Source organism: Octopus sinensis, unplaced genomic scaffold, assembly GCF_006345805.1.
Source record: "Octopus sinensis unplaced genomic scaffold, ASM634580v1 Contig14634, whole genome shotgun sequence".
In the NCBI taxonomy this organism is placed as follows: Eukaryota; Metazoa; Mollusca; class Cephalopoda; order Octopoda; family Octopodidae; genus Octopus; species Octopus sinensis.
In genome coordinates this window covers 1605-73693 of record NW_021833288.1, presented here as the reverse complement: position 1 = coordinate 73693, position 72089 = coordinate 1605, and the positions used below count along the sequence as shown (strand labels likewise).

General features: G+C 32.4%; 1 protein-coding gene and 2 pseudogenes across 1 annotated transcript; 1 reads left to right on the top strand and 2 right to left on the bottom strand.

Moving 5' to 3' along the window:
- The first annotated feature begins 44011 nt into the window (after positions 1-44011).
- LOC115230156 (general transcription factor II-I repeat domain-containing protein 2B-like) lies at positions 44012-44818 on the top strand. Its single transcript, XM_029800367.1, has one exon. It carries the CDS (start codon positions 44012-44014, stop codon positions 44816-44818), a length of 807 nt encoding a protein of 268 aa, XP_029656227.1.
- Positions 44819-47619: 2801 nt separating this feature from the next.
- Positions 47620-48957, bottom strand: LOC115230154 (annotated as a pseudogene).
- A 6865-nt stretch (positions 48958-55822) lies between these two features.
- LOC115230155 lies at positions 55823-56778 on the bottom strand (annotated as a pseudogene).
- Between the last annotated feature and the right edge of the window lie 15311 nt (positions 56779-72089).

Genomic DNA, 72089 nt, shown 5'->3' with positions numbered 1-72089 from the left:
GAATCAACAAAGTGTGTATGAAAGCCATGTTCTCGCCGGAGAAAAAATGAAAAGGAGGCGGAAATGGAAATTTGATGAAGATTTAGCAGTAGGAGATAATGTCCTACTGAGACATGATATTGATGCGAATCCAAATAACCGAAAATACCCCCTATACGATTAGATTGATTCCACTATATATGAAATATCGGAGGTTGATAAAGACCAGTGCGTACTTAAAGATCTTAATGACGAATCATCAAAATATGTACACAAAAGTCGTATAAAAAAAATATGACTCTTATAAAAAATTTTTATATAATAAAAATTCATGAATTTTTAATATTTATTTTTAAATGGTAGACCTAAAAAATTGTATAATTATAATAAAATACGTTATTGATTTGGAAAAATTGGTGATGCCGGTTTTTGCCGACTCTTTGAAAAATTCTTTCAATCAAAAAATTGAGAAAAAATTGAATAAATCGACTTAATTCCATTATCAAGTTATTTTTAATTAATTATCAGGTTATTTTCGTTTGATTTTAAAAAAAATTTTAAGGGGGTATTATCCAACCCAGGGCATTATCCAGCCTGTGACATTAAATATTAAATTTCCCATTAAGATATAAAAATATTTGATCATACTGCTAGTTCGAGAAACGTATGGCTTTTAGATCTCTGGAAAAAAAGGTTTGCATTATTTTCCAACAATTGTGGTGAGTTGGTACCAGATAACGTGTCAGAAAATGAATTTACAAAGAAACAGCAAATCAAGGAAGAGGAAGGTTTTGTCTCAAAGGAAATTACAATGCATTTAGTTAACTTATTAATTTATCTTACTTTTTTGTATAACTATTATTTTTAATATAGATTTGCCTAGTTTTGATATTTCACTGAAAATCATTAGTCGGATTTTGTTCTTTTATTTTTTGATAGATCATTATTTTGTAGACTTTTGAGACCTAGATTGCTGTGTTCAGCAAAATTTGTGATTAAATGTTCTGACTATATAAGGAATTAAATATGTAGTTCTTATCCAAAGATTTTCAATTTGAGAAATGATGATTAATAATAGGTGGATTTTCAACATTAGATACATGGTACTGTGCTCTATTTTTAATAACGTCAAACACTTTAAAAATTTTTAAATATTTAAAAATAAAATTTCTTCTAAATTGTGTATTTAAATGACTGCAAAATTTTTTCCATCAAAGAATTACATTTCCGGTAACTACTCAAAATAATAAAAATAACGCGAAAATTATAAATATTTAAAGTTGGATTTTTTGTTTATAGTATTAATAAAATTATTTACTAGGTACCAATGAAAGTTTTCCTGATTGTTTAAGTTCAATTGTAGCAGGTTTTCCTAAGGATAAATATTGTCCAAATTTTTCAATTTTTTGTTCTTTTATATTTCTGCTTTTATTAGCAAATGATTGATCTATTGAACTTGTTCCCATCAAAATTAAACGATCGTGAATAAATTCAACTTGTTTTGACATGAGCTCCTCTACTTTACTTACATTGGTCTGGAAATATTTCGGTTCCAATGTTTCTTTAATGAAACTTGGTTCTTTGCTAATTGGAAAATGATTTTGGTCTGGCATTGGAATAATATTAGGTAATTTGTCAAATCTTTTAATTGTTTTGTTTAGATCTAAAATATATTTCATTTATTAAACCAATAAAAAATTTTTTGTCGCTTTTATAATATTTTTCGATTGGAGATTTGAGATTCGGTTGTAATTCATTTCCAGTCTATTTATAATTATTTAGAATAACATAAAATGGTGTAGTATTTTCCATTTCAAGTTCAAATTTTTTTTCAGTCTTAATTTTTTCTAAAATTTTATCTATTTTAATGAATAAAAACTTTGCTGTTTTTTGTTTTTCTTATATTTTTTCTATAAATTCAAAATTAATAATTAAAAATAACATATTTTTTCCTTTTATTAAATGTTCGTATTGAATCGGTGCTCCGTCAGAAACGGAGCTATCTGAATCTGTGTCTTCTCCACTAGACACTATAAATTCATTTTGACTAACTTTTCGATAACTTCAAGTTTTCTAAAACAAATTGATTAAAAAATTAACTTTTTTAATATTTCATGAACAATTTTTGTTTTCTATCAAAGTAACTGTAAATAAAATTTTTACATCTTTTTCGTTAAAAAAGTTTAACCACGTATCAATGAAATCGCGTCCAACATTTTTAAGAGTTTTTATACAAAAATGAATTAATTTATTTTCAACAAAATTTCCACCAAAACTTATCTGAATTTATCAGATTTACTTATAAACCTCCATTGTATAACTGTGTTCAATTCCTCTTTTCCAGATATGTTGTCTACCGGTACCTTCTTTTCCTTTTATCAATGAAAATCGACAGTTTTTAAAAGAAAAAATATCTGAATTATATTTATGAAGTAAATATGAAAAAGCATGATTTTCAGTAAAATTTGTAGATCTAGAAGTACTTCCCAATTCACATCCGTAAATAAATGCACCATATTTTTTACTATGTCCGTGGATATCACAAAACATTATATCTCCCATCTCATTTTTAAATCTGAAAATTACATTATCGGATAAAGTACTTAATAATGAGTTCTTTGATAGAATTGATAGTTGGATAGCAAAGAAAACTCAACCGAGAATTATAAGTCCTGTTAAGATCTCTGCCTGAAAGTGAACAGCGATAGTTTCCAAGAATGACCCCATCTGGATTAAGCATGGGTATTAATTTGAAAATAAAAGAATTTCTCAGTTGTTCAGATCTAGGAGAATCTTCCAAAAGATGATCAATTATTCCCTGCATTGCCCAACTTGAATTCGATTCTCCAGGATGAACGCGGGCACTTAAGACTACTCCTTTTTTTTCCTAGAAAAATAAACAAATCTAATTTTTCACAGATTTTGGTGTATTGGGATTAGTTATTGTCAAAGTATAGACTAAATTTCCTGCCATTGAACGGCAAAGAGGTTGCACTTTGCAAATATTTTTTGTACGAGCACAATTAATAATTTTGTTTATGCTTCTCTAATAAAAAGTAATTAATATTAATACTCTTAAATCTGAATATGTGTATGGATAACATGGGGCTATGTAGAACAACGAATTAGGACTAGAGCATTCTTTTATATTAAAACAGAACGTCAATGCAAAATAATTCCGGTTTTTGCGGAATCTAGAAAACTATAAACAAAATATATACTTCAAATTTGTTTCATAATATGCTATTTCTTCTCCAAATCTTTTCCATCCGGGTTGTTTAGAAGTGCTAGAATAAATTAAAGGTTTCGTGCCATGCATAAATACACTGCTTTTCTTTAAAATCATTAAACTGTAAATTACTTTGACGAAATTACAAATTGTAAACCGATAATTGACATTTGGATTGACATTTTTTATACTGAAATAAAACCACTGAGTGTATTTCGTTGTAAAAACATCAGTTCTCATCCACAATTCATATGAATTATTTCCACTAACAAATTTTTACTATAAAACTACATTGATACAACTCTTCTGAGATTTCCACCTTCAAATCTGGAATCAAAATGAAGTAAATTAGGTTTCTCAGCACGTTTTACCCATCCACTATTCATTGAGTTTTTGTCCCGAAAAAGTTTGTTTGGTTTCTATTAATTTAAACGATTTTTGATAAAAAGTGAAATACGATTTCTGGAATATTGTCATAAATGATTTCCATGGATACATCTGAATTTGACAAATTTGATAATATTATTGGATGGGCTTCATTTCCACCTGAGTAAAAATCTTTTACATAAAAATCAACTTGGCTCATAAAATTCTTCTTTAACTATCTTTGAAGTATTTGAAAATTTCAAAAATATGTCCCCATTAGATAAATCAATTCCATCAGGATACGAGATTCCACTCAGTTTATAGTCAATAATTTCATTATATATGTTCTGACTATATAAAGAATTGAATATGTATTCATTTATATCTAAACGCTTTTTGTCAAAAAATTATACTATTAGATTCTAAGGAATCTTCATTTTCAATGTCTTTGAGACAAGGTCCGATAGATTTAGATTTCTTAAAATTTTTAATAATCAAAAAATTACTTTGCCACAAAAGTAACCATATTTTTTCAGATGTTTTAGTATAAAGGTGTCATACAAATCCTTTTTATATAATCTAAAAATACTACATTCATTTTTTAAAGCTAGGTTAAGCTAAATGAAAACGTCTTCAATAAAATTATTTTATTTTAAAAAATAATTTATTTTAAAATAATTTAAAATATAATAATTTTTTCGATAAACTAGTTTCAAAAATTTTAATTATCTTTAAATTATCTTTTTTGTAATGAATAAACTGTTATAATTACGTTTTACCCACGATTACCTATAAAATCACGTGGCAATGTAAAAACATTAACCGCGAATGGCAAACACAAAAATTAATTTGCAGTTGCATCAAAAGCATTAAATACAATTAATCTATTAATATTGTAGTGCATTAAATGAATAATAATAAAAAATATCGTCGTTATAGTAACCGTGAAAAACAATTTAACTCTATCAATATTGTAACTATTATTTACTTAAGAACTAGAATAAATTATAATTAAAGAAATTGAAGTTAACTACTTGATTATGCAACTAAGTTTTGAGCTTTCAGAATGAACAATAATGAGAAAAAAATCTTTTTAGATGGAAATTATTTGGAAATAAAATTTTAGTTCACATTTATAATGCATTATTTTTAAACACGAAGATGACCACGGAGGTTTTGATTTTTGAATTCTACTCAATTTTTAAAAATATCATCTGTTTCGCAGGTAAGTTGCATAAGTTAGATGGAAAAGGTCACCTAGAAGAGTAACTTTTTTATTTGTATTGCGATTAATATTGCCACTCAAACTAATTCAGATGCTCGACAAGTTTTCTAAAAAATAAATCAAGTTATGTTTAAAATAATTCAACTTATAATTAAAGTCTCAAGTTATATTTAAACTAAGTCAAGTTATATTTAAAATAATTCAAGTTATATTTAAAGGTATACTCAAGTTTAAAGTCGATATTTTATATTATATAAAAATGATAACTTGAAAATTTGCTTCATTTTAAATGCCATTTGCTAAAAACATTATGTATAAAACCCTGAAAAAACTGAGGATTAATTTTTTATTTAATAATTTATATCAAAATGTTTCTCCAATTGATTTCGAAAAGTAAGTTTGACAGCATGACGCAATAGTTTTTCACAGGATCTCAGTCGATATCATTTTTTGATTAATTAGTATTTTCTTTTATAAAAATTAAAAATTACAATAAATGATATTTTTAACTTGGAAAATTATTTTAAGGTAAAATTAACATTATTGTAGTGCGTGTTTGAATTCCTCATAAAATATGCGGTTAGGCAACAATTGAACCACATAAAAATATTTTCATAATTTTTTAATCTTGTATATTATTTTTCAGCTCAGTCCAAAAATCCATTCGTGACAGTTTTCTGGCCTCCTTTTAAACCTACAGGTTTTTTTAGGAAAATAAGATCGATCTGGGGAAATTCTCCAGTTTCTTGGCTATTTTTTTGAATGCTTAGAATTTTGTAACTTAATCACTCCATTTGGTTTGAAAAATGGCGATTATTTCTAAAATAAAGTAATTTTTACTTTAAATTAAATATCATTCTATTTGGTAACGACACTTTCAATGAATAAATTTTAACTCCCTGTTTCTAAACATTACTTAAATAAATGCTAAGTTCCTTGGTCTATTATTCGAACATCTTCACTTTTCTTAAGAAAGTCAAAAATAATCAATCTTTAATAAAGCTGCAATTTAAAATTTTTACATATTGTAGTGCTATAATTCGAAGCATATACAGTAGAACTTGTCTAAACCGGTCCCTGAATATACCGGATCTCTCCGTATACCTGCCGTTTTTTCCGGTCCCAATTTTTTACAGTATTTTTCAATATAAATTTCATCTCTTTATTCCGGATCCTCTATATTCTGAAAACCGGCCGTAATGTCAAATCCCAACGGCTTTTTTCACACTGTGCAAACCGGACAAAGAGGTATTAAAAATAACTGTTATTCTTAAAAATTAAAAAAATAATAATTTTAAAGGTTAATAAGTTTCATATCTGACTTAATATCAATGAAACGTACTCTTTGTGAACTCGACCTGAATCACAAAGTTCAACTCATAAAAGATTATCAATCCACACCCAAGTTAACACAGAAAGATCTAAGCCAAAAATATGGTATTGGAACCAGGACTGTATCGGATATTCTGAAAAACTCTACTAAATATCTGGACATATACGATGACAATGGAAAAAGCAAGAAAAAGCGTTTTGAAAATAAATGCAAGTTTGATGATCTAAATAAGATCACTTGGGAATGGTTTCAGAGGGCTAGATCCCTTCACTATATGATATCCGGGCCTATTATTCAGGCGAAAGCAACATCATTCGCAAAATCCCCTGGCTTTGATGATTTCAAAGCATCCAATGGGTGGCTAGATTCCTGGAAGTCACGTTATTTTATTGAAGCCTACTCCATTTGTGGTGAAAAAGCTGATGTTGATTCTGCTGTTGTTGAAGATTGGATTACACGAGTTCCTTCTATTGTGAAAGGGTATCTCAATGAGGACATCTTCAATTGTGACGAGACTGGACTGTTTTTCCGTGCCTTACCTGACAAAACTCTTGCTGTCAAAACTGCCAATAATTCTGGTGGTAAACTCTCCAAGGAACGTTTGACAATCATGTTTGCCTGCAGTGCCACAGGCGAAAAACTTAAACCTTTTGTTATTGGAAAATCTCGTCAATCTCGGTGTTTCAAAAGAGTTAAAATCAACTAGAAAATCCGACGAATGGGAAAATGCCCTCTTGGAGCAGCATCTTCCTCGAAAACCAACTGATGCGGAGAGTCCGAGTGATTCTAACGACGATGGCGAGTCGCAAAAAGCAGACGAAGCCAAATTAACTCGCATTGACATTCGCTCAATGCTCGAAGATATACAGCACTTTGCTTGCACGAAGGATTCTTCTCTCCTTCCGTCAATAAAAGAATTAATGATTCTGAACAACACGGCCATTGTGAAAAAAATCAAACCTTAAACAATCTTTTTTGACAGATTTTCTTAATAAATAGAATCTTACTTTAAGTCCTTTTGGTAAGATTATGTTTATAAATTTCAAAACTTTGATAAACCGGATCTCTCTATAAACCGACCGATTTTCATGGTCTCGTCGGAGTCCGGTTTAGACAAGTTCCACTGTACTTTAGATTAAATATACTTAGTAGCTTTAAAAAAGAATTTCATTTTTAAGAATACTTATGTTTGTTCTGAATGTGAATAAAAGAATTTTGTTTGTAAAATCTTATGTCCGATACTATTTTTATGTCTGAGACAATTCAATTGTCATGTAAAAAAACTACGTCGACTAAGACAGCTACAATGGCCATAGTTATAAATAATCTGCAAATGATTACGATCACTTAGTTTCTTTGCTTAAAATTTTTTTAATATTAATTAATTGCAGATAAAGGATTAGTGTGACATATTAATGGTCTATCATCAAAAGTGTACTAACAGTTTTATTACTCAGAAAGGCGACATAATTAATATTTATGCTGTGAATTGTAGCTACCGAATTTTACATCCACTTTGTTTTCACAATTAATTTAGAGTATTGCAATGAATGTAAATTTTAACTTTTTTGATATCGTTTATAATGAAAAATAAATTAAGCTTTAATTGTTTTAATTCCATTAGTTCGTGGATAAAAATAACCTTCGTCGTTTTATAATATTTTTAGCGGTTGAAAATTAAGAACTCAATGTTACGTAATCATATTTTTGGCTTTGTAGAGAAATTAAAAACTTATGTATATAAGGATCTTCTATTTTTAGAAAATCAGCATTCCGACTAAGGTAATTTCCAAAATAATCCCGGGTTTAATAGATGGATTTTTAACATTATATGTCACCGGATGAGAGTGATTACAGGCTGAGAACGATCGCGCAAAATCGATTTTGCCGTGAACGCCGTGCCGTTGCTACGCTAAAACGAAACCTCAAAAATATAGATTATCAAAAAATTAAATTAATATCATCACTTTAGATTTTGTAGTTTAAAAAAGAAAGAAAATTTTAATTTTTTTAGAATGGCTGACCTCATATGAAAATCGAAATTTTCCGAACACGTTACATAATTTTTTGTTATGAAGTTCGTTTTATTGACCCTACAGAAAAAGTCGGAAATTATAGCATTTCTTAAGGATGGTGAAATGCCAGATGAAGTGAGTCAGAATCAGAATGAGTCAAATTTTAGGAGAACGGCATCATTATTTAGATTGTCGGACTCCAAAAATGACATTCTTTACTTCAATACTTCGGGAATCTTACTACGTACCTTCGCTCTCGAGGAAATAGAACAAAAGAAACTTTTTATTGAAAATCTCCATTTAAAAAATGGACATCCAGGTCGACACAAGCTACTTTTTCTGCTTAAAGATACTGTCTATGGTCTTGTCGGAATGAGGTTATTTCATTCTCAAATCATGCTGCCAATGTCAGGCGAGAAAGCTTATGAACACCAGACCTGCAATTAAGTCAAAGAAGCCTATAGCGTGAGAGGAAGGTACACTATTTAGTCTAATGTAAGATATTTTTTGATCTAATCGATTTACGTCATTATGCTCATGAGAACGAAAATTACGCGTGGCTTTTGGTTGGCCTCGATTCATTCTCAAATATTAAAAAGTATAACGATTCTTATTATATAATACTTAATTCAGTAATTATTTGTCATTCTTTAAGGAAGTCTATGAGATATATACATTTTGTTGTTTGAATTATTTAAGAGTAGCTCAAACGAATCGACTCGTTTGTTTTTGTGCCCAAAGGGCAGAAATTAGAGTTTAGTAGGTTTGAAAACTTAATGACTCGTATTTAAATTTGTCGGTCGCTGCCGTTAACTACCGGTGTTACGGCACTTGGGCAAAATCGATTTTGCGCGATCGTTGTCAGCCTGGTATCATTCTCAACCGGTGACATTATATATTCGATGTATGGAATATATATTTTTCTATTTGTTTTGGGTGTGGATATAATTACGAGAGCATATATTCAGTCTATTGTACAAAAGAACCTTCCAAAAGTGATATTAGTGAGGTCATTCATTTATAAAACGAAAGTCTCTACAAAAAGTTAGTTGAGGACGACGAACGTGGTCATAAAACAACAATGCTGGAGTGAGGATCCGATTAATGATGGTCGACAAGAGATTGCAGTTAGAGAGATAAGGAATGGCTCAAAAGTAAGAAAATGAATTAATACAGCCAATCAACTTTAAATAATTTAATTCTAACTGACAACTTAGAATTCATTAGAGTTTAAATTAGTTTCATTTTGTATTATATTTTCACTTTTCCCTATACATGTTTATTATTATTATTATTTGCAACATACGTAGAATCATATTAGTTATAATTTTACTCGTGCAGCATTAAAAACAATCCTTTGAACCAGCCTCCTCCAACCTCCTCTGTCGTGAGCGAGTTTCCTCAGCTCGTCCAGATCCTCACCACTCCTTAGCCTTTTCTTCACACATTTCAGGTCTCCGTCAAGTGTTTCCGGCAGCGTAACACGTGACGTCCACGGAAGCTCGATCCCTCTTTCAGGAAGTAGCCCTCCATGCTATGTTAGCTGGGGCAAGCATGTCCATTCGTAGAATATGGCCAAAGAACCTCCACCGCATATGACGATTTCCACACTCAGAGGCCATTTCTGCATCTATTGTATAGCGATTCCTGGTTGATTCTTATAGGCCAGTTCTCAATCCCAGTAGGGATCTAAGTTGCCTGCGGTGAAAAGAATCGAGTCCACGTTGTTCAGTACTAGACATTCCCCAGGTCGCCGAATTATATGTCAGGATTGTTTGACAAAGGCTTCATACATCCTCAGACGAAGTGACGTACAGAGTCGTCGTTTGCCGATCCACTCTTTCTTTATCTTGTTCATCGTGGCCCAAGCGAGAGCCTTTCTTCTGACAATATCATGGCCGTCCCCAAGTAGAGAACCGAGTTTGTTCGTTTTGCGCCAGGCTTCACTTGAGCTGCTCTCCATCCTCATGATTTCAACGATGTCGGTTTTTCCAACGTTCATTTTAAGGAACCATCTGTTCAGCTCAGCAGGTGCCACTTCAAGGAGTCGAAGTAAGGCCGATTTGTCGTCTGACACGAAGTCGACGTCATCTGCATATACAATTTCGACGATATTGCCAGCATAGAATTTTCGAAGGTCTCGTAGTGCCGTCTCCAGATAGATCACGAATAGCAACGGCGAGAGGGCGTCTCCCTGAGGGGTACCGACGTTGCACGTGAATTCACGGGAAAACGCCGTGCCGACCCGCACCTTGAGCTTTGTGTTCGATAGTAGTACTCTTATCATATTGACAGAGTCAGGGTCCAGGAATTGTTCCAGTATTTTGAGGAGTAGACCACGGCGTACCGTGTCAAAGGCCCTAGACAGGTCTATTCCCAGGACTGTTGTTGCACTTTTGTATCTCTGGGTGATAGCGCAGTACCACTTGTGGGCCCAGACAGCATCGGCGGTGGATCTTCCTGTCCTAAATCAACTGGAAAACACATCTGATCCGAAGAGAGAAACAAATCTTACAGAATAGACGTTCATCTACCCAGAAAAAAATCAAAATTTGAAAGACAAACTTCACTAACAAACTCGACTTAATAGCTGCAGGAATTGAACAGCTCTAAAGGACTCTTCAAAAATGTTTACGGCAATCCGCCTACTCAACAGGAAAAAACAAACTAACAAACTCAAAATCCATGACAGCAATGGAAGATTCATCACAAATCCCAAAGAGCAGGCTGAATATATAGCCTCGTATTTCGAGAGTATATTAACCGCTCACGGAGAAATCCGATTACACCAGCGGATACACCACTCATCTCAGCCTACCTATCACCACCGGTGAAGTATCAACTGCAATAGCCAAACTTAAAAATGGCCGCTCCTCTGGACCGGATGGATAAATTCAGAACTGTTTAAATACGGACCGCCTCCTGCACTACAGACAACTGGCGGAGCTACTCAATGGTATGTTTATGAAAAGGAATTCCTCGGTCTTGATTCCGGATTATTAATACCGATCCAAAGCCTAACAAGCAGGCTGGGCTGTCGAAAATCTACGCCCTATAATCTTGCTAAACACCTTACGGAACTTTTGGGATTAGTTACACTGACCGAATACATGTTTAAAATCTTTTAAATTCTCTTGTAATAAATTATTTAAAGAAAAAAAAAGAATCTTTTATTTAGTATTTAATTAGCAGCAGAGGATAAGATGGAATGGCAATTCCCACGCAAGATCTTTATTTAAAAATCCATTTTGCATCGTCAGATTGATGACGAAAACAGAACTTCTTGAGAAAACTAAAACACCAAGACAAAATTCAAGAGGAAAAAATTAATGTTCCGACACTATATGACACAGAGAGAAATTCGTTTGTGCCGATCAAAATAGACCTCCAAATTGACGACAAAAACTTTATACCGAACTTTTAGAGGAAAACAAAATAGCAAGACCAAGTTGAAGAGGAAGATGAATAAAATTATTTTCCGACTCTATATGAAGCTAGTGAGTATGCAATGGCGCTTGAATTATGGTTTCTTGAGAATGATTATAAAGAAAGAAGAAAAATATACGAAATTACAAAAAATTTTAAGAAATTATCAAACTAATCATTCTCAAAAAATCACCGATTACATGAATGAAATCTCTAAATAATCGTTGTAATTATACTTTAATTTTGTTTATTGTTATTTTGATTCCTTGCTCATTTTTTTCTTCGCTATAGAGAATTGTAAACATGATGTTCTGACATGAACGTTTTGTTCACTATAGAAAAGGGTTTCCCAAACTTTTTCTATCACGAAAAAACTTTTTATCAAAAAATATTATGTAACTGGCGATTTTGCTGACTCACAAATACATAAAGGTTCCTCGAGTAATTCAATCAGACGATTTAAAGTAAATTTACTTGAATAATAAAATAATTTTTCGAATTTTTCGCGTCATTCCTAGCACTTGTCTGTGGCATATTAAGGTTCCACGGCACCCACTTCGGGAAACGCTGTTATAGAGAGGGTTGACTTTCAATAGCACACCAAATTTCGCAATCTTTTATAAGTTGTTCAATAATTGAACGCGTCAAAGTGTAATAGAGTTCATTATACATCTTAACGATTCTGTCCGAGAGGAAACTTTTCATCAAAACTAAGGCTGTCTTTCCGATATTAAAATTTTGTAAAGTTTGTAATAACCCGGCATACCAGATTTTTTACATTCAAATAATTTTGATACATTAAAACGTTAGAGACCATGACTGAAAACTTGAAAACTATAACAATCGAATTGTCAGAGCAACTAATAGTTCATTGATAAAAGAAAAGAACTGAGATGTTCAGAGGAGTCAGCTTCCTTATTGAATACTAGGAAATATTTCAGGACTTACGGGTAACAGTTTATTTGCCAAAAAATGAGAAGAAATCTTATTTATTCAAAAAGCTTGCGTATTATTCTTCATAAAGTGTTATTTTTTTAGATTTTATGATAACTTTTCGATAGTGTAGAAATACGAAACTTAATAAACACCACTTCGTCATTTATAATCCACAAAATTCTTTAACAAGGCCATGCATTTTTATTTATTCAATCATACTTTCTTGATATTTATAAGAAATTTGGCCTTCATAAGAAAATGTTCGGTGTACAGTTCCCATAATAAAATGAGCAGTTTTTAAACTAGTTCGCAAGTAAAATTGAATTTTTTAAAAATATTTTTCTTTTTAAAAGTTTATTTTTTTTAAATAACTGGTTCTTTTATTAAATTCAGTTCCAAAATTACGTACATAATAGAAATGGACAAAAATCATTTAGATCAAAAATATCAAGTTGGCGAAAATCTCTTTAATCAAATAAAAACTTAAAGCTGCGAAAAACCTTCTTAAGAAAAAAATTAGTATCTAAAAACAAAGAATGAGTTTTTTGCAAAAGAAGGTGGTCTAACCAAAAAGGGTTTAAGAAGATTTTCGATAACCCTTTATGATGTACATAAAAAAGGAAATAAGCATCTGATATGATGCTCAGAAAAAATCAGTAAATTATTTTCTTCAATGAATCTGGCTTTAACTTACACTTTTCTAACAATTATGTTTATTCAATGACAAATGAGAACGCATTGCTATCGGTGAATCTTTCAAGAAAAATGTTTCTCTTTGTGCTCCTTATCGACAAGCGAAATGTTTCATTTGATAAAAATGGGATTAGTCAATTTATTCAAAAAAATGTTCATTGAATGTAAATTTATTCAACGTACACTCAAAAATGACACTTTGCTTGTAATTGTTCTGAATCAATTAAAATGGAAAAAGATCTCGGAAGTACGAACCTATTATGTTGCATATGGTTTCTTATAGCGCATGACATCGCGTAATTCCCTATCACGCTCAATATAATATTGATTTTTTATTTTATTGCGTAATTTTGACTCCTTAGCTCTTTGGTTATTATGAAAAATTTTGAAATATGCACTGTTCGGACAATCATCTGTAATCGAGGATGGGAATGCATTTGTTATACTATGGAGTTAGCCGCTATTTATGAATTTTCCTCATAAAAAGTTAAAATATCAATATTAAACTTTAATATCATTTAAAAATTTTAAATAATAAATATGATTATTAAATTTTAATTATTCTCGATATAAAGTAATGGATGTTGTACCTGGTTAGTATCAATTTGTACATTTTAAAAATCTTATACTACTAAATTAAATTTTGATAATTGCAATCCAAATTCTTTTTTCCCGATTAATCCACTTTTTAAATAGAACATTTATTGGGAAAACAACGTCCAGCTTCGGATTCTGCTTTTTCTACTTCACCATCGTCAGAATTAGTAGATAAAGATAGTGTAAGTAGTTTTTCAATATCCAGTCTTGAGGTTGAAATCTAAAATAAACTCCAATTTAGAAAAAAATCGAAAAGCTAGTCCAAAGCTGTGACAAGCAAGTTGAACGTAGACTACAATTTACACACATAAAATCAACAATTGGAGATTTAACTAAACTGAAAAATGTGGAATCTGAACTTCAAGAATATTGTTATGAATGTGACAAAAAATTGATCGAAGATTCTGTAAACCAATCAAAGTTTCAAGCATGTGAGGGGCAATGCAAAAAAATGTTTCATTCTAAATGTCTTGTTTTGTATAAAAGTCATTACTACTGCGAAGGATGCCTATACTACGTTAAATGTGGGGTTCTGTTATTTTATGATTTAGCTATCAATAAAGAAGCATGTTTTAGCTGTAGGAAGAATAATATTTGTCTTAGAATGTGTGGTTATTCAGGTTGCAATCTTCACTATGACTCAAATTGCTTAACTGTGTTCAGAGGAGATGCATGTAATGGTCGACACAAGACATTTTACTGTCCAAGGCATTACTGTGTCACTTGTTTTGCTCTACGCCGTCAGAATCCCAAGGAACATTCAAAAAGTTTTATTATTTTTTAGTAGAATTAGTGAAACTTATATCCTGTTTAATGTGTCCAAATACATACCATGGAAGCTATTATTGTCTTCCTGCTGGGTCTAGTTTATTTTCTAGCGAGTATATTATTTGCCCTGACCATTTGAAATCTGTTAAACAGAACATTAGCTTTTGTTTCATCTGTTCGGAAGGTGATTTGGGAATATAAATTTTTAGGAGGAAAGATCCTGTGCTGTGACACTTGTTCTGCATCCTTCCATATGAAGTGCCTCAACATGAAGCAAGAACCGTATCAGAGTGAACAGTGGCGATGTAATGATTGCATATCTGGAGTGCGGCCGTTATATGGCGATATTGTATGGATGAAGCTCGGGAGTTATCGGTTAGTTAATGTAATTTACTTATTATTAGGTGGTGGCCAGCTGAAATTTGCATCCCCGAGTTGATACCTGTAAATACTGCCCAAAGTAAACATAAACGAGGGGAGTTTATTGTTATGTTTTTTGCTGACAAAACATATGCCTGGGCTAATAAATCAACGTTTAAACATTTTTTGGTAATTTTTAGAGTTTTTAAATTTCATATCGGGGATGACATGAATGTAAAATTGGGTCGAAACACCTTAGATATTAAATATTTGGAAGGTATTTACATTATTTAATTTCTTAGCAATTTCTATCGCCGAAAATGCCGCTGCTGAATGGACAGAGTGGCGAAACAACATTGATGTGAATTACTTTAGAGAATCAACTACTCTAAACTTTGAAAAAATTAAAGTATTTAAATACATTTACTCTGTGATTATAGACAAATAAATATTTTGGGAGTGTCAAGCCTACCAAGATAAATATTTCTAAATTGCCTCAGTGTGATTGTACGGAGGAAGAGTTATGCTCCACAGAGAAATGCTTTAATCGCTATCTCATGTACGAATGCCATCCATTGTTGTGTCCAAATGGCAAAAAATGTAAGAATCAGCAGTTTACTCGTCGTCGCTACCCCAAACAAGAGTGTTTCCGAACGACCAGTACTGGGTTTGGACTGAGAGTAAAAGAAGATTTAAAAAAAGTTTTTCTTTATAATATTATCAAAGGGGGAGTTTATTAACGAATATGTGGGGGAAATTATAAACGAAGAAGAGGTGAATAAGCGTCTTAAGCATCTTCACATAATCGACGATAAGAATTTCTATTTTATGGACATTGGAAAAAACCGGTTGATTAATAAAAATATGAAATAGTGTTATTGATGCTAAATACAAAGGAAATCTATCCAGATTTATAAATCATAGTTGCGATCCTAATTTGACTACTCAAATCTGGAATGTCCACGGAGAATATCGAGTCGGGTTTTTTGCTTTGAAAGACATTCCAGCCAGTTTGTAAATACATGTTTTTTATTTTTAGATACTGAACTAACTTTTAATTATAATTTTAAATATATTGGCACTGATCGGCTGGTGTGTAACTGCGGTTCAGATAAATGCACGGGTTCTCTCGGTCTGCCTGATAAAGGAACAAATAACGATGTTAAGAAAACGAAGAAAAATGAACGAATTTGTTTTAAGTGTAAAATACCTGCCACAAATAATTACACTGCCTGTTATGAGTGTGGAGGGCGATATCATAATCGATGTGTTAAAATGAAATCAGAGAATCGTCAAGGAATTTGGTTATGTCCTTGGCATTTCTGTGACATCTGTGGTGTTCGAGCTTCATTTTGCTGTTCGTTGTGCACGACTTCATATTGCAATTATCATTTTGACGGGCGGCTTGTGAAGGATTCAAATAAAAAATTCTTTTGTAGAAAGCATATTGATTTTTTGGTCGAACTTTGTTGTCAAAGTTCAAAGAGAAGGTCTACTTTTTCGGGTGTTAATGAAAATGTTTTATTATATTTTGATATTTTTAGGATGAACCTGATTGAAATTTGAACTTTTCTATCCATATTTTTATGTAATTGACGCCAATTTTTTTAATTATTTACTTATGTATTTTTATTCTATTGTTTCTATAAATTACCTATTCTGGTTTCTTTAATCCCTAAAAAAGAAGGTTGTGCACACAAATAAGTTCAAATAATTAATTATCTATATAGACACAAAGCCGGAAGATGTGTCTCATGTGTCATATGAAGTGTTAGAGGAGGAGAATACGCAGATCCAGTGCAGCGGTTCAAAAAGGAGGAGAATTATACAGATTAATTAGTTATTAGTAACTAAAAACGTTAATTTATAATAAGAAGTCTTTATATAGACACAAATTGTCAAAATACTTATTTCTTCTGCATTCGTTTTAATCAAAGTTATCAGGAAATTTGGCATATTCTTGAAAACTTACTGATCATGTGAACCCAAACCAAGTAGAAAAAGATTTAATTGGTAAGTGTTAAATATTGAATTTTTGAGCTAAATGAGTCTAATAAATATTGGAAATTTAAAATAATATTTAAAACCAAATCTTATTAAATAAACTATATCTTGGCTAGAGCTGATTTTTTCGCATCAGAAAAACTTGTTAAAAATTGAACAAAATCCATAAAACTTTCAGGGTTGCTGTTTATCCATGCTTCGGATACTTCCATGAACATTATACCTAAAAGTGAATAATGAAACCTCACAGCACGTATCATAAAATAAATTTATATCCAGTTTTTCCATATTCGGTAAATAATACCCCTTGAAAGTACCATCAATAAACATTTGATAATTCAAATTGACTACATTTATCAAGAAAATGGCCAAAGGAAGTCTAAATAGCATTAAAAATTTAATTTGATACCCAATAACATTATCTTGAGAGTTGAAAAGTAGTTTCCTGGCATCGTCCTCGTAAAAAGAAACAAAATGACTATTTTATAAAATAATAAATAAAACTCGAAACATTCTAAACCAAGTGTGCCCATTCCTCTAAAGTCGGTCATTGGATTGCGACCCTGGAAACCTATCATTTCCCAATCAGAGGAGTCCGGACCTTCAGGATCCCTTCCAATTAAAATAACAAATATCTAAAATTTTGATATCAGTTTACACCTTTGATAAAATCTTGTAATCTGATTCATCTAAGGAATTGACACATTTTTTGGTCTTGTTCAAAATCAAATTTGACAATTTATTATATTTGGAAATGAATTTAATGTAATATTCCAGCATACTTAAGGCTCTATTTTTATTAATTTGAAATATCAATAAAACAAACCGTTTATTCTGAACATGATTAATCTGCAGTTGTAAACAGAAATCAGAAATTGCCGATTCAATAATTTGTTCTGAACAATCCTCAGAATTTATTAAATAAATAAATTGTTATTGCTGATCTGTATTTCTAGCGATTATTTATTGATTCATTTTACCGAGTTGAGATAAAACGAGTCCACTCATAGGTTTTGAGCATAATTCTAGTACCGACGGCCATGTTAAATACCTCCAGGTTCGATTAAAAATAGAAAATGCATAGCTTGCGACCTTGTATATGAGTTCCCACAATGATCCAATCAAATACATAACGGTGAATACATTATTTTATTTACAAATTTATTTAATCTATAAATTATAAATAAAAATATGATTTTAATCAAAGAAATATTATGATTTAAATGTTTTTTTACTTTTTCAAACTCTCTGTTTACGCTGAACTTTTTCAACATTTCGGTGAAAAGGAGGTCACTTTTCCAAACCTGAACATTTTTTCCTCCAACAGATCAAAGTCAATAAGGACTTAACTAAAAAAATGCTGCCCACGACCTTATTCTGCTTTTATTGGACTGCCATCTCTACGGGATGAGCATTTCTGTGGATATTAAACTAAGGAAATATATCAAAAGAATATGAAAAGTAAATGACAAAGTTTGTGTAATTCAACTGGAAGTTGGATCTAAATCTACAATTATACATGTATATTCATCTACATCTCCAAAAGCGTCTAAAACAAAGGTGTCAAACACGGGGCTCGCAAGCCTCATGTGCAACAGTAATGTTTAGTAGATTAATTTAGCCTCTACTGATATATGGATTGAGAGACTGGTATCAAACAGACAAAAGGGGTTGTTTAATTGACAAACTCAAAAAAAACCAGACGATTTGGCATCAAATTGGCATTCGGGCTGGAGCTCAGCAATCCGCTGGAGGACCTGCATGGGCAGAGTATTGACACGAATTCGTTAAAGATGCTAAGAAAAATCTCCCAGAGCAAAACTGGAGTTGAAATTTACGTGGTTCCTGTTTTCAAGTCCTCTAAGTGCTAATTCCTCGGATCTTTTTCATGTTAGACTAATAAAACTATTGAAGAATGAAAAGAGTGTTTCATAAAAATGGTAACTTATTTTTGTACTACAATTGATGCAAAAATAGTGTTTGAAATGTAACCAGTTAATCGCTATACCAAAGAATATAATTAAAAAGGAATTAAAATTCCAATCATAGATCATAGGATTATTAGATGAAGTTAGAAAACTTTCTTTCTTTACGCATCTTCATGACGCCAATTTTTTTAATTATATGAAATTAACAAAAATTGTATGAAATTAACAAAATATGAAATTGTTAGTATATGAAACAAAAATTGAACAAAAATTGTTAGTAGAACACGCCACCAGATGAAAATTTATCGGCTCTAGTTGAAGTCGGGACTATACGAATAATTGAGCCCGATATATCAAAAATTGTATCGGAAAAAAATGTCAATCATTTGGAAGTAGCTCTAAGCACGATTAAAAGATTTCGATTACATATTTAAATTTCTTTATTTTTAGTTTTCATTAAAATGAAAAATTGTTATAAATTCGGCCCTTACAGGGAAATTATTTTAAAATGCGGCCTTCGAAGCGAAATGAGTATACATCCCTGATCTAAAAATCCAATGAAACTGAATGGCTTTTACAGTTCACTGTCCACAACTCTTAGGGAAATATCCACGAGCTATCTACTTTACATATATTGGAATGCTAAGATAGGAAAAGTAGCCCGAGAACTGAGCTTCATGGGTACTCATAGGAGCGGTCAAAGGAACATGTCCAAGCAACCATGACCAACTTCACCAAAATAACTTTAGAAACATTATTTCAAATAGAACGTTAAATCTAAATCGAATAATTAGATTTTTACACGTTGATGACTCCAAAGCGATGCGATAATCCATTAACAGCTTCACAAATTAAAAATTATTATTTAATATTAAATTTGTTTATTTCACTAAGTCAGAAATAAACATATACATAAAATAATCTTGAAGAACAGTTACTGACTTTTTGAGATAAAATTTAAATACTTATTCAACATCCAATATCCCTGTTCTACATAGTTCTCCGTCTCTTCTAAATTCTTGTCAATTCTATTTCCGGTCAATCACATGACACAAACGATTGATTTGTTCTTCTTGTTTTGATACAATTCGGGCAATCTGCTGAAACATGCCTGTTAAGTATTGTAACTTGACATTAAACTGATTCACTTCTTCAATATTCACTATTCTTTTTTCTTTAAGAATATTCTAGAAACATTCTTCTTAGTGAAGTGCCTGATTGCTTTAAAGTCTTTCAAGGTTTACAGGCACGGGTTTTTTCGTAAGGGCGAGTTTAGCTCGAAAGTACTCCACTAGAGAAGAGTACTCCACATTGATCTTTTCTAGATTATGCCTTTGAGATAACAAAAACTGAAAAGTAGCGGGAATTAAATATCAGTCGGCATAATTTACGTTTTGTACGCTGAAATTGTTGTTTCTAAACAAAAAAATAAACAATTTATAAAACTAAACAAACTTCATTCCCTTGAAAACCTTAAAATGATCACTAATGGAAAACATTCGCAACTATACCATTTCATAATAGCTTCAAACTTAATCGAAAAGCGTTAATAAATTTCAGAGACTGGAAAAAAATCATTTATTAAAATTTCATGTGTTTTAAAAGCTAATGCCGGCGGTACTTTTCCTTGTACAGTAAAACTTCTCGAATCCGCCGATTTTGGGACCGACCAAAAAATCGGCGGATTCAAGAAATCGGCGGTTCGAGAGGCAAATTAAAATATTTGATAGTTGAAATATGAAACACAATATAGATTAAGTATTCTTTTTTATATTACAAATGAATGATACATAAAATTAGTTTATTCAAAAAAAATCAGAATTTATTTTTTAATTGATTTTCTTAACATTTCCCCAATTCGAAAATATTTTAATGATATCTATATCTAAATTGTAAAACTGAAAAGCATAAGTTTTAATAATTTCTCTAGAGCTTGAAGGCTTCTGAGAGATCAATTTTTCTCATTTGATTCCTCTTCAATAATTGTTCCTAGTATAATTATTAAATATTGATAAATGGACATGATAATATTACAAGTAGATTTTCTTTTTTTTTCTTTGCAAGTTCACATCAAAATCACTGAGCCACTTGTTAAAAATTCACGGTTCATCCATGCCTTATTGGAATGGGTGTAGGTAACCATTTTCCCAATGTTGAATTTTTTTTAACAACCCCTGGACTTTGAATCTCCTATCATAACGGCCTTCTTTTATCGGAAACAAAACCAGAACAAATTGCGCATAATAGTAACAAAAATCGATCCTTCGACAACTTTATTCCAGGCCGTGATTGGTACACACACTTGGAAGGAATCGCCTTGTAAAAAACACCAGTTTCATCTGCATTATAAACATTGTCCAATCCATATTGTTCAATTTTTAAACTCATTGTTTCATTAAAATCAGTAATAGATTTTGCATCATGATTACTGATCCACTGTCTCCGTGAAATTCTTAACTTGATACCATTTCGTAATTTAAACTTTTCTAGCCACCCACGACTTGCTTTAAATTCTGGAAAATTTTTTCCAAACTTAGAGCTTTTGCAATTAACATCGAATCTGATAGAATTGCTCCACTAGAATTCCATTAAGTTAATCCATGTTATCATCGCTACATCAATTTCATTAAATTTGAGTTTTGGAATTCTCGTTATGTTTAATTTTTTGATGTCAGTCCTATTCAAAAGGTCCGATTTTGATTTAAGGTCGTTTATAGTTCTCGGAGAAATTTTCTTTTTTAACCGTGAAGAAACAATCCTGGAAATTTGAGGTGCAGAAACGAATGGGTTGTCAGAAATATAACGTAGTATAGAAATTTTTTCGTTGATAGAAAGTCTATTACAATTAGATAAAAAAATTATTTTTCATAATACTTGAGGAGCGGATTCGAGAAACAAGCGGATTCAAGAATCATTCATAGGAAATTTCAAATTTTTGATTAAAACAAGCGGATTCGAGAAGCGGCGGATTCGAGAAGCAGCGGATTCGAGAGGTTTCACTGTATATGACAATACAATTACAACAAAAATCAGGAACGATTAAATTTTTGCTTTTTTCAATAAATCTTTTTAAAAATTGAAGACAATATTATCTTATTGATAAAGTTCCACTATGTTCATCACTTAATAAATTAGCTCTTTTTTCAGCAAGGTTTTTTGATAACTAAACGTTGCCAATCTCCATCTGTGTTATAAAAATCAAAAATACGTGATTTTTTAATAGACCATTATAATTGTTGTTCTTTGCTTTTACGTACCGTTCTTAAAAAAGAAAATTTTAAATAATGTAATAATTAATCTAATCTAAATTATGTAAAAATTAAAACAAAAAAAATTATTTTCAATTTATTAACATTGTTCCATTTAGCTGGAAATATCATTTGAAATTGTTCCATTTAGTTGAAACTATTATCATTTAGCATGGAAAATAGTATAGAATGTCAAAAGAGTAAATAAACGTTCGAATAATCCAAAATTTAAATAAAATGCTTTTTGACTGATCTCACGCACCACTTAGATATTTTGAATATTTTTTGTTAAATAAGTATTTAAAAATATCTTTTAAGCACATAGTCAAGATAATACAAATATTAGCACCACTACTCGAAAACGATTGAATTCGAATAATTCTTTATCTACTTCTCTCCACTCAACTATTTATTCAGTTGGGAAAGCAGAAATCTAAATTATTTAGAACAAACAAGGGCGTCCCGAATGAGACGCTTTATCGCCGGTTTTATTCATAGTATATCTGCCGACAATCTTTCGAAAAGTTCGTAACGGATCAATTATCCTTATGAATAAAAGAGAAGTTTTATACGCAGATGATATAGATTTTACGACACCAGTAAATTATACAATATATACAATATATTCTGACCAACTTTCTATGCTTTCGGTTCTACTGTACAACTCCTCTACCTGGGTACTCCATTAAATGAAAAGTCCGAAGTCCTATCATAGAATATAGCTCGAATACATTTTAAGAATTTTATGGCCAAAGCACATCTCAAATAAATATCTCTACAATACACACCCCTTAGATGGAGAAATGAGAAGTAGCAGATGGGCTTATTCTGTCATATTTTAAGAATGGAACAACTCTAGGCTCCTCATCCTGGATCGACCTTCAGGAGAAAACCACGGATTACGCTCTTAACTCTTCTATGCTCTTAAACTAACCTTGATTGTAAAAAGGCTGAAATCAGCATACGACCTTGAACTCCTAAAAGAACTATTAAGAAACACAAGGAACTGGAAGCGGTTAACAAAACATATCCAAGAGAGAGTGGTAAAAGCGAGATAACTTCGCTAACGTTGATTTTCGGTGTGCTTATTAATAATAAAGGAGTTTGAGAATTAATGACTTAATCAAAATTTAATCACTAACTCTTTCTATATTATTTTATTAAAATAAATGAAGTTAATTTTTCAATTAAAATATGATTTGGGTCTTGTTAGTTACGTCTGCTTTAAATGTTATTATTTTGCAGCAGTTTTGTTCAAAACAAAAAGATAGTTATATGGATGAAATATTTCACATAAAACAGACGCAATATTATTGCTCTGGAAACTTCACATATGTATATTTTCTGCCTTAAATTTTAAAGTATGATCCAAATATAACGACTCCCCCAGGGCTGTACATAATTCCCGCTTTTATTTCTAAACTGACCGGTTTTCCCTGTTCTGTTTCATTATTACGACTTTTCAACTCTGTAGTATCTATAATTAATCTTATTCTTATTTATTTGCTTGACAAATCGGTTTTGTGTAACTTTACAATTTTAGTCTAATTCTGTGATTTCTGCTCTGACTCAATGGCTTATACCTCCAATTTATTTCTTTAGCTTTCTCTACTATACGGATCAACTTTCTATGCTTTCGGTACTCCTTCTACTTTTTTTACGTATCCATGAAATATACAAAGTAATTTTATTATGATTTATATTTCAGAAAACTGTTTTATATAGTTTAACCATATTTTTTGTGGCCGTTTTTAGTGTTTTTATTCGCCAGTCTAACATTGTGTGGGTTTTTTACTGCTATTTGTTACCTTATTGCAATTCCCGTTTTACGTTAAGAAAGCTGCTGTTGAGAGATTGGCCATTTGTAATTACCGGAGCTCTCACCGTATTATTTTTTCTTATAAATGGAGCTCTTGTAATTGGGGATCGTTCTGCACATCAACCCACTTTTCATTTAGCCCAAATGCTTTACTTTCTGGCATATATGTTTTGTCTTAATCTATATTCCATTCCTTACTCATCATTTTCGATTTTTTCTTTAAAAAGCATTTTAATTAGTATTTCAATCATTTTTGTTATTCGATTTTTCACTTTTGAACATATTTATCTAATATCGGATCATCGTCACTATGTATTTTACATTTGGCGATATTTTTTTAAATTGTTTTTATTTCAGCAGTATCTTTATACCCCAGTTTATTTAATGGCTATTTATTTAGTATCTTCGGCACTTGTTCATAAATCATTTTTTTGGAAGTGTTTATTTTTCTTTTGTACTGCCATGAGTTTTGTTCCTAATAAATTGTTTGAATTACGTTATTTTGTTATTCCTGCTGTACTTTTGACTAGAGAATTTCGTGCTGCAGAGAATAGAAATATATTGCTTTATATAAACGTTTTTGTTCTTATTTTTATTAATTTCGTTACAATTATCATTTTTTTGTATTTTCCATTTTACAGTAAAGATTTCGGCAGTTCTCAGAGATTCATGTGGTAGACACGTTAATCTTATTTACTTTTTTGATAATTTTGCAAATTTTATTTGAAGTTAAATAATAACTTTAATTTTTATTTTTAAAAAATCTTTAGAGTTTGTTGATTTTTTGTATCTCACTTGAAAAAGACGGAGAAGAAATTAAACATATTATACAGTACTTAACCCGTACCTGATTTAACTAGCATCCTTTACAAAGTTTTTTGATTGTAATTAACTGAATGTATTCTGTATGTTAGAACATCCATTTAGAGTCTTTTCATAAAGAATTTGTAGAGTTTTTTCATCATTTATAAAAATTTTCCTTATGTCTGACATACATGCATGCACCCATTCAAACTAATCATTTCAGGAAAGAGACAGGCCACGCGAGTCACAAGACCAAACCTCGGATGGCAGGACGGCAATTCGCGCCATCTGTGAGAGTGTTGAATGCACGAAATAGCAGCCATTTACAAAGCAGGCAATTTCCCATATGTTTGGCAGGTTTTGAAGAATGTCCAGAAATGGTTGGCCATACTTGACTGAGCTCTCAATGCAGTCCGTTCGTTGCTGATAGGTTTGAAAACTTAATGACTCGTATTTAAATTTGTCGATCGCTGCCGTTAACTACCGGTGTTACGGCACTTGGGCAAAATCGATTTTGCGCGATCGTTGTCAGCCTGGTATCATTCTCAACCGGTGACATTATATATTCGATGTATGGAATATATATTTTTCTATTTGTTTTGGGTGTGGATATAATTACGAGAGCATATATTCAGTCTATTGTACAAAAGAACCTTCCAAAAAGTGATATTAGTGAGGTCATTCATTTATAAAACGAAAGTCTCTACAAAAAGTTGAGGACGACGGAAACGTGGTCATAAAACAACAATGCTGGAGTGAGGATCCGATTAATGATGGTCGACAAGAGATTGCAGTTAGAGAGATAAGGAATGGCTCAAAAAGTAAGAAAATGAATTAATACAGCCAATCAACTTTAAATAATTTAATTCTAACTGACAACTTAGAATTCATTAGAGTTTAAATTAGTTTCATTTTGTATTATATTTTCACTTTTCCCTATACATGTTTAAAATCTTTTAAATTCTCTTGTAATAAATTATTTAAAGAAAAAAAAAGAATCTTTTATTTATGAAATATTTTTAAACTAGGAAAGAAAATGGAACGGGGAGTCAGCTACTAGCCGCAGAGAGAATAGAGAAACTGTTCCCCCTGAGTACGGCTATTGAGACGCGCTCAAAAAGCCGATTGACCTCACGGGGGTCGTTTCTAATCCTCCCGAGGTGACGGCCTCTCTCGGTGAGAAAACGTAGCGTGGCTGGGCCGAATGTGCCTGATGTTTCGACTGAAACAGGCACAAAGAGGAATCTGTCGGCGAGCGAGGCGTACTTGTCTTTCTTCCGGGTCTCTGCCCTCCTCGCCGCTGTGCCAGCTTCGATCGCGGACGCGAGAAGGCATGTTGACGCAAAAGTGTCAGAGCATGTCGCGTCCCAGACGATCGCTTTGCCGCACTTGAACGGGAAGAGCGAGACGCCGTCCGGCCTCTTGCCATCGCCCCTGTTAAGGCCAGAGGGCTCCAGCTGGCACGGGATGCCGGTTGCCTCGAGCAGACGCTTTATTATGGAATTAAGCTGTCCGTGCCTGGGGAACCTCCCAGGGCATTTGCGGCAGGAGAGCGGGTGTAGACCTTTGCGGTCTATATGAGCCCCGCAACGGCATTGGTGAGGCTGGCAAATGTCCAAGCCGAGTCGGAGAGATATTCCGATTCTTAAACAGTCTGGGTCCAGGAAGGTTCCAGCTGCGGGGGAAGGATAAGCGTTGATCCAGGCGCCAGTCCGTGGAGATGCTCCTGACAACAGACAAGCACGCCGGTGTTGGTCTCCGTGAGACAGTAAGTACCGGAAAGACTGAGAGCTGCTGATCTCCGTCCACTCGCGCATAAGGCATAGGTCAACAGGAGTATTTAGTCCGCAATCTGTCCACAACGATGTGCCGTATGAAAGCTCTGAGTCCGTGAGCGATCCAGAGGGAGGAGGAAGGATCTGGACTACGAGAGGCATGCATCGGTGAGAGGAAGAAAGAAAGCATGGCAAGGAGAGGACCGAGGGGGCTTGGAATCCGAGACCCCCGTGCCTGATAGGCAGGATAGCCTGTTTCCAGCCCATTTCGTCAAAATGTACGTTTGAGATTTGAACGAGGGCATTCCTGAGCAGCGAATCAAATTCTCCGACTGCATCCGGGAATCGGAAACAGGGAGAAGTGCGAAGTGCGTACTCCAAACGAGGAAAGGCAAAAAAGTTCTTCAGTAGAAAGAAAGCCACATGGGCGTCGATGGATTTCAGAGTGTCGAATGATTTTTCCATATTAAGAAGTTTAGCGCGGAGGAAAGATGGGATTCCGGACGAGAATAGAGGCGTACCGAGAAGAGTAAGTTCTTCGGGCAGAACGGTGCGTATGGCTGGGAGATGATGATCGAAAAGGGGCTGGATTTCCAGAGTAAAGAGTGCATGGTCGTATCCAATATTGAAAATCTCTGATTTTTGTGGGTTCACGGTAAGGCCTATAGAAGCCAGTATCGGAGACACATTGTTCAGGTCATTTACAACACTATCGGCCGGGCCTCCAATGGAGGCGTCGTCGAGGTACCAGACGTTGAACTCAGAAGTGCACGAGCGGACCGCTTCATCGATGGCCAGCGAAAAAAGGAGAGGGCCGAGAGGATCGCCCTGTTGTACACCGGTGGCGGAAATAATGGTAGAAGAGCCGGAGATAAGAAGAGTAGGAGAGCCGTAGCTTTGGTGCACGAACCGATAAATGGATGGGCAACGAAGAAAGCAAGATTCCAGCACAGAGTCGCGGCGGACACTGTTAAAGATTCCAGCACAGAGTCGCGGCGGATCTTTTATTTAGTATTTAATTAGCAGCAGAGGATAAGATGGAATGGCAATTCCCACGCAAGATCTTTATTTAAAAATCCATTTTGCATCGTCAGATTGATGACGAAAACAGAACTTCTTGAAAAAACTAAAACACCAAGACAAAATTCAAGAGGAAAAAATTAATGTTCCGACACTATATGACACAGAGAGAAATTCGTTTGTGCCGATCAAAATAGACCTCCAAATTGACGACAAAAACTTTATACCGAACTTTTAGAGGAAAACAAAATAGCAAGACCAAGTTGAAGAGGAAGATGAATAAAATTATTTTCCGACTCTATATGAAGCTAGTGAGTATGCGATGGCGCTTGAATTATGGTTTCTTGAGAATGATTATAAAGAAAGAAGAAAAATATACGAAATTACAAAAAATTTTAAGAAATTATCAAACTAATCATTCTCAAAAAATCACCGATTACATGAATGAAATCTCTAAATAATCGTTGTAATTATACTTTAATTTTGTTTATTGTTATTTTGATTCCTTGCTCATTTTTTTCTTCGCTATAGAGAATTGTAAATATGATGTTCTGACATGAACGTTTTGTTCACTATAGAAAAAGGTTTCCCAAACTTTTTCTATCACGACAAAACTTTTTATCAAAAAATATTATGTAACTGGCGATTTTGCTGACTCACAAATACATAAAGTTCCTCGAGTAATTCAATCAGACGATTTAAAGTAAATTTACTTAAATAATAAAATAATTTTTCGAATTTTTCGCGTCATTCCTACCATTTGTCCGTGGCATCTTAAGGTGCCTAGGGTTATAGAGAGGGTTGACTTATTTAGAATATTTTTAATGGCACACCAATTTCGCAATCTTTTATAAGTTGTTCGATAATTGAACGCTTCAAAGTGAAATAGAATTCATTATACATCTCAACAATTCTCTGTCCGAGAGGAAACTCTTCATCAAAACTAAGGCTGTCTTTCCGATATTGAAATTTTGTAAAGTTTGTAATAACCCGGCATACCAGATTTTTTACATTCAAATAATTTTGATACATTAAAACGTTAGAGACCATGACTGAAAACTCGAAAACTATAACGATCGAATTGTCAGAGCAACTAATAGTCCATTGATTAAAGAAAAGAACTGAGATGTTCAGAGGAGTCAGCTTCCTTATTGAATACTAGGAGAGATTTCAGGACTTACGGGTAACAGTTTATTTGCCAAAAAATGAGAAAAAATCTTATTTATTCGAAAAGCTTGCGTATTATTCTTCATAAAGTGTTATTCTTTTAGATTTTATGAAAACTTTTCGATAGTGTAGAAATACGAAACTTAATAAACACCACTTCGTCATTTATAATCCACAAAATTCTTTTACAAGGCCATGCATTTTTTATTTATTCAATCATACTTTTTTGATATTTTTAAGAAATTTGGCCTCCATAAGAAAGTGTTCGGTGTACAGTTCCCATAATAGAATGAGCAGTTTTTAAACTAGTTCACAAGTAAAATTGAATTTTTTAAAAATATTTTTCTTTTTAAAAGTTTATTTTTTTAAATAACCGGTTCTTTTATTGACAAATTTCTATTAGAGCAAAGTTACTGTAATTTACTATAGAAGTTAACAAAGCCATCTATCCAAAGTGGACCCCGCCAACATTATTGACGTTGCGTTGCCTCTCACGATAGCAACGGATATCTACTGGAGAAACCACCGGGTCTCACGTGTGTCTTTTATTAAATTCAGTTCCAAAATTATCGATGCATTTCTGTTTAAAAGACAGGAAGTCGGAGAAATGGATAATATTTACCTTTTTGTATCAAATACCAAATATTGGTCATCGTCTTATTACGATTTACAAAATGAACGTAACTGTTCCAAAATTACGTACATAATAGAAATGGACAAAAATCATTTAAATCAAAAATATCAAGTTGGCGAAAATCTCTTTAATCAAATAAAAACTTAAAGCTGCGAAAAACCTTCCTAAGAAAAAAATTATTATCTAAAAACAAAAAATAAGTATTTTGCAAAGAAGGTGGCCTAACCAAAAAGAAATTAAGAAGATTTTCGATAACCCTTTATGATGTACATAAAAAAGGAAATAAGCATCTGATATGGTGCTTAGAAGAAATCAGTAAATTATTTTCTTCAATGAATCTGGCTTTAACTTACACTTTTCTAACAATTATGTTTATTCGATGACAAATGAAAACGCATTGCTATCGGTGAATCTTTCAAGAAAAAAAATGTTTCTCTTTGTGCTCCTTATCGGCAAGCGAAATGTTTCATTTGATAAAAATGGGATTAGTCAATTTATTCAAAGAAGTATTAGGCGCGTACACTTAAAAGTGACACTTTGCTTGTAATTGTTCAGAATCGATTAAAATGGAAAAAGATCTCGGAAGTACAGACCTATTGTGTTGCATATGGTTTCTTATAGCGCATGACATCGCGTAATTATCAATCACGCTCAATATAATATTGATTTTTTATTTTATTGCTTAATTTTGACTCCTTAGCTCTTTGCTTATTATGAGAAATTTTGAAATATCCACTGTTCGGACAATCATCTGTATTCGAGCATGGATATGCATTTTTTATACTATGAAGTTAGCTGCTATTTTTGAATTTTCCTATTAAACTTTAATATTATTAAAAAATTTTAAATAATAACTATGATTATTAAATTTAAATTTTAATTATTCTCGATATAAAGTAATGGATGTTGTACCTGGTTAGTATCAATTTATACATTTTAAAAATCTTACACTATTAAATTATATTTTGATAATTGCAATACAAATTCTTTTTTTCCGATTAAGCCATCTTTTAAATAGAACATATATTGGGAAAACAACGTCCAGCTTCGGATTCTGTTTTTTCTTCTTCACCATCGTCAGAATTAGTAGATAAAGATAGTGTAAGTAGTTTTTCAATATCCAGTCTTGAGGTTGAAATCTAAAATAAACTCCAATTTAGAAAAAAATCGAAAAGCTAGTCCAAAGCTGTGACAAGAAAGTTGAACGGAGACTGCAATTTACACACATAAAATCAACAATTGGAGATTTAACTAAACTGAAAAATGTGGAATCTGAACTCCAAGAATATTGTTATGAATGTGACAAAAAATTGATCGAAGATTCTGTAAACCAATCAAAGTTTCAAGCATGTGAGGGGCAATGCAAAAAAATGTTTCATTCTAAATGTCTTGTTTTGTATAAAAGTCATTACTACTGCGAAGGATGCCTATACTACGTTAAATGTGGGGTTCTGTTATTTTATGATTTAGCTATCAATAAAGAAGCATGTTTTAGCTGTAGGAAGAATAATATTTGTCTTAGAATGTGTGGTTATTCAGGTTGCAATCTTCACTATGACTCAAATTGCTTAACTGTGTTCCGAGGAGATGCATGTAATGGTCGACACAAGACATTTTACTGTCCAAGGCATTACTGTGTCACTTGTTTTGCTCTACGCCGTCAGAATCCAAAGGAACATTCAAAAAGTTTTATTATTTTTTAGTAGAATTAGTGAAACTTATATCCTGTTTAATGTGTCCAAATACATATCATGGAAGCTATTATTGTCTCCCTGCTGGGTCTAGTTTATTTTCTAGCGAATATATTATTTGCCCTGACCATTTGAAATCTGTTAAACAGAACATTAGCTTTTGTTTCATCTGTTCGGAAGGTGATTTGGGAATATAAATTTTTAGGAGGAAAGATCCTGTGCTGTGACACTTGTTCTGCATCCTTCCATATGAAGTGCCTCAACATGAAGCAAGAACCGTATCAGAGTGAACAGTGGCGATGTAATGATTGCATATCTGGAGTGTGGGCCGTTATATGGCGATATTGTATGGATGAAGCTCGGGAGTTATCGGTTAGTTAATGTAATTTACTTATTATTAGGTGGTGGCCAGCTGAAATTTGCATCCCCGAGTTGATACCTGTAAATACTGCCCAAAGTAAACATAAACGAGGGGAGTTTATTGTTATGTTTTTTGCTGACAAAACATGCCTGGGCTAATAAATCAACGTTTAAACATTTTTTGGTAATTTTTAGAGTTTTTAAATTTCATATCGGGGATGACATGAATGTAAAATTGGGTCGAAACACCTTAGATATTAAATATTTGGAAGGTATTTACATTATTTAATTTCTTAGCAATTTCTATCGCCGAAAATGCCGCTGCTGAATGGACAGAGGCGAAACAACATTGATGTGAATTACTTTAGAGAATCAACTACTCTAGACTTTGAAAAAATTAAAGTATTTAAATACATTTACTCTGTGATTATAGACAAATAAATATTTTGGGAGTGTCAAGCCTACCAAGATAAATATTTCTAAATTGCCTCAGTGTGATTGTACGGAGGAAGAGTTATGCTCCACAGAGAAATGCTTTAATCGCTATCTCATGTACGAATGCCATCCATTGTTGTGTCCAAATGGCAAAAAATGTAAGAATCAGCAGTTTACTCGTCGTCGCTACCCCAAACAAGAGTGTTTCCGAACGACCAGTACTGGGTTTGGACTGAGAGTAAAAGAAGATTTAAAAAAAGTTTTTCTTTATAATATTATCAAAGGGGGAGTTTATTAACGAATATGTGGGGGAAATTATAAACGAAGAAGAGGTGAATAAACGTCTCAAGCATCTTCACATAATCGACGATAAGAATTTCTATTTTATGGACATTGGAAAAAACCGGTTGATTAATAAAAATATGAAATAGTGTTATTGATGCTAAATACAAAGGGAATCTATCCAGATTTATAAATCATAGTTGCGATCCTAATTTGACTACTCAAATCTGGAATGTCCACGGAGAATATCGAGTCGGGTTTTTTGCTTTGAAAGACATTCCAGCCAGTTTGTAAATACATGTTTTTTTATTTTTAGATACTGAACTAACTTTTAATTATAATTTTAAATATATTGGCACTGATCGGCTAGTGTGTAACTGCGGTTCAGATAAATGCACGGGTTCTCTCGGTCTGCCTGATAAAGGAACAAATAATGATGTTAAGAAAACAAAGAAAAATGAACGAATTTGTTTTAAGTGTAAAATACCTGCCACAAATAATTACATTGCCTGTTATGAGTGCGGAGGGCGATATCATAATCGATGTGTTAAAATGAAATCAGAGAATCGTCAAGGAATTTGGTTATGTCCTTGGCATTTCTGTGACATCTGTGGTGTTCGAGCTTCATTTTGCTGTTCGTTGTGCACGACTTCATATTGCAATTATCATTTTGACGGGCGGCTTGTGAAGGATTCAAATAAAAAATTCTTTTGTAGAAAGCATATTGATTTTTTGGTCGAACTTTGTTGTCAAAGTTCAAAGAGAAGGTCTACTTTTTCGGGTGTTAATGAAAATGTATTTTTATTTTTGTTTTATAAAATACTATTCTGGTTTCTTTAATCTCTAAAAAAGAAGGTTGTGCACACAAATAAGTTCAAATAATTAATTATCTATATAGACACAAAGCCGGAAGATGTGTCTCATGTGTCATATGAAGTGTTAGAGGAGGAGAATACGCAGATCCAGTGCAGCGGTTCAAAAAGGAGGAGAATTATACAGATTAATTAGTTATTAGTAACTAAAAACGTTAATTTATAATAAGAAGTCTTTATATAGACACAAATTGTCAAAATACTTATTTCTTCTGCATTCGTTTTAATCAAAGTTATCAGGAAATTTGGCATATTCTTGAAAACTTACTGATCATGTGAACCCAAACCAAGTAGAAAAAGATTTAATTGGTAAGTGTTAAATATTGAATTTTTGAGCTAAATGAGTCTAATAAATATTGGAAATTTAAAATAATATTTAAAACCAAATCTTATTAAATAAACTATATCTTGGCTAGAGCTGATTTTTTCGCATCAGAAAAACTTGTTAAAAATTGAACAAAATCCATAAAACTTTCAGGGTTGCTGTTTATCCATGCTTCGGATACTTCCATGAACATTATACCTAAAAGTGAATAATGAAACCTCACAGCACGTATCATAAAATAAATTTATATCCAGTTTTTCCATATTCGGTAAATAATACCCCTTGAAAGTACCATCAATAAACATTTGATAATTCAAATTGACTACATTTATCAAGAAAATGGCCAAAGGAAGTCTAAATAGCATTAAAAATTAATTTGATACCCAATAACATTATCTTGAGAGTTGAAAAGTAGTTTCCTGGCATCGTCCTCGTAAAAAGAAACAAAATGACTATTTTATAAAATAATAAATAAAACTCGAAACATTCTAAACCAAGTGTGCCCATTCCTCTAAAGTCGGTCATTGGATTGCGACCCTGGAAACCTATCATTTCCCAATCAGAGGAGTCCGGACCTTCAGGATCCCTTCCAATTAAAATAACAAATATCTAAAATTTTGATATCAGTTTACACCTTTGATAAAATCTTGTAATCTGATTCATCTAAGGAATTGACACATTTTTTGGTCTTCTTCAAAATCAAATTTGACAATTTATTATATCTGGAAATGAATTTAATGTAATATTCCAGCATACTTAAGGCTCTATTTTTATTAATTTGAAATATCAATAAAACAAACCGTTTATTCTGAACATGATTAATCTGCAGTTGTAAACAGAAATCAGAAATTGCCGATTCAATAATTTGTTCTGAACAATCCTCAGAATTTATTAAATTAAATAAATTGTTATTGCTGATCTGTATTTCTAGCGATTATTTATTGATTCATTTTACCGAGTTGAGATAAAACGAGTCCACTCATAGGTTTTGAGCATAATTCTAGTACCGACGGCCATGTTAAATACCTCCAGGTTCGATTAAAAATAGAAAATGCATAGCTTGCGACCTTGTATATGAGTTCCCACAATGATCCAATCAAATACATAACGGTGAATACATTATTTTATTTAAAAATTTGTTTAATCTATAAATTATAAATAAAAATATGATTTTAATCAAAGAAATATTATGATTTAAATGTTTTTTTACTTTTTCAAACTCTCTGTTTACGCTGAACTTTTTCAACATTTCGGTGAAAAGGAGGTCACTTTTCCAAGACCTGAACATCTTTTTCCTCCAACAGATCAAAGTCAAAGAAGGACTTAACTAAAAAAATGCTGCCCACGACCTTATTCTGCTTTTATTGGACTGCCATCTCTACGGGATGAGCATTTCTGTGGATATCAAACTAAGGAAATATATCAAAAGAATATGAAAAGTAAATGACAAAGTTTGTGTAATTCAACTGGAAGTTGGATCTAAATCTACAATTATAAATGTATATTCATCTACATCTCCAAAAGCGTCTAAAACAAAGGTGTCAAACACGGGGCTCGCAAGCCTCATGTGCAACAGTAATGTTTAGTAGATTAATTTAGCCTCTACTGATATATGGATTGAGAGACTGGTATCAAACAGACAAAAGGGGTTGTTTAATTGACAAACTCAAAAAAAACCAGACGATTTGGCATCAAATTGGCATTCGGGCTGGAGCTCAGCAATCCGCTGGAGGACCTGCATGGGCAGAGTATTGACACGAATTCGTTGAGGATGCTAAGAAAAATCTCCCAGAGCAAAACTGGAGTTGAAATTTACGTGGTTCCTGTTTTCAAGTCCTCTAAGTGCTAATTCCTCGGATCTTTTTCATGTTAGACTAATAAAACTATTGAAGAATGAAAAGAGTGTTTCATAAAAATGGTAACTTTATTTTTGTACTACAATTGATGCAAAAATAGTGTTTGAAATGTAACCAGTTAATCGCTATACCAAAGAATATAATTTAAAAAGGAATTAAAATTCCAATCATAGATCATAGGATTATTAGATGAAGTTAGAAAACCTTCTTTCTTTACGCATCTTCATGACGCCAATTTTTTTAATTATATGAAATTAACAAAAATTGTATGAAATTAACAAAATATGAAATTGTTAGTATATGAAACAAAAATTGAAACAAAAATTGTTAGTAGAACACGCCTCACAGATGAAAATTTATCGGCTCTAGTTGAAGTCGGGACTATACGAATAATTGAGCCCGATATATCAAAAATTGTATCGGAAAAAAATGTCAATCATTTGGAAGTAGCTCTAAGCACGATTAAAAGATTTCGATTACATATTTAAATTTCTTTATTTTTAGTTTTCATTAAAATGAAAAATTGTTATAAATTCGGCCCTTACAGGGAAATTATTTTAAAATGCGGCCTTCGAAGCGAAATGAGTATAACATCCCTGATCTAAAAATCCAATGAAACTGAATGGCTTTTACAGTTCACTGTCCACAACTCTTAGGGAAATATCCACGAGCTATCTACTTTACATATATTGGAATGCTAAGATAGGAAAAGTAGCCCGAGAACTGAGCTTCATGGGTACTCATAGGAGCGGTCAAAGGAACATGTCCAAGCAACCATGACCAACTTCACCAAAATAACTTTAGAAACATTATTTCAAATAGAACGTTAAATCTAAATCGAATAATTAGATTTTTACACGTTGATGACTCCAAAGCGATGCGATAATCCATTAACAGCTTCACAAATTAAAAATTATTATTTAATATTAAATTTGTTTATTTCACTAAGTCAGAAATAAACATATACATAGGATAAAATAATCTTGAAGAACAGTTACTGACTTTTTGAGATAAAATTTAAATACTTATTCAACATCCAATATCCCTGTTCTACATAGTTCTCCGTCTCTTCTAAATTCTTGTCAATTCTATTTCCGGTCAATCACATGACACAAACGATTGATTTGTTCTTCTTGTTTTGATACAATTCGGGCAATCTGCTGAAACATGCCTGTTAAGTATTGTAACTTGACATTAAACTGATTCACTTCTTCAATATTCACTATTCTTTTTTCTTTAAGAATATTCTAGAAACATTCTTCTTAGTGAAGTGCCTGATTGCTTTAAAGTCTTTCAAGGTTTACAGGCACGGGTTTTTTCGTAAGGGCGAGTTTAGCTCGAAAGTACTCCACTAGAGAAGAGTACTCCACATTGATCTTTTCTAGATTATGCCTTTGAGATAACAAAAACTGAAAAGTAGCGGGAATTAAATATCAGTCGGCATAATTTACGTTTTGTACGCTGAAATTGTTGTTTCTAAACAAAAAATAGACAATTTATAAAACTAAACAAACTTCATTCCCTTGAAACAACCTTAAAATGATCACTAATGGAAAACATTCGCAACTATACCATTTCATAATAGCTTCAAACTTAATCGAAAAGCGTTAATAAATTTCAGAGACTGGAAAAAAATCATTTATTAAAATTTCATGAGTTTAAAAGCTAATGCCGGCGGTACTTTTCCTTGTATATGACAATACAATTACAACAAAAATCAGGAACGATTAAATTTTTGCTTTTTTCAATAAATCTTTTTAAAAATTGAAGACAATATTATCTTATTGATAAAGTTCCACTATGTTCATCACTTAATAAATTAGCTCTTTTTTCAGCAAGGTTTTTTGATAACTAAACGTTGCCAATCTCCATCTGTGTTATAAAAATCAAAAATACGTGATTTTTAATAGACCATTATAATTGTGTTCTGCTTTTACGTACCGTTCTAAAAAAGAAAATTTTAAATAAGTAATAATTAATCTAATCTAAATTATGTAAAAATTAAAACAAAAAAAATATTTTCAATTTATTAACATTGTTCCATTTAGCTGGAAATATCATTTGAAATTGTTCCATTTATTGAAACTATTATCATTTAGCATGGAAAATAGTAGAATGTCAAAAAGTAAATAAACGTTCGAATAATCCAAAATTTAAATAAAATGCTTTTTGACTGATCTCACGCACCACTTAGATATTTTGAATATTTTTTGTTAAATAAGTATTTAAAAATATCTTTTAAGCACATAGTCAAGATAATACAAATATTAGCACCACTACTCGAAAACGATTGAATTCGAATAATTCTTTATCTACTTCTCTCCACTCAACTATTTATTCAGTTGGGAAAGCAGAAATCTAAATTATTTAGAACAAACAAGGGCGTCCCGAATGAGACGTTTTATCGCCGGTTTTATTCATAGTATATTTGCCGACAATCTTTCGAAAAGTTCGTAACGGATCAATTATCCTCATGAATAAAAGAGAAGTTTTATACGCAGATGATATAGATTTTACGACACCAGTAAATTATACAATATATACAATATATTCTGACCAACTTTCTATGCTTTCGGTTCTACTGTACAACTCCTCTACCTGGGTACTCCATTAAATGAAAAGTCCGAAGTCCTATCATAGAATATAGCTCGAATACATTTTAAGAATTTTATGGCCAAAGCACATCTCAAATAAATATCTCTACAATACACACCCCTTAGATGGAGAAATGAGAAGTAGCAGATGGGCTTATTCTGTCATATTTTAAGAATGGAACAACTCTAGGCTCCTCATCCTGGATCGACCTTCAGGAGAAAACCACGGATTACGCTCTTAACTCTTCTATGCTCTTAAACTAACCTTGATTGTAAAAAGGCTGAAATCAGCATACGACCTTGAACTCCTAAAAGAACTATTAAGAAAACAAAGAACTGGAAGCGGTTAACAAAACATATCCAAGAGAGAGTGGTAAAAGCGAGATAACTTCGCTAACGTTGATTTTCGGTGTGCTTATTAATAATAAAGGAGTTGAGAATTAATGACTTAATCAAATTTAATCACTAACTCTTTCTATATTATTTTATTAAAATAAATGAAGTTAATTTTTCAATTAAAATATGATTTGGGTCTTGTTAGTTACGACTGCTTTAAATGTCATTATTTTGCACCAGTTTTGTTCAAAACAAAAAGATAGTTATATGGATGAAATATTTCACATAAAACAGACGCAATATTATTGCTCTGGAAACTTCACATATGTATATTTTCTGCCTTAAATTTTAAAGTATGATCCAAATATAACGACTCCTCCAGGGCTGTATATAATTCCCGCTTTTATTTCTAAACTGACTGGTTTTCCCTGTTCTGTTTCATTATTACGACTTTTCAACTCTGTAGTGTCTATAATTAATCTTATTCTTATTTATTTGCTTGACAAATCGGTTTTGTGTAACTTTATAATTCTAGTCTAATTCTGTGATTTCTGCTCTGACTCAATGGCTCATACCTCCAATTTATTTCTTTAGCTTTCTCTACTATACGGATCAACTTTCTATGCTTTCGGTACTCCTTCTACTTTTTTTACGTATCCATGAAATATACAAAGTAATTTTATTATGATTTATATTTCAGAAAACTGTTTTATATAGTTTAACCATATTTTTTGTGGCCGTTTTTAGTGTTTTTATTCGCCAGTCTAACATTGTGTGGGTTTTTTACTGCTATTTGTTACCTTATTGCAATTCCCGTTTTACGTTAAGAAAGCTGCTGTTGAGAGATTGGCCATTTGTAATTACCGGGGCTCTTACCGTATTATTTTTCCTTATAAATGGAGCTCTTGTAATTGGGGATCGTTCTGCACATCAACCCACTTTTCATTTAGCCCAAATGCTTTACTTTCTGGCATATATGTTTTGTCTTAATCTATATTCCATTCCTTACTCATCATTTTCGATTTTTTCTTTAAAAAGCATTTTAATTAGTATTTCAATCATTTTTGTTATTCGATTTTTCACTTTTGAACATATTTATCTAATATCGGATCATCGTCACTATTTATTTTACATATGGCGATATTTTTTCAAATTGTTTTTATTTCAGCCGTATCTTTATACCCCAATTTATTTAATGGCTATTTATTTAGTATCTTCGGCACTTGTTCATAAATCATTTTTTTGGAAGTGTTTATTTTTCTTTTGTACTGCCATGAGTTTTGTTCCTAATAAATTGTTTGAATTACGCTATTTTGTTATTCCTGCTGTACTTTTGACTAGAGAATTTCGTGCTGCAGAGAATAGAAATATATTGCTTTATATAAACGTTTTTGTTCTTGTTTTTATTAATTTCGTTACAATTATTATTTTTTTGTATTTTCCATTTTACAGTAAAGATTTCGGCAGTTCTCAGAGATTCATGTGGTAGACACGTTAATCTTATTTACTTTTTTGATAATTTTGAGCTTCTTTGTTATTAATATTTTTTAAGAATTCTTTTATTAATATGCAATAATAATCAAATTTTATTTGGAGTTAAATAATAACTTTAATTTTTATTTGTAAAAAATCTTTAGAGTTTGTTGATTTTTTGTATCTCACTTGAAAAAAGACAGAAGAAATTAAACATATTATACAGTACTTAACCCGTACCTGATTTAACTAGCATCCTTTACAAAGTTTTTTGATTGTAATTAACTGAATGTATTCTGTATGTTAGAACATCCATTTAGAGTCTTTTCATAAAGAATTTGTAGAGTTTTTTTTATCATTTATAAAAATTTTCCTTATGTCTGACATACATGCATGCACCCATTCAAACTAATCATTTCAGGAAAGAGACAGGCCACGCGAGTCACAAGACCAAACCTCGGATGGCAGGACGGCAATTCGCGCCATCTGTGAGAGTGTTGAATGCACGAAGTAGCAGCCATTGACAAAGCAGGCAATTTCCCATATGTTTGGCAGGTTTTGAAGAATGTCCAGAAATGGTTGGCCATACTTGACTGAGCTCTCAATGCAGTCCGTTCGTTGCTGATTTCAAAAAGTTGGCTTCCATAAAACTATTGTTTTGAGAAGGAGAAGCAGTCAACCGGTGACGGGAGGCCTCTCCGCAGTATAGTGTACGAGCACCAGAGTTCTGATTTATCATTATTCCTACATGTGTAAGAGGTTTTTTCCTGGAATTTACTTGCCTTTTTTTGGCAGAGCGCAGAGTGACCGGAAGATACCTGCGTGTAGGGTCAGAAGTGGAGTGCTGACTGGTATCAACGGGACGATTGCTCACTATTTGTTGAGTAAGCGGCCCGAGTCTCTAGAGGAGATTGTATTTGGCTCAAGTTACCTACGAATATCGCTGCAAATATTGCTTTGCGAGAGGTAAAACTGGAAGGACTGATTTGGCACATATCGAATGTGGGAAACAGGGTCAAAAGCAAGGCTCCCCCTTAGTGCGTACCGTACTTTAACGCCACAGGGCCGCTAAGTAATACCTGAATGAAATTGATACGATAAAGGCTGAAGTTTACATGAAGAAACTATTTACTTATGAAGCTAGATATAAACATAACCGAAAGAACAACCATGTTTTATCGTCGTTTGCACGATGATGGGTGAAGGAGAGTACCCAGCTGGATTCAGAGATGTTAGGGAAAGTATGTGGAAAGTCAGACGAGTGAACTTTTATGTGGAGTCCACCAGACTCTTGATGACCGAGTTTTGCAGTTTCTTTGACATTCGCAAGGAGTTTGACGAGATCCACAAATGTCTTTCTAATGCTTACGGAAGCTAACTTATGTTTATGTGAGTTAAGAAGGCATTTGATTACGTAAATCATGCATACCTCATTGATTAGATTCACAAGCTGTGTCTTCCTGGGTGATTCATTAGTTTTGTTAAAGCTGTGATGAGTTTGTGGAGTGCTATCTTAAATATAACAAACATACAATTGGTGAGGAAAAACTGGATAGGGGAATTCTACAAAGTGATAGCATGTCGCTGCTTCTCTTTGTACTCTGTCTCGAACCATTGAGGAGGCTTCTCAATAGCAGACAAGAACAACTGTCAATAACTTATGAAGTGCATGTGTTTAACACAAATCACATAAAGTTGTTCACTCGTTCCTTAAAGCAACTACACTTCATGGGAAGTCGTGTGAACGAATTCTTGGGGAAATAGGATTCGAACTAAATTTCTTCAAGTCGGTGACTAATTCGCAATTTTGTTGCGATTTGATCAAAGTCTTAGAGGATCACGAAAGTTCTAAATCACAAAATTCCGAAAATCCTTCATACTCCCTGTAACAAAGATCCGAATAATAGAGTGAGTGCGGAGGCGTGCAGCAGATGTTATGTAAAACTAGTTTAAAGGGTAGGAATTTATTCCATGCATTAAATGAGTATGCCATTTCATTGCTTAATTATTATGTGGGTATTTTGGAGTTTGAGCTACATGAGTACGATGATATGGATTTTATGATCCGTAGAGTACTAAGGAAAACCAAGTTTGTGTGCTGACATTCAATAAAAAGTGCTTGGAAGGGGACTCTATAGAGTGGCCAATTTATGTGAGCGTATTCTTTTGAAGATATCATACGGGATGTACGCGATCTTGCATAAGGAAAAGGCACGAGCTAGTCACCATGAAACTATAAAGGCATATTTATTGGTAAGTACGGTTTCACAAGTGAACAAGTGATAGATGTGAAGGGGTTGATCAAAATATAAAATGAGTTTTTGATAAAAAAAGATCAACTTAAAAGTCTTTTTTAAATCCTTTTCAAAGCTTTGGACAATCTGCATCTTGACGTTAAGTCTTCAATGACTTGTTCTAAGATATGGAAATAACTCTTCTCGATCGAAGGGATTATTTATCTGCAAGATCAAAACTTTTTTGGAATCGGTCTAAGGTCTCTTCATTGTAAAGTGAGGTGTTTATCTGTGGACCACATAGCCATAAAATGCGGTTGTATGCTCTACCACGACTATATGTGGAGCCTACACTGCTGTTATGCAATAATTATGGTTCCAAAAAGTTGCAATAATTATGGTATTAGAGGTTCCAGGGAAATTTTGGTCATACTATTTAATTGTATGACGGTAATCTCCAAGTTTTGACCAAGTATAAATCTCGACGTATAAGCAATAGATTTTAATTATTTTTTTATTTTTTATTAATTTAAATTAATTTTAATGGGATTGTCTAATTTTAAATGGGTTTGTCTATTGTTGATGCGGCTGCAATCAAGTCTAATGAGCAAATAATGCAGGAATATAACCGGTTATTGTCTCTATACAGGCTCTTCGGCGATAATATAGAAGAGTGTGTAATTTGGTGCGCAGAGAGGCGGTTGATCTCTAGCACAATGAAATGCGTTCGCTGTAAAGTAAGACCTATATTCTCACAAATAGAGACGCTGCCGTTTATCTAAGGCAAAAAGAAACGTGGACAACGCAATTTAGATATGTATTCAATGCAATACTTCTCGAAGTATAAGAACGAACAGCTGCTTTTCCAGTAAGTCATCCTTAAACTAATTTTAGGAAGTCATTTACCGTTAGCGAAAATTTTGATGCTTACGTATATGTGGGCATTAAATTACCCAGGAAATCTCATCTCGTACGAACTAGAAATTTCGCAAAATACGATTACAGATTGGAATTTTTAGAAGAGTCGATAGTGGAATTCGACGAGTGCAAATTTTTTCACAGAAAGTACCATCGAGGTCATTGGCGACCAGGCCATTGGGTATTGGGTGGAGGAATAGACAGGGAGGACAAGAGAAATTGTTTTTTGAAGACGTGCAGTTCTTTTTTCCATTATCTTTAGACCAGACGTCACCAAACTACGGCCCGCGGGCCGGATCCGGCCCGCGACAACATTTTATCCGGGCCGCGCACTATTTCGAGATATTCAATTAATACCTTAATTAAATTAACTTAAATAAAACTATTTTGCAAGATTTAATTCGAAAAAAAACTTATCAGCATTAACGTTAAATTTTCTTTGTTGCTATGTCTAATATGAAAAGAAAGGTTGACCGCGAATGCCGTGTATTCAATAAATTATGGGAATTGAAGTATTTTTTTGCGAAAGATGAATTAAAGCAGAAAGCTTATTGTTAATATGCCACGAACATCTCTCTGTTATGAAGGAGTATAACATTCGACGTCATTATGAAACGAATCATGCTCCGATATATTCCAAGTACACTGGAAAGCTACGTGAGGATAAAGTTGAATCACTGAAACGCACTTTACAAATTCAACAAGGCCTTAAAAAAAAATTTTGAAAATAATGAAAATGTAACAAGAGCTGGATACGAGATAACGAAAATTATTTCACAACACGGGAAACCCTTTAGTGATGGGATGTATATCAAAAATTGCATTATTGAAGCAGTTAATTGTTTGTGCCCACTAAATTCTTCCTTATTTGATGGAATAAGTTTGTCGGCGAGTTCTGTATCACGGAGAACTGAAGAGCTTGGAAAAAATATATATTTACAAATTTGTGAAAAGACAAGTAATATGTTGTGGTATTCTCTTGCATTGGATGAGTCAGTTGACATTTCGGAACATCGCAACTTCTTATTTTTATTCGTGGAGTTGATGAGAATATTTCCATAACTGAAGAACTGGCATCTGTTTGTTCTATTCATGGAACAACCACTGGAAAAGATATTTTTGATGAATTGGAACAAACTATAAGTGACTATAACCTTGAATGGGAGAAACTGAGTTGTGTTACGATTGACGGGGCAAAGAATATGGCTGGTTCTAAAAAGGGTCTAGTTGGGCAAATAACTAATAAATTGGAGGAATTACATATTTCAAACACTTTGTTCATTCATTGCATCCTTCATCAGCACGCACTATGTGCGAAGGCTCTAATATTTCATGTGTGTTGAATCCAGTTATTCGCATAATAAACTTTGTTCGAGGGAGCTCACTTAATCACCGTCAGTTTAAAGTTTTACTTGACGATTTTGGATCTGAATATTTTGACTTACCATATTACACTGCAGTTAGATGGCTTAGCTGTGGTAATGTATTAAATAGATTTTATAAACTCCGAAGTGAGATTGATATTTTTCTAACCAGTAAAAATAACTATTATCCCGAATTATCAGATCTTGCTTGGCTATCAAAATTATCATTTTTGGTTGATGTTACAACTCACATGAATGAGCTAAATCTGAAATTACAAGGAAAGGAAAACTTAATTTGTGATTTCTACAGGATAATTAAAGCATTTCGACAAAAATTGATGTTATTCGAGTCACAACTTGGAGTACGTCAGTTTTCACACTTTTCTTGTTTTAAAAGTTTTTGTGAGGCAAACTGTAATGAGATCGACATTACTTTCCAAATTGGAATTATCAAAGAATTAAAACATCATTTTTTACATAAGTTTTCTGAACTTGACAAAATTGAAAGCGATATAATTTTGTTCGAAAATCCATTTTCTTGTAATGTTGAAAATGTTCAACATGAATTACAATTAGAAGTTATTGACTTACAATCAAATGAACAGCTCAAAGATTGTCACAGACGGACCAAACTCGCTGAGTTCTACGAATATCTCAAGGATGATGAGTTTCCGAGACTAAAGAATTTTGCGATAAAGATGATTTCTATATTGGCACAACTTACCAATGTGAGCAAACGTTTTCGAGGATGAAATATGTTAAGTCTGCCCATCGTGCAAGATTGACTGACGGACACTTAAAATCAATTCTCATGATAGGATGCAGCAATTTAAAACCAAATATTGATGAACTTATCAAAAAAAGATCACAGTTCCATAGCTCTCATTAAAATTTTTGTTTACTTTATTTTTGTTTAAATTAGTTTTTATTGTAAAAAACAGACTTATGAATTTCTAGTAAAATTATAATCCTATGCACGTGCTCCGGCCCGCGTTCATTGTGTTGGGGTCAATCCGGCCCGCGAGTGCAAAAAGTTTGGTGACCCCTGCTTTAGACAGAACAGCGGAAACACTCAATGAAGTTATCGTTCGACGCGTACTTCCCGGGACCCATTACTGATGGTTGGGCAGCCTATAGTGGGATTGCGCACATTGGAGGAGGGATTTATTCACGTTCTGTGATAAATCACTCCGAAAATTTTGTTCACCCTTTGGACCGCTCTATCCATACTCAAAATATTGAGAACACATGGATGCGAGCGAAGAGAAAGCTAAAAAGGCAATTTGGTAAAACTCGTAAATTTATTTTAGGAACATCGCGATCGTTATTTGAATCTTATTTGGACGAATTCACGTGGCGGACCTCGTTAGTTGATAAAGAGAAGATATTCCAAGAATTTCTGCTCCTAATAGTTAACAAATATGTTTTTTCGGCTTAATTTTTATTTTTTAAAAAAATATAAAATCCAGACAATCTAATAGACAATCCCATTAAAATTAACTTAAATTAATAAAAAATCAAAAAATAATTAAAATCTATTGCTTATACGTCAAGATTTATACTTGGTCGAAACTTGGAGATTACCTGTATGACTATCCAAATAGTATGACCAAAAATCTTTTCCCGTCTCTGCACCGATTTGGGTTACGAATGACGCTAATGAAATCGAAAGCTACGCGCGTGTTCTTCGACTGGTGAGAGAAGTTGTTCGAATGTGATGGAAGAAAAACAACGTTGGGCAAACTTGAACAAATAAAATTTAGTAAGATTATTGAAAATTGAACACTCTAAATAATACGACCATCCAAATAGCATGACTATTTTTAAGAAATTTTTGGTCATACTAATTAATAGTATGACTCATAATATTTGGAGTTATCCGATACTTAGCATTGTTACTCTATTGGTTATGTATTTTTAATGTAATGTGTATTCTATACCATTTCCCATTCCAAATTGGATTAAATCAGACTAAGTGGAACAAACTAAGTGTGACTAGCAGAAAACTAAGTGAAATCAATAGAAGACTAAGTGATATTAATATCAAACAATATGGGATTAATAGCAAAATAAATGAGATTAACACCAAATGAATTTTGTGTTAAAAATTTAATGTTAACCATATTTAGTGTCTCATAAATATTTCCTTGTATTCCAAAAATAAAGCTTACAAAATCTTTAATGTAATTATTTTTATTTTATTCACAATTATTTTTTTCAAGTATCCGTGTTCAATACTCTTTAAATGACAAACCTTCTTGTTAGAATAAAATTTGGTTTTTTAGAAAAGAGATAAAAGTCTTCACCTGAGCTTATACTTTTGACTATAAATTTACGACAAGGTTTGACTAGTGAGACGAGGAATATGAAAATCTCTAAATTCTTTTAATCAAAAAACTGATTTGATACCACTGTAAGCTAGCGCATTGTCCAACACCATAATAACGGGACCACCATATTTAATATGCACACTCCTTCATACAAGTTTTCATCGAATGACAAGCCTATCCTTTTCAAGAGCTTCACTTCGGATTTTATAATAGATGAGTCCTAGATTTGAGATACATCAAATTATAAGCATATTTGATCCTTTTGATGTAGCAACTAGAGTAGTGCATCTTGTTACTTTTAGCGATCTTTCTTCTGTCCTGCTAATATGGAGATTAAAGTTTGATTCATCCACAAACCAAATTGATCTGTTTTCCGATTGAAATTTTAAATATTTTTTAACAAATTTTTTTTTTGATTTTTTTAAATTTAAAATTAGCCTCAGGCTTAATTTAGTTTCTTTAATTTATACAAAATTAGATCTAGATGTCGAGCTATACTTTATTTTGATATTGATAACTGCGGAAAATTTAATTCGAATTTTTGTTTTATTCCATGAAGGGTAAAATATAATGAGGATCTTATTTCGTTATTTAATAGTAATTTGATAGAAAAGGTTGTTGTTAGTCATTCCTGAAACAGCTGGTTCAGCCAGCAATCAAAACTATAAATATCTTCCTCACTCATCCGCGCTGATACGATAAAGTAACAAAAAACTTTTATTCTTTAAAATGCACGAAAACCCAAAGAATTTAAAAATTTAATTCTTTGAAAATCAAATTGTTTGTCCTTTCCAAAATCAACTTAATTTTATTATATTTTAATAGTCAGAAAAATAAAAAATTAATTATCACAACGGGAAAAAGCATTTTCAGCCATTTGATGATTAAAATGTTACAGGGAAAACAATTCTGTTAAAGATTTGCAATTATTTTTTTTTTCAGACCTGAGGATGGTTTAAATCGTGGTAAACCACGCTAATCAAATCAGATTAATTTCAATGTTTTTGGTTTATACTTAATTACACAATTAGTTTTAACTTTAATATATTTTTATCAAAATTCCTAAAATTTTCGGGGACACAGTTCAGAACCGCTAATCTAAAGCATTTATTAGTCTGATTTAATTTTTATAATGCTATAATAAAAAAATCAAAAAATAATGGTTTGATACACACCCTATGTGGTTGAAGTTCTTTTTTGGTTTAAAAAAATAAAACTAATTCGAATTAGTGTATTTAATACCAACAATTAAATTATTAGGATGAATTATTAAATCAATTACTATTCCACTGAGATCATATATTCAGCCAATTCAACCATTCTTGTCGAAAAACCCCACTCATTATCATACCTATTTAAATTAATTTCCAAGATAAAAAACCATGAAACAAATTTCCCGAATCTAGGATTCAGCATGAACGATGATGTTGAATCATAAACTGAAGAGTAAGAACTCCCATTAAAATCGGACGAAACACACAAAGAATCAGAAAACGCTAAGACTCCCTTCATAGGACCCTGAGAAGCCTCCATAATAGCTTCATTAATTTCCTCAATTGTCGTCTTAAAATGAAATCTCAAATAATTCAACATCTCGCGAAAATCTGACGGAGAGATCCACAACTGAAACATTCGGGGTCGGAACTCGGAATGCAATACCAGTCAGCTTCCCATCCAGCTCAGGACAGACTTTCCCAACTGCCTTAGCAGCCCCAGTTGTAGAGGGAATTATATTCGATGCAGCAGCCCTTCCATCTCTCCAATTCTAAGAAAATATTTTTAATCAAAAAATTCTAAACTTTACCACTTGGGCCATCAACGACCTTCTGAGTGGCAGTGTATGAGTGAACAGTGCTCATTAAACCTTCTTCAATACCAATTTTATCCTGCAAAACTTTGGCCAGTGGTGCCAAGCAATTAGTAGTACAGGAAGCATTACTAATCAATAATGACACGTCATATGACCTAATAATTGAAGGCTTATTCTTTGCATAATCCAAATGATTAACACCCACTACGTACATTGGGGCATCAGCCGATGGTGCTGATATCAATACTCTCTTTGCCCCAGCGTCAATGTGACCCTTAATTAGGTATATTAATTAGGTTATACTTTAGCCTTATCAATTGTAGTAAAAACTCCGCTGGATTCAAAAACCAAACCAACTTGATTTTCTCGCCAAGGAATCAACTCAGGTTTAGTTTGTTTGAAAACTAAAATCCTTTTTCCGTTAATTATAAGATAATTGTCTTGATACGAAACATCGCCGTCGAACTGACCGTGAACAGTATCGTATTTGAACATATAAACCTAGTGAGAATTGTCGAACTAACCGATACCATATATTTTGGTTCAATAGAGGGGTCATTAATTGCAACAATGTCGAGATTATTCTTACTGCATGCTATTCTCAAGATCATTCGGCCAATACGCCCAAATCTATGAATAAATTATTGACCCAAAATATATAAATTTATATATACTCATCAACACATACCCATTAATTCCAACTTTCATCCGTAATAAACCGCAATCAGGAAAAGTTATGAATTAATTTATTATATATTTAAAATACGTTAAGATAATAAATAATATTTTTAATTTATATTATCTTGTTTCATAAGAAATAATCTTATATAAATTAAAATATCTATCTTGTATTCATCTTTTTTAAAAGCCAACATACATCAATACACCTGATTTTTTAGTAATCTTGTTTTGTTTTTTTCTCCATAGATTTAGGAGTCTGAGGAATTGGGTCCATATAGGTCAAAAAGGAAGAGTATTTCAACTCCTCGACTTTTGCCAGAAAACAAAAATGTCTCTATGTTCTCCCCGACAAAAAATAAAACACTTAGAAAAAATAAATTCTTATTTTTTGATTATGAGTGTTTGCCTATATTCTTTGTAAACTTGTTAAGATGGAAGAATGGAAATAAATTCATCATTTTCACTCCTTCAATTGAATCCAAAATTCGGCATTTGAACAACGATCAGCTCAACATATCTGAAGGAATCTATATCGATGACTATACTAAATTTTTTTTAAAAATCTCATTTTTTAAGGTTTCCCGACAAACAGCCGTTGCTTGCCGTTGACCATCTATCATTCAATTAATGTTATACAGTCCGACCTCTAAATGGGGCACTAAGTGCCTCAAATCAGAGGTTTCCCCAAAAAAGAGGTTTTTCAAAAAGCTCAATAAATAAAGAAAGAGAACATTATTTTTTAAAATTCAGTTAATTTTTTATATTTATTTTTAATTCCTACGACACTTTCTTTCTGAATTCATAAAATCATGAAGAGAATCTGGATCAAATCAAAGATGTTTGTCTCTAAGTTTTCCATCAAACTTAAAATTTGTGATATTGATGGTTCGCAGCTTATATTCTCATAAATTTTGGATCATTATCTTCTATTTCATCAAAACATTCATCAATAACATTATTAAATATTTCTTCAGATGATTCATTTATGCACTCGAGTCTGATGGAGATTGTCGAAAAACCTTTTGCCAGCAGTTATAAATAATATCCGCAGATACATTATTCCAAGCATCTGAGATTATTGTTACCACTTGCCGCAAATTTAATTTGGATAAAGACTCTATAAACAAATCCTGGTCGTCTTGAAAACATAAAAAATCAATTAGACAATTCAAATAATTATCAGCAGATGCGGATTCGCCTGACAATGTTCGGAATTTTATTTCATGCCTCTGCTTGAATTTTTCTAACCATCCATTTGAAGCTTTAAACTTGTTTGAACCCATTCTCGAAGAAACAGTTAGAGAAATTTTTTTAAAAGAGTTCCAGAAACTGGAACATTCTGATCCCTTAGACGCTGAAAAATATCAAGGACTTTTTCATCAAATCCGTTTTTATTTTCACTCAATGATGAGGAAAGAAATCCTTTTTGATAAATGGAAGAATATTCTTTTTTATACGAAAAATAGTTCCCTTGCTAGTATTGTACATTATGGATAATCTCCTCTCAGAATGTTCTTTCTTAAAAGATGATCAGCAATCTTCAACTTGTTTGTTTCATAATTCAAAGGCATTACACAAGAAATTTGAAATGAACGTGTCTTAAAATATTTATTTTTTAAATTGGTATAATTAATTTTATTTAATAAAAAATCATGCCCCAAATAGAGATGTTAAAATTATTGATTTTTTTTATAATTTGGTTAAAAATTTATAATGCCCCAAAACAGAGTTTTCCCCAAAAAGAGGTGCCCCACCCCTGGAGGTGCGCCCCATTAGAGGTCGGACTGTATATGCATTTTGAACATGTTGTTGAGACAAATATCCAATGACTTGAGAACAGAGGTGCATCATCCTGATATCACACATTGGTACTTTTTGTTTCTCTTTAGCTAACTGTCCAGTAAATGTCCACAAAACATATTCTACAAAAAGTTCAAGGATCAAGCATCTTATTTGTGCGACAGAATCACAAGGAAACACGGATTTAAATGTGAAATGAACTGTTTTTGTGCTTGTTGTTGGAAAAATTAATTTTTTCGTACAAAATGTACATTTCCATGTTTTAGTTTTTATTCTACATTTACACCTTAAAGATTCACAGTTTTTTAAAATTCCTCTATCATTATGAAATTGATTACAGCCTTAAAAGTTGATAGGCCAACGCTGCATAATTATCACTCCAAGATGCACAGCATAGTATGTTGCTCTTGATTTCAGTATATTGTGTTTTTTAAACTTTTGTTCCGACGATCTTGAAATTTTTGGTATTAAGGTGTCCCGGAATGACAAAACAAAAAGTTGTAAACGCTACTTGAAGTCCAATTCATTTGTCATTTTTATCAGTGAAACCAATGAGGTCATTGGCAATGTAAGAAATTATTCTGTCAGAGAACGAAATCCAGAACATACGAAAATCTTGAATGGTCAGAGACCGATTGGCTGCTTAGAAAATTTTTGTTATAATTCTACTAACCAATTGAGAAGGAATGTGTTAGATGTCATCAATTCTTAGTTAATGTTGGCAAATTAACATAAATTGCCGTGTTTCATAATTTAATCATTTTTAACAATGAAGCAAATCAAATTTTTCTTTTATGTTAATTAAACTATCGGAATTATCATTTTGGCCCAATCCCTTTTGAGGATATCGATGAATAAAATAAGTTTGCAGCAGACTTATCATGAAAATTAATATTTTTAAATCTTGTTCTCAGTTTTTCAGGTATAATACACTTTAATTATATTTTGGTTTTGAGTCTTTAAAATCAAATAAAAATCATCTAATAGTTATTTTGTGTATATTTTCATCAATATCCCAATAAAGTGTGCATTTAAAACCATATTGGGTTTTCTAAAAAAATAGTAAAGCAGCAAATCTAACATTTTTATATTGATATTTCTGATGGAAGCCCGAATCTGATAATTGTCAATCATATCAGTATTAGATTTAAAAAATGCAATAACAACCTAATTCCTTTAAAAACTCCTTTTGGAATCTTTAAATATGGTTCAACATTGTTGAATGCAATTTTAAATTGTCCAGGTTTAAAAGAAAAATTATTTTTTATATGAAATAAAAATGACATTTTGAGCAAATTTCTTTAAAAAGTTGGGGTAAATGAGGAAAAATGTCTAATTTTATCCAGCGATACAAGAAAACAGGCATAACCTATCGGAAACGAAAATCTAGAAGGACAAAAATATATAATAGAAATGATTTGAAAGAATCAATGAAGCATTCCAAAGAAAATCCAACAAAAACATTGATATAGATCTCTAATGAAATTATGAAACTAACAAATAAAACAATTTCCTCAAGAACAACTATAAAAATCTTAAAGAAAATGGTATATTTTGACGCATAGCAAAAATAAGCCATTTTTGAATACAAGCTACTTTGAAAAAAGATTAGATTTTTTCATGTGTCAAGCAATCGAACAGTTTACATTTGACTAGAGCTCGATTCCAGAGTTAATATGTAATGGGATCATTTATTTGATTCCCAAAGTAGATAAATTATCCGATAACTTGTATGCCCAATTTTTAAAATTAGAACACTTATTGAGAGATAGCAAAACATTACTTCTGACAATACGCAGATAGAATTGTTTGGGCAAATATCAATGCTTCCATAGGTCGCTAGTAACCCTATCAAAAGTGATTCAATGATTATAATTAAATATTTAATTTGTATCCATATCCGAATAATTAAATTTATTTTCACTATAAAAATAAATTATTTATATCGCGTGCTCATATTCACATATTTAGTGTTATTAACTCAGCATTGATGATTCTTGAATCTGAATTATGACGAAATTTTCGCCCCTATCTGAGCTGATATGCAATACTATTAACTGTTATGATTCTATATATAATTTAATGATTGTGTTAAGCAAGTCGGATTTTTCTCAATAGCTAAAAAGTCAGGATAATCTATATTATCGGGTTTTTGAGTCTTAGGGTCGAAAGCGAAAGCACTAGCCTTGAAGCTTTAGGCCAGTGGTTCTCAACCTGGGTCCGCGAGATTTTTCTGAAACTTTATTTAAATGTTTCTATTTAATGAATCATATTTAAATATAAGATAAATATAATTAATTATAATAATATAATATATTAATATATTTTTAATAATAATTAATATATCATAATTAATATATCATATATATATTATATTTCAGGTGGTAGAACAAAAAACTTCATGCCATCAAAATTTCGCTATACAAGTTGATGAATCCACCGATGTAGCGAACTGTGCTCAATTAATAATATTTGCTCGTTATGTCTATGACGGAGATTTTAAAGAGGAATTTTTATTTTCCTATTCGCTTGAATCGACCACTAAAGGAGAAGATATTTTTTCAAGCAATTTCTATGTTTTTTGACAGTGTTGGGTTATCTTGGAATAATGTATGTTGTTGCACAACCGATGGAGCTCCAGCAATGCTTGGCTTTCATTCTGGCTTTAGAGACCAAGTTAGACTTGCTAACCAGGAAACGAAACATATGCATTGTATGCTACATCGATATGCACTTGCTGCAAAAACATTACCTTCAGATTTAAGATATGTTCTCGATGATGTCGTACATATCATAATTATATTAAAAAGAGTGCTTTAAATCGCGCATTTTCAGACTTATTTGCGAAGAATTTGAAAAGGATGAAAGGCTTTGTTATTCCACACTGAGGTGAGATGGCTATCTCGGGGAAACATTTTTGCCAGAGTTTTTTCTTTGAGGAATGAATTATCTGAATATTTTATTCGCGAAAACAATTCCAAATCATCGGAATTTATTTCGAAATTAATGGATAGTTCATGGCTATCTAAACTTGCTTACTTGAGAGATGTCTTCTCTCGTATAAATTCACTCAACAAATCGCTTCAGGGAAGACATGAAACAATAATTGATTTTGTGGATAAAATTAAGTTTGTTAACTGTTTCATATTAATTATTAGTGCTTTTTTGATGAAGTTAACACTGTGGAAAGAAAAAGTAAAACTAAATAATTTTACTATGTTTGAATCTTTTGAAGAACAATCTGTAAATATAGATGCATTTGAAATCAAAAAAATAACCGAACTTATTTATGCACATTTAACATATCTAAAACAAGAAGTAAATAAATACTTTCCAGAATTGAACGAAATTGATTTGAAATTCATTCGTACACCTTCAGTGTTGATCCACGTTTGGTCGATGAAAATATCGAAGAGGCTTTTATTGACATGATCAATAATTCAAACGCAAGAGATTTGTATGAAAAACTTGCTTTATCAAGATTTTGAGTGCGAAATGTGTAAGCATTATCCTTCCGTAAGCGCAAATGCATTAAATTTGTTGCTTATATTCCCGACAACATATTTATGCGAACATGGCTTCTCAGCACTTCTCAATATAAAAAATAATCATCGCGCAAGACTGAATATTGAAGATGACATCAGGGTTTGCTTGTCGACAACCGAGCCTCTTATTGAAAAAATTGCCTCGAAAAAACAATATCAACCTTCTCACTAATTTTCTCTATTGATTTAATAATAAATTTTGTTTTTAGATAAGTAAAATTTTTTTGACAAACAACTTAATAAATATGTAGGGGGTCCGCGAAATTTTTCATTTACTCACAAGGGGTCCGCGGACAAAAAAGGTTGAGAACCACTGCTTTAGGCATTAGCGTTTAAACTACATATACGCGATTATTGACTTCTTTCGGGTAATTATGTGTTAGAGTAAGAGCTATATATGAACACAAACAATAGAATATCCTTTTCAACAAAAAACTGATTGGTGAACGTTCAATTAATGGAAAATCTAATTAAAAATAAGTGACTATCTAAATATGGCTCATTTCTCAGTAAGCCAAATACTTTAGCAATTGATAAAATTCGGAGATATTGAGAGCAAACTTCGTGGAGATTGTTCTTCCAAATTGAATGATTTACACAAGCAATACATTATTTATTAGTTTGGTGGGTGATAATTATTTATTAACACCATCAAAATCAAGACATTATGTTTTCTAAATAGCAGATAAATATCAGTCCAAGTATTATTAACAGATATCTTAAAGACTTTCACTACGCATTTAATAAATTTTAAAAATGCCAGCAAACAAAATATTAATACTATCATTAAACTAAGGAAAATATATGCAGCTAATTTTTGACGTTTACAAAATGGAATCAAAGATAAAAGTATAGTTTTTCTCAATGAAGTAGGATTTTCAGCCTGTACGGATGCGAAAAAAGGGAGAGCGAAGTCTAAAAAATCGCCCTATTTGACGGTGCCACATCTAGAAAACAGAAACGTATTTGTTTTTGAGGAAATGAACAAATATGGAATCGTGTTCAATAAACTTTTCAAATTTTCCCTAAATGAAGAAACCTTCAAAAAATGTCTAATTAAACTAAAAAAATATGATATTCTGAATTTATTATTTATAATGAATAATGTTTGGATGCATCATTATAAAGAGTTAACTTAAGTCATTCTGGAATTTAATCTTGAATATTTACCACTTCATTCTCTGTTTGAATCATATAGAGATATATTTTCTGTATGGAAACATTTGTTATTTCTGAGAATGTCAGCACCAAATTAAAGTTGAAAAATATCATTAGTAACAAAATAAATAACTATTGAACATTGTTTTTTATCGCAAAATGCTCAAATAAATGAATCAAACTTTGATTCTTAAAAAATTTTGTTTTGATTTCATTAAAAAACGCTAATGCTTGATTATATGCGGTTTAAACGCAAATGCTTAGAGCTTCAACACTAATACTAGAAAGGTCAAAACTAAAGCTTTTGTGGTCGACATTATAGCTTTAAAAACCCTATATATTGGCTGGAATGGGTAGTGGCCAGATACTATAAAAATTGAACATAGATACTCTTTCTAGAAAGCAAATAAAAGTTTATAAATTACAGTTTATTGAAAAAGAAAGTATCAAAGGAATTAAATCTCCCCAAAGTAGATGTTCATATCACTAGAAACAGACGAAACTAAAAAACGAAATATTAAACTAAAAACAAACTTATTGGTTCTGTCGGATGAAAGTCTGTTTCATTTACCGATCCATGATGACCGGGGAGTTTATACAAAATCCTCGTAGTGGTTGTATCCCACACATATACAAATTGATCAGATGATCCAGCACTGACCATAGATCCATCGGGAGACCACGATGCTCGTAACAAGAACTAATTATAAAGAATAAAAAATACTCGTTCGTGGTCGTGGTTTAGTCCATAAAATACTTTTGAACAACGATTGGTTTGTGTCACGAACGGGCGAATGTCCCATATACGAACTATAACTAAATCAAAACATTTAATGCCAATTTTATCCATAGCATTAGAGAGCAAGTAAGAACCATCCGGACTAAGCTCCAATCCAGTCACAGTGTCAGTGTGGGCTGAAAGTTTACAAGAGATTACAGAATTCCTCAAATCCCAAATCTATTAAAAATATACGAAAAAATAAAACTTTGATATCATTATCAATTCCTCCTGAAATAATAGTATCAGCATTGTCAGCAAATGTAACTGCGGTGACTGGATAGCGATTTTCCAACGACTTTATGGCACTTCTCTTACGGATGTCCCAAATCTAACCATTTTAACGAAAAAATAAAACAAACCAAAATTTCCCCGTCATCGCCTCCAGAACATATCAAATCGGGCCCATGACGGAGCGGATTGCAAGAATTAATAAAATTAGTATGTCCTCTCTTCTTGGCTATTCGAGCACCTGTTTCTAAATCCCAAATTCCCATCGTTTTGTCAGTCGAAGCAGTATAAAGACGTCTAATTATAAATAGAATTTGGCAACTCACGTTCCATCGGAAGATATCTGCAAGTCCAAAATAGCACCCGTGTGACCCGACATGGAACAAAAATTATTGCATTCTCCAGATGTATTCCAGAGCCCTTTAGATTGTATAAAATATTTTTTGAACGTATTATTCGATCCATTCCGGCAGAAGCAAATAATCCACCATCGGAGAGAATTTTCCGCAAAGAATGGTTCGAGTATGACCTGAAAGTAACATAACAGGGCCAGGAAGGCTACTCCTACGAACTACTTTCTAAAAAGAAATAAAGATAATATAAATTATACATCTTCAACTTTCTGTCTTTTAGATGATAGTAAATTTAATGAATCATCAACTTTTCGTTTTGCTACGAGTGCCATTGCAACACACAGAACACTGATTTTAAAAATAAATTTATTATTTTTCATATTTAATTGAAAATATTCTTTAAATTATATAAATTTATTAACTATAGTTATTGATTAATACAAAGATCTAACTATTCGATAAAAGTCGGTATAATTTGCCAAAGCAGGTTTGATAAATGGATTTTTTAAGTATAAGATTTTTTTAATTATAAACAATTCAGTAATTTATTTAAAAAATATTTTGTATATTTTATTTAAAAATTGTTTTCACGTTGATATGGTAGTCAAGTTAAATAGTTCTGAAGTCGATCGAGTAAAAAATCTCATTGTAGATATATCTACCAGGTTTATACTTATTCATGTTTATAATTAGAAAAACGAAGGATTCTCACGCAATTATATTGAAAATAATAAAATTAATAGAATATATTTTTCAAAATATTACAACTTCTAAGTAGTTACAAAATATAATAAATTAAAAGAGAATTTTACGACAAGATTACAAATTTTGAAGAAATAGTAAACAATTCATTTACTCTTCACAAAATTCAAATCCATAACGTTATAAAACGAAGTTTTATTATTTTTAAAAATTTTTCAGTAAGAAAAATAATAAACGACGAAGATATTCTGTAATTTCAATATTTTATTATTTAATCTAGAACCAATTCAGATAAAAAAGCAGAGTCCCATGATTTTATTAACGTATTAATACGAAAATAAAAATTAGCATTTGTTCATTGACACCTCACTACTGCAATTGAACGATGCTTGTAATAATCAATCGAATTGCACATTTAAAGTGAAAATATTTATTTTTATGTGAACTAGCAAGCAGTACTTGAAGCAATTGATTCATATAAAAATGAAATTGATTCTGGGTTTTTATTTTGGGACATAATTTTGAAAGTGAGGAAATCGACGATCTACAACGATTTATTCAATCGAATGACGTGATTCTAACATTGGGAGATTCGGAATTGTTAGAATCATGTTTTAAAGTTATTTTTGTTATTTAATAATAAATTTAGAATTGTTTTAAGTGCGTGAAATATTCAGTCAAAGTTTTGAAACTTGATATGGGAGAGGTTTGTAAAATGCTTAATATTTCGTGTAGGGACACCAAATGATGGCAAATTTATGTTCGGCTGGAATTTCTGCTTCTCTTGTTCCATCAGAGAATTTATTTCAGGCTGTGAAGAATTGCACTCTTGTAGTAATACCAGCCATTACTATATTGAGAGATGGAAAGTTTATTTATATAAAGTATATAGTTTTGTTGGAAAGCCTTATTCGACTTCTCTTCTGATGGCAGCTAGAATGTATAACAAACAAGTCGGATTAAGTTCTATATTACTAATAGGTTATTGTGTGTGCACATAATCACCAAATATTGAATGATGTCAATGGAGGAGACGTGTATTTTGGGGACAAGGAAGTCAGTTGTTATTACCGGACATTTCACGGAGAATATAGTTCTAATGTAGGAGATGAACCTGGTCGAATTCTGCCTTGTACGGAAAATATTTCAGGAGAATTTGTCGATTATTATGTCACTCCTCTGTATTTGTATTTTAGTAATGTAATATAGTGGTTCATATTCACCCGCTATGATGCAGCAGTATATTTTAGAAATGTTGGGTCCTTTCATTATAGTTTAAACATTTACATTTTTCAATTTTTAATGACTTTATATTTGTATTAAGATTAGCGGTTTAATTTAATATTCGATCGAATTAAACCGCCCATAAAAGTTTTATTTCTTCGAAATTGATTATTTTATTTTAGAAATTCAGTATTTAGTGTTCTAAATTTACTCAATATCAATAAAACAAAATAACCAAATGCTTTTTTTAACAACTACACAAAGAAGTACATTAATTAAAAATGAATTTTGGATTTAATTAACTGACCAGATGTTAGTTTTTTATTTAATTAAGCTTTTTAATTACTAACAGTTCAGTGTAACGTTAAAACGTATTTTAATAAAAATAAGGAAATATTTTTTAAATATGTTATAAAATTAAAATTTTTTATATAGAATTGTGTTTTAATAAAATTTCATTTAAATCTGGATGCCTGCGTTTCGTCGTGTATTTAGAAATTTTCGGGTCAAACATTTAAATAGCAAATTCCATTTCAGTCACTCAATTGTTATGCCTTCCTCACCTGAAACTATGAGTGAGGATTTTGCAAATACAAAAAATGAGAGTAATAATGCACAATCTACTACAATTGATAAATCGGTAGACTCATCTAGTTTTGAAATGTCAGAAACAAATGTTCTCTCAGATTTATTTCTTTCTGATCTTGAACACTTGAAATCAGATTTTTTGATTTCAAAATTTGGTTTTTTAAATATATGTACCACAGTATTATTCTTAACTTATTTGACTGACAAAATTCATTTCCAATTTATTAAAGGATTTATCTACGCCGTAATAATTATTGGCATTCTTTTTGCAGTTTTTTGGAATGTTTTAGTCGAAAGAATATTTAATCTGATGGTATTAAAAGAAATTAATTCTTCGGTTAAAAACACAAATTCGTTAATTCCTGTCAATTTTCCCGATGATATTTCGTATAAAGGATATCTTTATCTTTCTTGTGGTTATCCAAATGACGAGAAAAAAGTATATACAAAAATCATAGATGAACAATTTGTTGTTATTAGTAAAAGCATAGAAGATCAGAGAGGGAAAATGTACAATCTAAAAAGTGAAAATTGTTTTTTTTATTTATTACAGATGCTGATGTTTATCTAATTCCGAAATTTTCTTCACTGAACAAGCTTTGGTCAGTGCGATATCCAATTTGCGTAGAAACAACAAACAAAAAGAAATTATTTTTCTATGCCCAATTTAAAAGAGAAAAACAAATGTGGTTTTCTGTGTTCCAGTCAGCTGCTTGTGCGAATAAATTATACTCTCGGTCAATTCCCCAAAGGTTTAGATTTTCCTTAATTGTTGATAAAGTTTAAAAAATCAACCAAATTTAGAACTCTTGCAAAATTGCATAATTCATCACCTTTTTGATAAGAAATCGTTGGATGATTACTGGAAAGGGATAATCGAGAATCATTTACAGAGGAAAATAAATTTAATTGAAGTTGTTTTGTTTAAATTAAAAAGATTCCATTTATAATCGACTACATAAAATTAACTGTGACTAATCTTGGGGTCTCGCTCCCTATAATACGTCATGCTCGAAATCCATATTATGACACAAATGGCATCTGGTTTGACCTGGAAATGTCATATGACGGTGGATTGATTTTCGAGATTGAAACAAGAGTAAATCTGATGAATGAACGCAGTAAGACTGACGAAGGCTCTAAGAGGTATGATATTTGTTTTAAATTTAAAAGGAATGATTCTGATGATGAAGAATTGGACTTTTCTGCGTATTTAGTCATTTTTTAATAATTTTATAGTAGAAAGGAAAGTAATTTTGACGATATTGTTGATCGAATCAAAAATTCTAGTTATTTTAAGAAGGCGTCTGAATTCGGGGTTATCAAAAAGTCGTTTGCGGGGGTTTCTAATTCCATATTCAAACTAAATGTCGAAATATCTTCATTGATGGGAATTTTTTGTTTCAACATTCCAAATCCTCCTACAGATCGTATTTGGTTGTTTTTATAGTGGATATGATTTTTAGGATAGGATTTAAGCCGACACCTAGTCTTTTCTTATCGATTAAACCGATGGTTGGCTCCAAATCCATTGGAAATTCTTTCAGCAAATATTTCAAGCGTTCCCTAATTAGTTTGTTTGAGGTTTTTTCCAGGAAAATAATTTCTTAGAAGCAGATGGTTTTGCCAAATATGATTGATTTGTATGTGCCATTTTTATCGGAACACTGTGTGAAAATTGGAAAAAAATAATATTCATATTCTATTTTTTAATATTATCATATATGTTTTTATAAAATCAAAGGAGTATATATAGATACAGTCAAAGTTATACAGTGGCTAAAAAAGCCATAGAATGTTTGCATATTTTGACTAAATTAAATAATTCTTCAAAAATAATATTAAATACTGTAGTTTAAAAAAGAAATCAGAAATATAAGACATTTTGGATTAATTGTTACAAAACTATACTAACTTGAGCTATTTGTACTAAAATTATTGGCGATTTTTATGTGAAAATAGATTTATTGAAGGAAAAAGTTATGGAAAGAAATCAATTCAATATTTATTTGCATTTCCTTTTGCTAATAGTACTGCTTCCAATCATTTTTGAAAAGGATAAACTTCTGACATTCAAATTGACTTTTTCGGTTTAATAAAACGAACTTGAATTTTAAAAATTTACCATAAATGTTAGATTGAATTGAATTGCAGTCTAGTGATTGTCTGGGACATTTCAAAACATTTATTCTGCCTCTTAGTAACTATTTAACAGTTATTTTTGACTTATGAGTTGGGTCGTAAATACTAGTTAAATTTGGTTATTAAAAGGTGTCTATTTAATTGGTCCACTATAATAATAAAGTTTGAAATGTTTTTGAATAGCTGTAAATCGGATATTAACTAAACTAGATAAGTTGTTACAATAATTATTTTTAAAAAGTTATTTCTTTTAGAAAGAAGCTCTTCATATAATTTAAAACCTTAACGAATTATTTAGGAAGTAAGACTATACGTAATTCCGACTGTAAAAATTATTCGTGAAAAACTAACGGGTATAAAAAATAAACGAAAAATATGAACATTTCAATGTTGATTTAACTAATGTTGGGCTGAATAATTTTCTAAAAGTATCTAAAAATTCATAAACTAGTTTATATATTAAAAGGAAAAAATCAACAAAACTATATTAATTGGCGAATTTTGTCGAGTGTTTCAGAAGATAGAGAATTAAAAAAAGTTTTAATTTATCTTCAAATAAAAAGTGGTTTTCAAATTTTCTAAAAAATATTATAATGGAATTTAATACTCAATTAATTCATCTTGAAAATCTTTATTCAGCAATGTAACATTAGTAGAAACAAACGAATCATCTCTCAGTTGTCGTTCCAGCCAAACTGCCACAAGTTTATCATCACTGAAGTGGTCTTTTGAGTTTCCATCTTTAATAAAAAGCTCTTCAAGAATATCAGGTGTAAGATTTGAATGTTTTTTCAAAATTGATGAAGTAGATATACGTCTCTTCAATCTCCAATAAAAGAATCGCCGACTATCACGCCAATTAACTATTTCCTGAAAAATAAGAAAACTTGAAAACCTTGATAACTCCGAAACGTTTCATTCTAGCAGGAGTGTCGTGCAAAGAAGCAAAATAAGTAGCAGCACGTTTGTAATGAGAGAGATGAGATTCGTCAACATTATTTTCAGATAATTTTATCCAACGCAAAAGTTCAGCTTTTCGAAATTTTATTTGAACTATTCCTTCAGGTTCCAATATTCCGCCCCTAAGATAGTTTTAAAAACAGACCTTGCAGTTTCATCTGCGTACATTTCCATTTGGGATGGGTTAATGGCAGAATCGACAACAACCCAGGCTCCTCCGCGTAGTTCGCTTTGGAAAGGAATATAAACAAACACACATTGTTGATAGACAGATAACTCATCAACAATATAAGCTCCAAACTTTAGAACTTCATGATACATGTCTGAAATAATAACATTAAAACTTGCCCATCATTCCACCAGAAAATCCACGCCAATTCGGAAAAATAAAAAGAGGAAGTTGCTCACGGTTAAAATCACTGATGGCTTCTGCCATTTTGAAGGATGAATCTGGAAAAAGAATCTGTCCTGCTTGAGGAATGACTTGTTCTTCAGAATTAGGATTGGCAGGATCAGCAGGAATGCGAAGCTGAACTGTCTCTGTCTCAGCACCAATAACGCCCACAGGAATTCCCCCAAGTCTAAAATAAAAAATCAAAAATAACCTAGCTCTCCCAGAAATGACTGTCTTTCCATACTCTTCCATTGATTCAATGAAAGAATCTTCATCAAAAAAACCCGATGCCCAGCCATTAGGGGTTTCCCCCCCAGTAAACATTAAACGAGTGTTTGGCTGCTGAGAACATGGAATATATTCAACTAGACGATCACATGGATCATTAATGTCCAGAATAGGAAGAGAACGACCAATTACCTTAAGTAAAAAGGTATAAAATACATCAGGAGTAAATGAAAGCAGTTTAAATATTCTGGCTATCCCACTTTGGACATTGGTGACAATATCCCGAGCAATTCCATTTTTGTGCATAATTTGAACTCCCCCTAGTTGGTTATTGCTACTGTAAACATCCCTTCCAAGAACCTATGTTATTTTTATTATTAGAAAAACCTGGTTGAGTGCACCGGCTCCAGTGAGAATTATACTCGAATTCTCCACTTGAATTATCCTCCGACTTAATCTCGCCAAATACGCTCCAATTCCAACAGTCCGGCACATCACCTACGACCTTACAACTAATCAGCTTACCAGACTTATTGTAACAATCTTATTATAAGCCTGAGACATGGCAGATGCTATCATTGCAGATCCACTCAAATTATCTACTCCAAGTCCAGTTTCCTGTCCTAAAAGTAAGCAAAAATAAAATACCGATTATGTCACTGACTACATAATGAATACTGCCATCCTCAGCCTTCAAAGGATTTGCTACTACATGCTCCTGAAGATTTCGATAGTCAGATTCTGACAAATACATATATTGAAATCCCTATTAATAAACAAAAACTAAAAAACTTTTTCGGGTCTACCAGGACAATTCCACTCAATTTTAAGAGAATTTCTAATTTCTTCGGCTAAACCAATTCTTGCTCCTGAATTCATTGCCAAATAAATTAACGGAATTCCCAATTCACAAGCGAGTTTAATTACTTTCTATAAACTTCAAATAAAATAGCAGACAGTAAAAAACAAATCTTCTTTTGTAGAGAAAGAGCCTTGTTTCACTGTCATATCGTTAGCAACGACAATCAATTCTCTTCCATTGGGATACTCAGGAGTAGATATCATCATCCTCCAAGCCACAATCCCAACTCCTTCGCCACCGTTATCAATTTCTTGATATGAAAAAAAATTCTTAATGTTATTCTTTTCGGAGATCTTATCCAAATAAGGAATCCATAATTGTGTAAGAGTTTTACGAAAAAGCAAAGGACAATCGTGGACATAAAGAGCACCAATTCTATGTGCCAAAAAACGACGTTTGTCGCTTGTAAAAAAATGAGCCATATTGACAGGTTTTCCATCCAGAATAGAAGATTCTTTGTCAAAAGCACGAAGAATAATCTAAAATTTATAGCAAATTGAAGGCACCCTGCAATCCTCAATTTCTTCTCTGTACATTGAGAAATCCAACATAAATCCTGTTATATTTGAAACGAAAATACGGACAGGACATACCGAAGGTCCTCCAAAACTTTAAAAATATTGGAAATAAAAAATAAACTCGACTTTGAGTCTAATCTCTCCAACAGCAATGCGTAAAGTACTAAGGCGGGGAAACTGTTTCCAAATCATAGCAAGAATTACTCTACGCAACTAAAGAATGACATAAAAGACTATAAACTGTTTTTGGATTGTCAACAGTAAACGTGGGCACAAAATTGAAAAAAATGTGATTTAGCTCTGTTCGACTGGCCTAAAAATAAAATTTGACAGATATCACCATTTCATGTGTGAATCCATGTTCAATAACGGAAATTGCTTCATAAAGTGCAGTTTCTCCTTCACGGCGCAAATATTCAGCAGAAGCTCCCTATAGATGTGAATAATTAATTACTGTTGTCACAAGGCCGTGATTACCCACAATAACTCTCAAAAAGAATCTACAGCAATCAGGAGAGTCCTTTTCCTATCAAAATTAATTCAATGTAATATTTACAGTTCCCAAGTATAGATACATTTGATGTCTTTGACTGATGGCTTCAACATTATAATTTGCCAGACGATCAATTTCCAATAAATCCGCTAAAGCAGGGTCAAGATTACGCAATAGAGTGTCTTCTTCAAAGTCAAGGGAAGATTGGAAAGTAATATAGGATGTCTCATTCTTCTGTGGAAGAAGAATGAATGTAATTCTAATAATATTTTTTATTACCAATTTCTAGAAATGTGAAAAAATAATAAACAAAATTTTGGCATAATTGATACAGGCGAGGAGATCCGGGGGAGTTGAGAACAATTATAAGAGTGGATGGAACTCTTTTTCTATTTCCTTCGTTACCGAAAGCAGGAAATTTTGAGCGTTTTTTAACAAAAATTAAAAGAAATTTAAATTCTCTGAAATTTATAAAACTAAATTACTTTTCAAGTTCCTCTATACAGTGATACGCCACCAAATGCCCACACGTATTCGAACTTTCTCGACTAAAAGTCAATAAGAATATTTCAATACCATTCTATTGAATAAAAGAAAGTTAGAATAGGACGTTCTGATGATATATAACTATGTTCCAATTTTAGTATAGAAGCGTATGCTCGTCGTACATAAACCTGAATTTAAAAAATAAATCTACCTCAGAAGCAGCCCTACATATTTTAGGATCGGAATGGAAGAAAAAATTTATGAGAACGTCGTTAATCGAAGTCTCAGATGTTATTAAAAGTTTCAATTGTTCCTTGCACCGTTCATCTTCATATTTGACAGCAGAAAGAAGGAAAGACTCAACTTGGTTAACTCTAGTTTGCAATGACGGTAGTGATGCTGCAAGAAGTAACTTCAAAATAGACAAAATTAAAAAAAACCTGCCGAGCTCTTAATGCCACTGGCGAGTTGGCTGGGCTGGTAAGAGTAGTTAGTTTTGTGAGAGTCTGTTGAATATCAAGGATTATGTCTACGTCGTATTTAAAAATTCGATTCTAATAATTATTTGACTAATAAAACAATTAAAATTATCATCAGTTCATTCTTGCTTTTCACGTTCCAATGTGAAAATATATTTGCCGCCACTAAATCGGCTCTGTTTTTATAAAACTCATTTAATTTAGACACACATGTGTCATATTGATCTAAACTAAATTTTTAAGACAAAATACTTTCTTGGAAATGAATTTCAGTTTTTAAATACTGTTCAATAAAACCTGATATTGTCGACTTGAAATGTTCCCCGATTCCATTTTTATAACTATACACATAAGCAAACAGTTCAAAAACCGATCAAGAACCAAACAAATCCCGTTCACATTTCTCCGAGAAATGATGTCATCTTCAGGAAGTTCTTTGATGTAATTGTCAATAATATCACCAATCTATCAGATTATTTAAAAATCAACACCTGCTGGGCTGGAAATTGCACTATTAGTGAAGTAACATTTTCATTATACATTTCAAGCTGGTACATAATTGACGAGTACAGATTAGGAGGAAGGAGCCAGTCAACTGCCATAATTTCACGCTATGAAATGACCTTTAGGTTCATTACTTTTATTTCTTCAAGAGGCAAGCGAGGATCGAGAGCGCATTCCATTAGATTATCAAGTACGGATTCAACCGTAGACTTGAAAAAATATTTCGGTACTGAAAAGCCCTCGAGAATCATTTCAATTGTAGTACAAGTCTTCATATACTTCTCTACCAGATCTCCTTCCGTAGAAACGCCTTTAAGATCAAGAAAACCGTATTTCCAATCAATCATGCTATAGTTAAGCCCTTTGTCTTCTGCCTTGAAATTGGCAATAATAGTTCCATTTATTAAAACACTGTTTTGGGAGCAAGCGTGAGATATCCTGCAAAATATAGTTCTAATATAATTAGACCAGCCACTGTGATCACTGCGTAAATAAACAATCATCTTTAATGCTTCGATTTGAGCATAAGCCTGCCTGGCGTTGATGAATGAACCGTCTTCGACAATAAATGATATGAATCGACCAGAACATGGAGATCTAAGTAGTAAAATAAAAATTACCTGAGAGTATTAATATCACTATGTTCACTAAATTCAATTGTCCGCCCATCAACGGTCACTCTGTATGACTTCCCTTTTGAATCATCGAGATACGCAATGTGTGTGGAATGAGCCAAAGCCACCATAAGAGCACCATCAGCCAATCGGTGGATATTCACATTTATCATTGATTTGTTGAGAATTACAGAAAAACAGTTCTGACTAATACGAGCCACCTCAAATTCAAATTTGATTGATTGCTGAGATATATGTGAAATAAATGTTGTATTAAAAACATTGCAAAGATTGTCCGCAGACAAAACTTGGCCTCTAATTTATTTAAAACAAAAAAACACTTTTTCAAGGAAGCAATGTAGTTTTCCATATTTCGCCGAAGAGCTCTGTCTGCAAGTAAAACAGCTGTACAAAGTGCAGAATAACAGTTGTTTGTAGGTGTAATTAAAAACCCCTTTCTTTTCAAATAAACAAGTATCAATGTCATTTTCAATAAATTCTCGAGTAGTAATAAAGTCTATTAGACTTTCATTAAAGGTACTAAGTTCTGAAAATAAAAACAGTTCTTTCAGAGCAGAAAACAGTCTTCTATTCGATAAAAAACATGAATATACTTTCTAGCATCTTCACGACAATATCCACTTGCAAATATATGCCCAATCTGAGCATCGGCCCAAGGATCGACACTTGATGGGGAAGATACTCCAAAATACGCCCATACATTATGCCAGCTATGAAAGTTGTATTTGTGCAGTTTTCCTGTTGATGGCTTAAAACCCTAAAAAATTTGAAATCCTAGATTCACCCCATTAATGTCGCCAGCTCGAATCCTTGCACTAATTACATGTCCAATGGGTTTAACTCTACTGTCAAGATTATCCAAATCTATTGGTCCCTCAAGATTTCCGTAGAATTTAATTATATCTGAAATTTCAGAGAGTTTTAGCCCCATTGCAATCTTGTTATGTTTTATAACAAATATACCTGGAGTTGCAGTGCCGGAATATTAACTCCAGTTATACATTCAGTGCATGGATGCTCCACTTGTAACCGGGGGTTTATTTCAAGAAAGAAAAATTCTTCCTTAGTACAATTATAAAGAAACTCCACAGTTCCAACTCCATGATATTTAGATGCCTTCCATAATTTAATTGACATCTAAAAATAGATTAATCTATTCAACCTCTTCCATTTGTCTCATTATTTGAGGAGGAACAACCGACGGAGGTGCTTCTTCCAGTATTTTCTGATGACGAAATTGAATAGAACAGTCCCTTCCATAAAGAGATATTACATTCCCGTGTGTGTCGCCTGCTAATTGTACTTCTATATGACGTGCGGCATCAGCAAGCCGCATAAGAAAAATAGGAGAGCCCGGACATTCGAGAGAAACTTGCTTAAAGGCATCAGCATAGTCGATTTCTTTATAAGCGATACGTATTCCTTTACCTCCCCCGCCTTCAGAAGCTTTAACCACCAGTGGAAACCCCACAGCTCGAATAATTTCAAAATCAGAATAATTAACAGTGGCACAATTATAGATATCCGAAGAAAAAATATCTTTAAACTCTTCAACAATAATGCCTATAAAAATATCAAATGAAACTACCAACCGCTTCCGCTCCAAGGAAGGGTTGGTATATCCAAGGATTGGGCGAGAATCGTTGAACTTATTTTGTCCCCAACAAGTTTCATGGTGGAAAATGAAGGGCCTATTTATATTTAAAACTGAAAACCAATAAATATAATTCCATTTCGCTGCAATTTTAATGGTAGTAATGGATTTTCAGAAACACGTCCCCAACCAGCAAATACAGCCTAAATCAAAAATCTGATAAATATTTATTACATCGACTTTCTTTAGCAATGCATACTTCACAATAAGATCCACACTGGCCCAAACAGGGCCTTGAATGACTACGCAATCATCAGCCATACGCACATGTTCTGTGAAATAGAATTTCAGTCATTACCATAGTTTGATGCAATTTCATCTTCTGTGGTTAGAATAATAAGTTTAATAGCATTTCTGTCATTAAATACACTCAAACTCCAGTCACGGATCGAACGAATCCCTTTGACCGCTGAGAGGCCGTTGGTAGCTACTAAAACCTATGAAGATATGAAACATTAAATACGGTTCTTATTTGGTTTATATTTTCATGATATTCAAAAAATTCCTTAATTTTATCAGATTCCTCACAAACATTCATTTCTTAGTATCGGCAAATTTTTAAATAGATAAAAAATATTTTTGAGATTTTTAATATAAAACATAGCAAATAATTTATATGTATTAATCTAACGTGGTTTTAATTAATTCTTAATTAAGAATGAACTACACGAAATTGCTTAGAAAAAACTGGATCAGCAAAAATCAAACGAGACAGTCTCTAGAGTCCTCTTAAGAAAATTTGACTGCATATAAGCACTTTGAGAACTATCTATACCCTGCATGCTTTAAGCAACCCTCGTGTATTTGGTGCCTAGTCAATCCCATGTCATCATAAACGAACTTAACCAATAATATTAATGTGTATTTGTTGGGTATTTACCGGTATACTGTAGTCACTATATTAGTTATTAGCTACAGTTTAGTAAATTTAGGAATTCAGCTATTTCTAGGTATTAAATAGCAACAATAGTCGGCTTTAACATTTTCCTAGTTTTTTTAAGAGAAAGATCTATTTTGACTTAATTTATTTAAACGGGGTATGAAAGAACTGTTTGCTAATTTAAATCAGTCATCTAGCGAATGGACAGGCAATTCCTAACCAATATCGCGAACGATATCTGTTGAAAAAGCCAGGTCGTTTCACAACCGTCGTGACTCCTTCTAGAAATGGCTGAACCAATTTTTGAGAGTAGTTATCTCACTGGTCTCGAAAGCCAGGGGGATGAAACAGTGGTCAACAGGGCATATTTTGCAGTTTTCCTAGATTTGGCAAAGGCAGATCCAGGACGGGAAGCAGAGTCGATCAGCGATGATGAGGAAAATGAGTCTGGGCAGGTAACATCAACACGAAGGTCAGTCCCTCCCTGAACGGGCGCTTCTGGGGAATCATTTAATGAGGCGTGTCTTGGGATCCTGCCGGCACTGAGGCGATAAGAGAGATCTTTTTTATGAAAAAGGTATTGAGTTGAAATAAATTTATAGTAATTAATATCTCATAATAATGTAAACTAAAAAGTATTTATATTTAAAGGCCCATCAGTAAATCTCCCCCAGAGGACATCTCCGCTCGCCGGCAATACATCGGGAACCCTTCATCAATGGCTAAATTGAATTGCAAGAAACAGATAACAATACTTGAACTACACATCAACGCTGTCAGAAGGAAAATCTTGGAATTCCGTTCTCTGCTTGCTGATCTGAATATCGATGTGGCAATTATACATGAATCGAAACTCCTTGGAAACTCTCCAACTCCCGTATTCTCGGGGATATAGTTTCATACGAGCTAACCGTGCGATAAAAAAAGGAGGTGGGATCATCACCGTGTAAAAAAAGAACCTCAAATGCACCGACATCTTCCTGAATCCACAAAATTACTGGGAAGTGATGATTCTACAGAAATTATTACATTCTCCGTAACAAAAAATGGGGCGCGGAAACCAAATACTTACAGACAATGATGTGTTGAAAGGATTAAAGGCAATCAAGTCAACACTTTCAACTCGGACCTGATGAAATCCCAATGATTCTTTTAAAGAACGTCGGAAACCATGATATTCCTACACTGTCCAAAATTTACAATCATTCTATAACAAAAAATGTATTTCTTCTCTGTAAAAAATGGCTCATCTAAGCCCAATCCTCAAAGCGGGAAAACCGAAAAAGGAACCGAACTCCTACAGACCAGTTTCCCTACGTAGCTCCATTTCGAAGGTGTTGGAAAAACTTGTTCTCTGGGAGATCAGGGACTATCTCCCTGACAAGCCCTTGGAACACGGATTTAAAGAAAGAAGATCTACTCTGATATACCTTTCCACTTTGACTAGCTTCATTCAGTAATGATTCTTACAAAAGCCCGGTCACTAAAAGACCGTTCTCTGTACTGTTGACCTAAAAAAAGCCTTCGATTCGGTGTCGAGAAAAATTCTTATCCAAAAGATATTTATTTTAAAAATCCGAGCCAATTTTAAACTGTGGATATCAAACTTTTTTGATGGTTGGAGAGGCTGTGTTTGCATTTGACAATCGAACGGGGTTCTGCGAGGTTCCCCGCTCTCACCGCTTTGTTCAATCTTTTCACGTTGACCTGCCTCTACCAGTTAACGAAAATGATATTTTGATTTCCTACCCTGACGGCATCGTCATTGCATTTGGCTGCTTAATCAAGACTACAACAAAACTGAATATATTACATATCTAGATCACTGCTAATTGCCTATCAACTTGCTCAGAAATGTCAGCGACTTTGCTTTTCACCTCAGATAAAAGATTTGTGAAGAAGTCATTGTTTCTAACCCTGGACAACAACAAAATTCCGTTTTGCCAAACTCAGAAGATCTTAGCAGTTACTTTTGATGCGCACATGTGCTTCTCTCTACACGCGGACAACTTCTTAACAAAATGCAAAAGGAAGACCGACGTATTGAAGTGTCTCTCTGGACTTTGGAAGTTTGGAAAGCACTCAGTACTTGGATGTCTATACAACCAGTACATGGTGCCTTTTTTACGTATGCATGCACGGTATGGGGCAACTCTATTTCCTGGTCCAATAAACAGAAAATTGAGGCGGGCCTGAAAAGAGCTCAAGCACTCATGGAGTGTTGGGCAAAAGGCAAGTCTTCGATTCCTACGAGCATAGAGGACCTCTTGATGCTATATGGACGATCCGATGAAGACAAAGCCCATACGACCACTACGCGCTTGCGTGAGTACTCGTGTCGAAAATCGGGCCAAAATGAGGAGTCTCCTAGTACGTGTCGGGATCACGTAACGTTACTTGTTCTGTCTTTCGTGTTCCTATTGGGAAATGTTATGTTATGTCTCGATTTTGAACATTTGGAGTACAGTAAACATCGGTTAATTGCATATCGGTTAATTGCATAAATCGGTTAATGGCATAAATTCATGTTTAAAACCATAACTTATATGGTTTCCATTGGAAAAATATCGGCTAATTGCATATCGGTT

Bases quoted from the DNA above. Each gene is read 5' to 3' on its own strand.
- LOC115230156 (XM_029800367.1), top strand. From the start codon at position 44,012: ATGTGCGAAGGCTCTAATATTTCATGTGTGTTGAATCCAGTTATTCGC.